The following is a 72,089-nucleotide window of genomic DNA, read 5'->3' as shown; positions in this document are numbered from 1 at the left end:
TTTCTATCTCAATTTTTTCATAGATAATTATATCCAAATGTAAACACCTCACCCAAATTTCTCATATGCTTACATTAGCAATTTATCTGTCACCTCCGCTAGAAAATCTCACGATATCAAACCTAAATCTCTCAGAATACTTTCTGTGGAAAAGTTTTTGTTTGATTTTCTCACTATGAAGTTCTAGGATTTCAGAGTATAACTAGCACAGAGGAGTCACTCAATAAATCATTTGTATAAAAAAGTGGTTTATACAATAAATATAGACAGTAAATTGAGATTATATATAGTAAATTCATCAGGCAGGTTTTAATGGTCATTGATATGAGAATAAATAAAATAATATAAAAATAAATATAGTTAAAATATAGTCAAATGTAATGGCCACTAAATATTTCTTAAATTTCATTATAGTTATCCTCATAACTGCATCTCTAATTGATTTCTATCTAAATGGCTGCAAGTAGAGACATTAAATGATAGCACAGTGTAAAATATATTAAAATAACCAGATTGTGTTATATATATTACTCTACATTTAACACCGGCTCTTCCATGTGTTAAGCATAACATAAAATAAATGTGATCAGAAATAATTACTTTATCTCTAGTCAAAAACATTGTTTATCTTAAATGCATGGTTATGATTGCTCCACTGTTATCAGTACTAATATCCTCAAAATAGACACTTCGTTCCATCTAAGTAAATTTTAGATTTTTGATTTGAAGCAGTTGGACCTAAAAAGTGTTGAAAGTTCAACAAATCAAGAAACAGAGTCAGCATTCCATTGGCCTTGTCAGCTTTCAATTTCTTTGTATAATTCAAGGCAGCTAATAGCTTTATTTTGTGTGTGAGAAAAGACCAAAAAAAAGAAAATCAGATTTCCATGGTATTGCCAAAATCTTTCAGAAGACCCATACATTAAGGACAGAAAGATGAATGTCTTTAGTTACAGAGGGACAAGACAAGCTAGATAAATAAAAAGAGCATAGGACTGTTTATTTTTAGATACATATAAATCACATCTTAAGTGCTGCAAACTGATCTTTAAGTTCAATGTAAAAACTTAGAGACCCTATGATAACCTATTTGACCTCTAAAAATTGACTATGAGAAACAGTATTTTAGGCCCCAAATTTCCCATAAAAGGAGCATGCACTGCTCTTTTACTGAGTCCTAAAGGAGTACTGACTAAAGAGGGTGGCAGGAGCGGGTGAGAAGAATGTTGATAGAAAAGGAACACAGTCTTCTCTAAGGCACAGATACCCTGGGAAACCAAGAAGGGTGGGCATGGTATCAACTGCCTCCTGAGTGAGGACCACATAAAATTACTATGACAATCCTTTCCTAGATCTGACATGAACTAAGTTTTCCACATGGTAATCTTAATATTCCCCTCCAAGAAGATTATTGACAGCATGGACGTTCCTTTAAAACTAAAAATAAAGTTACCATATGACCCTGCAATCCCATTCCTGGACATATATCTAGAGGAAAACATGGTCCAAAAAGATACATGCACCCCAGTGTTCATTGTAGTACTGTTTACAATAACCAAGACATGGAAGCAACCAAAATGTACATCGACAGAGGAATGGATAAAGAAGATGTGGTACATATATAACATGGAATATTACTCAGCTGTAAAAAGAATGAAATAATGTCATTTGCAGCAACAAGGATAGACATAGAGATTGTCATAGTGAGTGAAGTAAGTCAGACAGAGAAAGAGAAATATGATATTGGTTATATGTGGCATATAAAAATAAATGATACAAATGAACATATTTACAGAACAGAAACTGACTCACAGACTTAGAGAACAAACTTATAGTTACTGGGTTGGGGGGAAAGAATGGAGGGAAAGGATAGTTAGGGAGTTTGGGATTGACGTGAACACACTGCTATATTTTAAAAGGATAACAAACAAGGATACTGTATAGGACAGGGAGCTCTGCTCAATGTTATGTTGCAGTGTGGATGGGAGGGGAGTCTGGGGAAGATGGATATATGTATATATATGGCTGAGTCCTTTTGCTGTGTACCTGAAACTATCACAACATTGTTAATCAGGTATACTCCAATGTAAAATAAAAAGTTAAAAAAAAAGATTATGTATTTTCTGTTGACTCATTCTGGATGCTTCTTGTTGAGTGCCACTTTCAACTGGTCTAATTGGGAGCAGTATTTGTTGGAATTAATTGTTTGGTTTTCCTCAAGGAGTTCATAATAGAGGACTTCCTTCCAATCCCACCATATACACAACATCACCTTCTTTGTATGAAGACCTGCTTTTGGAGTAGTTGGTGGTAGTTCATTTTGCTAGCCCCACAATTCCTTCTGTTCCACATTGTTTTATAGTATCCACTTTTCACCATCTGTCACAATTTGTTTTAAAAATGGAACACTTTCATTATGTTTCAGTAGAGAATAGCATGTAGAAATATAGTCATGAGGTTTTTATCACTATTTATGTGGAACACAAACATCAAAGCGATTCATATAACCTAGCTGGTGCAAATGATTTTCAAAAATTCTTATGGATATTTTGAGTATATTGGCTATATTTCATGTGGTATAATGTTGATTGTTCTCAATTATTGTTTCAATTTTATTGCTATCAACTTTAACAGGTATACCTGACCATGGAGCATAGTCCAGTCAGAAATCTCCAGAATGAAACTTCACAAACCACTTTTGACACATTTAATCAGCCACAGCACCTTCTCCATAAACTACACAAATCTTTTTGTTTGTTTGTTTCAGTTGTGTTTTTACCTTTCTTTAAATATTTAAATAATAAATCATAATATGCTGAAAATGTTTCTTTTTTCTTCCATCTTCAATATTAAAATGGCTACACAAGAGTTCACCAATTTGATGTCTTTTTTTAAATGCAATCTAACAAAATTGTATCGAATGAAGCTAAAGACAACTAAGTACTACTAGAGCCATCTTATGGAAAAAAAAGAATGAAAATTTTGGTCCATGCAATATCATATTATATGACAAATTGCCTGACATAAAAGAACTTTTAAGTTAGAGCAAAGAATATTTCCAATTTCTCCGTTTTATTATGGAGATACAATTGACATATAACTTTGTGTTGATTTGGAACACTTGTTTGTTGCAATATGATTACAACATAATCTAGCTAATACCTTCATTACATTATATAATTATTATTTCATTTTTATGGCAAGAACATTTAAGATCTAACCTCAGCAACTTTCAAGTATATTTTACAGTATTCTTAACTATAATCACCATACTGTACATTAAATCCCCAGAAGTGACTCAACTTTTAAAACAACTGTGTATGTTTTGACCAAAATCTCCCCAATTTTCCCACAGTCTCATCCCCTGGTAACCACTATTCTACTCCCTGTTTCTATGAATTCAGCTGTTTTAGATTCCACATATAAAAGATATCAAACCACATTTGTCTTCTCTGTCTTATTTTGCTTAGCATAATGCCCTCAAGTTTCATCTACATTGTCCAAAATGGTAGGATTTCGTTCTTTCTCATAGCTGAATAATATAATATATATATATATATATATACATTTTAACAATATTAATTCTTCTGTTCAATGAACATGAAATATATTTCCATTTGTTTACATCTTCTGCCATTTCTTTCATCAAAATCTTCTGGTTAGAGTTATTACATTAACATCAGAAGTTTTTTAAACTATTGTTTCACTGATTGTTTCACATTTTTATTTTTTACTCATATAGTCAGCTGATTCTGGTGACATTATTGCATCAAATAACATATTTATGAAATTTTTTTCTTACATACTTATGTTCACAAATTTTGACATATCTTCATCTATGTGGATTTATACACTAATAATTTTATTTGCATTCTTTGGTTGAATGACTACTTTAAATATAAATCTGCATCACTATCATAAATAGTAAAGCAGTATAATTTTTACTCTAAAAATGTTCGTGTGTGTGTGTGTGTGTGTGTGTGTGTGTGTGTGTGTGCATTCATAAGAAATTGATGGTGGAATAGCTTATTTTAAACAAATCCTGAACTAACAGTGATACATTCTGGACAGAATTTTTTTTTAAACTTAACACTGAAGGCACTAAAAAGTGACAAAATTCATGTAGATGTTAAAGGGGATTTGACCCATGACATAGGCCCCACATTAGGTAAGATCAAGTTCCCTATGAGGTTACTTTTTTGCCTATCTAGAGCTGGGAGGTTAGAATTTTAAAGAGGGCTAAGGATTTGAATAGAGGTTTCTCTAAAGAAGGTATATAAATCAACAACAAATACATAAAAAGATGTTGAATGTCACTAATGATCAGAGAAATGCAAATCAAAACCACAATGAGACATTAGCTCACACTTGTCAGGATAGCTATTATCAAAACAACACAAAAAATCAAAAGACACCAAGTGTTGGTGAGTATGCGGAAAAATCGAAACCCTTGCCCACTGCTGGTGGAAATGCAAAATGATACAGCCACTGTGGCAAACAATATATATTTTTAAGAAATTAAAAATATAACTATTATATGACCCAGCCATCCTACTTCTGGATATTATCCAAAAGAACTGGAATCAGAATTTTGAAGAGATATTACCACTACTATGTTTATTTAAGCACTATTCACAATAGCCAAGCTATGGAAAAAACTTAAATATCCATCAACAGAAGAACAGATAAAGAAAATGTGGTATATAAAAATACAATAGAATATTATTCAGCCTTTTTTTAACATTTTTATTGGAGTATAATTGCTTTACAATGGTGTGTTAGTTTCTGCTGTATAACAAAGTGAATCAGCTATACATATACATATATCCCCATATCTCCTCCCTCTTATATCTTCCTCCCACCTTCCCTATCCTACCCCTCTGGTGGTCACAAAGCACCTGTGTTATACAGCTGCTTCCCACTAGCAGCCTTTTAAAGGAAGGAAGTTCTAAAATATGCAACAACATGGATGAATCTTGAGGATATTATGTAAGTGAAATAAGCCAGTCACAGAAAGATAAATACCTATATGAACATTCTAAAGTTGTCAAATCTATAAAATCAAAGAATGCAATAGTGGTTGTCAGGAGATGAGGGAAGGGAGAAATGGGTATTTACTGATCAACAGGCATAAAGTTATGTTTAAGCAAAATGAGTAAGTTCTAGAGATCTGTATAACATTGTATCTATAGTCAACAATAACATATTGTACACTTAACTTTTTCTTAAGAGGGTCGATCTCATGTTTAGTGTTCTTACAATAATGAAATCCAATTAAAAAATGGTTTTCAGAATGGATTAAAAGAAATGCCATCCCTCAATATGCAGGTTATTACTGAAGAGACATAGGTTAAAATCAACCGGGGGTAAAAGGTATACCATGCCAATACAAAGACTGAAATAGCTATATTAATATCAGACTATGTGAACTAAGGACAAGAGGTATTGTCACAGACAAAACAGGACATTTCATAATGATCAATTGGTTAATTTACTAGAATTACCAATTAAATATATAATCCCCTAATCAAATACAGGTTTGATGTTTGGATAGAACATAAATAGAAGAGAAGAAAGTGTCCAGATAGAGAAATACAGCTATACAGATAATACAGGAATCAGGAAAATTCTATGGGCAAAATATATTTCCAACATATGATGTAGGAACAACTGAATACATATATGGGAAACATGAATATGGTCTCCTATCTCAAACCATGTAAAAATTAATTGTAGATGGATCAGAGATGTAAATATAAAAGCTACAGCTATAAATCCTCTAGAAGAAAACATAAGGAGATATGTTTGAGTACTTGAAATAAACAAAGATATCTTAGAATATTAAAGCACTAAAAATTAAAAAATACATTGCTAAGGAGAACTTTCACAATTTTTAAAAAGTCTATTCATAAAAGGACATTATTAAGAAATGAAAAGGCAGGTAAGCATCTTCAAGAGAATGAAAGACAAGCCACAGACCTGGAGAAATTATTTACAAAATACACATCTGATAAAAGACTGTTATTCAAAATATACCAAAAAAAAAAACCAAAAAAACACTTAAAAATCAACAATAAGGAAACAAACATCCAGATTAAAAAATGGGCCAAAGGTCTTAACAAACACAGCACCACAGAAAATATATGGATGACACATAAGCATATGAAAAGACACTCCACATCATATATCATCAGAGAAACAAATTAAAACAACTAATTAAAACCATTACACATCTATTAGAATGGCCAAAATTCAGAACACTGACAAAACCAAATGTTGACAAGGCTGTAGAGCACCAGAAACTCTCATTCATTGCTGGTAGGAATAAAAAATAGCACAGCCGTTTTTGGAAGACAGTTAGCAATTCCTCACAAAAGTAAACATAATCTTACCATAGGATTCAGCAATTATACTTCTTTTCATTTGTGAAAAGGAGTTCAAAACATGTCCACCAAAAAGCCCACACCCAGTTGTTAGTAGCAGATTTATTCATAATTAACCAAAACTTGAAAGCAACCAAGATGTCTTTCAGTAGGTGAATGGATAAATAAATGATGATCCATCTAGAAAATGAAATATTATTCAATGTTAAAAATAAATGAGTTATCAAACCATGAAAAGACAGAACCTTAAATGCATATTACTAAGCAAAAGAAGGCAATCTGAAAAGGCTACATACTGTATGATCCCAAATATGTTGACATGTGGAAAAGGCAAAACTATGGAGGCAATAAAAAGATCAGGGATTAGGGGGAAGAATAAGGGCTGAATAAGGGGGAGGAAGGGATGAACAAGAGTATTTTGAGTGCAGTGAAACTATTCTGTATGATACTTCAATGGTGGATACATGTCATTATACGTTTGTCCAAACCTATAGAATTTACAAAAGTGAGCTCTAATGTAAACTATGGAATTACTTGATTACAACGTATTAATGTGTGTTCATCAATAGTAACAAATTTCCCACTCTTGGGGGGGATGTTGATAATGGGGAAGATTATGCATGTATGAAGGCAGGGAGTCTATGAGAAATCTCTGTACCTTCCTCTCAATTTTCCTGTGAATCTAAAATCGTTCTAAAAAGTAAAGTCTTTTTTTAAAAAGGTAAGCAACAGAATTAGAGAAAATATTTACAGTACAATATATAGAGAAAATGATTTATATCAAGAATTTATATGCAAAATACTGATTCTGAAATCTATAACAAAAAGAAAAACATGTACACCCCAATCGGCAAAGCTTTGAATAGACATGTGTTGAATAGACATCATCAATAAAAACATGAAAAGATATTCAACATAATTAGTTATCAGTGAAATGCAGAAAAAAACTACAATAAGATATAATTTCATTACTACCATAAACAAAGAAAACAGACAGATAATCATTGAATACTGGCAAATCTGTAGAACAAATGAAATTCTTCTAAATTGCTAGTAGGGAATTACCCGGTACAACCAGTCTGGACAGATTTTGCCAGATTTTTATAAAATTAAACAAACATCTACCTTATAAATCAAGAAATTTATTTCCCAAAAGAAATGAAATTCCACAAAAAGATTTACACAAGCATGTTTATCTAACTTACACCATAATAATAAAAACTGTAAATAACCCAATTGTTTATCAACTGGAAAACGTATTTTAAAAATTGCAATTTAAGTGTGTGTGTTAGAATTCATATTCCTCTATGATTTTTCACAAGCCAACTATATCAACAACATAACTGTTCTAAAGTTATGCAAGAAACATGACTATGTTAAGATATCATGTTAAATGAAGGAAGCTGGACACAAATGAATCTATATTGTTTAATTCTTTTTATATGTGAAGATCAGAAATACAAAAAACTAATTTCCAAGGATAGGAAGTAGAACAGTGGTTACCTGGAAGGGGGCTAATACTGGAGATTGAGTAGAAAGTGGCAGGAAGAAACTTTCTGGGATGATGAAACTATTCTATAAGTTGATAAAGTGTTGATATACATTTATACAAACTCCAAAAATAATTGTACTATTAAGATCTGTAAATTTTACTCCCTGTAAATTTTACCTCAGATAATTAATAATATAGGAGTGTGCATATATATAAATATTTATTTATTTTACATTTATATAATTATCCCTGTATACACATAGAAGTGTATATGTACATATATGTAATATATGTACACATATGATACATATAAATTACATATTATATACAGACTTTCTAGATGTAAATTTAGATATATGTATATATAAATACTGTCAAAGGGCCCTCCATTACCATTGTTGTTCATATATTTGTGTGTATGTGTATATATGTGGGTGTGTATGGTAATCAAGTAGACTATGAGTATGATGATGACAAAGCCATTTATCTATATTTGATAATGGTGATACTACCAGACCACAAATCTCATATATAGGCCTGGTGACAAGGTCTACACATTTCTGGACATTTTGGACTTGGAGATGCAGAGACTGAATGGGACTTTGGGTTCTATTCCTTGGAGGAAGGTATGTATGTCCTCTGTGCAAGAGGAAGATTTAAAAAGTTACTGATTGACAGAATATAAGGTTTCAACAGAGACAATAATCTCCGTCACCAAATATCTTTCCCTTTTTCCCTGTCCTCTTTGTATACCATTAAACAACAGTTCTCAACTTTTTTTTTTTTAAGTTAGTTGGGATCAGGTGGCTGAGATCAGTTCAATGGAATGTGGATGCAAGTAAGTGAGGCATCAGTTTTATGCCACAGTTTAACATCTCCCTGTGATTCTTTATACTTCTTTGCTTATCTTGTTGGATGTAGCTGATCTAGCATAGATTCCAATGCCCAAGAAATGGCAAAGCCATACAATGGAGGAACTGTGAGCCCCCGAATAACAGGGCAAAGCAGTTATTCCAGCGATTCCTGTGATCTACAAAGGGTTACCATGTGAGCAAGAAGAAACAATTTATTATGCATTTTGTAAGTTTATATGCCAATAACTATGAAAAAATGTGAGGAATTTTATATTTCAGTTTTATTTTCACCTTTTATTAGGATTCATAGTTATGTTACTTGTAGAAAATAAACTTCCTTATTAAAAATTTCCTAACCTTTCAGGCATGAGAGAAGGAACATTATGATAAAAGCTATATACATACATATATATAGTTGAGTATATGTATAGATTATATCTATAAACTCTGTATAATTATACAAAGATGCATATAGTCATCTATATAGCCTTGTGGTCTGCTCTTCTTTCAAACAAATATCAACTATTTTTTTCATTTATTTATTTCTCATAAATAATCAATATTATCATATTTTTATAGACAATAAAAGACCTTACATAAAAATCAATACTCCCTTTAAAAACCAAAGAAATGTTTGATTTAAATTGCACAACAAATGAAGAGTCTATCAAAGTGAAATTTCCATAGGCAACTGTGTCAGTGACTATCTATGTACTATTTAATCTTATGATTTTTCTCAGATTTAAATGTACAAATTCTCACCAATTGCCCATACTCCAATCTATTTCTATTATTTAAAAAACTTATAAAAACTAGTTTTACTAACATCATACATTGCTGAATTTATAGAAATAATAGTGCCATCTCTATAGGAGCTCCCAAGGAGAATATCAAATCCAAAGAAATTAGACTAGGCATGATAATTTGTGCCAGATAATTTTTTAATCAGAGAAGACGCCAGAATGCAGCAACCTGCTTTGCCAGTCAAGTGGAGAAGTGTTCCCAGGTAATACATGGTAGCTAAATACGAGAGAAGCATCCACAAATTTGTGTCAGTGCCATTCTATGACTATGGTCAGCTGTGGAGTTAAGGAATTTCACACCATAAGATAAATAGCTGTACATGTGTTACTTTGATCATGAAAAAAATATATTTTGCAGTATGGGAAAGGTCTTAGGAAAAATAGATCTTGTACCAGAGGTTTAATAAAGAGGGCAGGGTAGCAGCTTTAGCTTATCCAGTCAAGAAGCTCTAATTCTTCTGAGATGCATATCAATACATTTTCATGAAAACTGCAGGGAAAATTCATACACCTACTTTTGTCATCATGGTAAGTAATGAAATGTGCTAGTAACCAAAACATCCGTGAACCTGAAGATAAGAACACAAAATGCCAAAATTGACATTTTAATTATTTTGTATCATTATTATAAACCATGTTGTTTGAAATATAGTGACCACATTTGTTGATTTTGCTTCTAACATTTATTAAAGGCCAGCACTGGAAGTGTTTAAGAAGATTCGAGAAGAAAAACTTTTACGTGTAAATCTATATATAAGAGTTTGTATCTTCTGTTGCTATGACTACAGCCAGTGCGAGTCAATCTGTAGTTAATTCTGACAGCGTTTATGTCCATAAAGTCTACATTCCACTTCAAGTAGGAATAAGCCAGTTCATTTAGACGTTGATCTCCAACAAAAATGCATAAACGAAGCTCTAGACTAAAAGTAAATACAATATTGAAACAAGAAGGGAGTATTTTCCATTGATCCATTTCAAAAGTGCTGGATTAATTTTAGGAAAATAATGAAGAAAACATAAGCAGAGACTTTTATCAAAGTAGTTGCAGCTATGGGGTACACTCAGCATGGACAGCTAGAGACAATTATTTTGAGAAGTGAAAAGACATCAGATAGTTAAAGAAAACAAAAAGAAAAGACGTTTTAAACTGATGTTTTTATTTCTCCTAAATACATTATTTTGTGAGAGCCTATAGAAATTTTTCAAACAGAGGAGTTGAAAGCAAATCCAAATTAAATGGTATGCTGAAAAATAAGAGGAAAAAACATAAAATTCAAATTTAAAAAGAGGTATTTTTTTCCTGAGTAATCTATGCTTGAACATCACTATCTAAATAAACCATAGGATATGTTAAAAATTAGGGTACTTGGTTATAATACCCTATTCCTCCTAATCCATCTCTAAGTCAGAAAACTTCTAATTATTTTTTGCACATTTTGAACTATAGAAGATTACCTCCGGAACATGTATTCTTAAGAAAGTAGGCTATGTAAACAAATAAAAATATAAAACATGGTAAAATAATATTTTGACATTGTGGCTTATATAAATATTTTAATTGAGGAAGAATTTATATTGGGGCACATGCTTTAGCATAGTGTCATAGGCCAGGTTTAAATCAGTTTCCAAACATTTCGTTAAATTTGATATTAACACCAGAATATGCCAGAAACTACATCACCCTATATGTCACCCTGGCAAATTAAAGTGGAAAAATGGGTCACTTACTCAGATAAATGTGGCCCAGAAGGCTATTTTAATGAGAAAAATGTTAGATCTTTGGTCTGTGTTATCCAAGGAACTGTCAACATCAATCAATCTCATTCAAGAATGGCACAATTTCCTGTTAGTCTAAGGATAAGCTCTAAGTGGTATGATTTGACTGGGACTGGCTGCTCTTTGGCTCAGAACTGCTAAAGAGTTTGAAAATTTTCACACAATTCCAAAAAATTCAATATGAGGTATATGGCATAACTGCATAATATGGAAGATAGGGATTAAATGACTCACACACATACCTGAAAGCTCCAGATGATCTTCCTTCTATCACTTGATGGCCATCAGTGGCCTAACTTGAGTACAGAAATAATAGTGAAAATTACATGCAGTAAAGATCAAATGAAACAAGGCACACACAACATTTAGCACCATGTTTCTCTTTCCTTTTTTTCACTCCTGCTCCTCCTACTCTTTCTCTTTCTAATTTTAGTACAAGTGAAACTTATTCTTAGAAAGAATAGATGGTTTAGATTTAGGAAACATGTTAAAAAGATGAACAAATCTAAGTTAAAGGAAATCATCATGATTATTTCAATATATTTTAAAATATATTAGACAACACCAAAGAAGATGTGGTACATATGTACAATGGAATATTACTCAGCCATAAAAAGGAATGAAACTGGGTATTTGTAGAGATGTGGATGGACCTGGAGACTGTCATACAGAGTGAAGTAAATCAGAAAAAAATATTGTATATTAATGCATATATGTGGAATCTAGAAAAATGGTACAGATGAGCCAGTTTGCAAGGTAAAAATAAAGACATGTACAGAACAAACGTATGGACACCAAGGGGCAGGGAAAGTGTGGGTGGGTGGTTGTGGGATGAATTGGGAGATTGGGATTGACATATATACACTGATATGTATAAAATAGATAACTAATAAGAACCTGCTGTATAAAAATAAAATAAAATTCAAAATAATTGTAAATAAATAAATATATTAGACAAAATTCCTCATCCATTTTCTCATTTAAAAATAATATAAATCTGAAATAGGGAAAAAAAGGCTTGTTCAATGTAATACAACATAAGATTTTCATAGCAACATATAATTTTAGATGAAGTAGATAAATGCTGGTGACATTCATAGTGTGCACAGTATATTTTATACAATTACAAATTCATGATTTCAAAGTCAGATGTTTGGCATGTAAATGAGATTCCTTCCACTCAATATTTCCTACTCACTGGAAGCAGATGACACTGCTTATTTCTTTATAGAGGAAATACCAGCTCCTACATGACAAGTCTCTCCAGTTCTCTTTCAATCTGCCTGTAATCCCATAATCACATTTTCCCACCTATGTGTAATCTCACATCTGCATTCTTTCCAGGAATCTTGTTCCCTCTATGACCTTTTCTTCTTTCTGTTGTAAACCAATCACTCTTTACTCTCTCCTTCCCCTGTCCAAGTCTAAGTGTGCTATCACTCACTCCCCTTCTCTTTACACTAAGCCTCTCACTACCAATGTATCTCCCTCTTTTCATTTATAGTCAAGCTGCCCAAAAGATAATCTGATATTTAGTTATCATATTTTCCCACTATTTTAAGGCACTTAAATCTGATTTCTAGGTTTATAACTGAGAGAGCTTCTACCACTGTTAGCAATCACTTGGTAATGCCAAAATTAATTAGATATTTTAATTCAAGAAACTGACCAATCACTTTTCTTGGCCTCTTGGATATTACTTGTTTGTTCTGTTTCAATTGCTTCTGTCTGATGAAGTGTTCAACATCTAAGTGTTAGTGTTCTATTTCTGGGAGGGGGGTAAAAGTGTCAGGGTAAACAGTTTCTTAACTTTCTAGATATTAAGCTGGTCCAGGCTCTTCTGAGGAATAATGCTAAAACTATTTCAGGCTACCTGAGACCTTCTCAAGTACAGCAATATGCCAGGACCCCCCAATTAGGAACCTACAAGTATAAACTGTCCCTGCTGAAACCCATTCATTCTTATTGTTTGAATGACACTCTATAGCTGTAAGACCAATAATCATTCTCTCCTTCCTGACACCAGATATACATGTTGAATTCCCTAATCTCCATCTCTCTATGAATTCCAATGGGCACCTCAAAATTGGTATGAACTATAATATTTTTTTGTAGATTTTGAAAACCTATTTTCAACTTTTTTTTCCTGTTAATATCTCTGAAAAATATCATCTGACTCTGTTCTTTGTAAAAAGAGAAAAACATTGCGTTTATTTTTCTTGTCCTCTTTGCTGTGATCATGCAGGTTTGGAAGTGGTTTCCATATATATAAACAAATTAAATCATATAGATTCTTGTTTACAACTGTATTTTTGTTAACAAAATCACAGTATCTTTCATTTAGCATTGTAAAGGAGATTATTGAGTTCTGTTTAATTTTTTTTTTAAACTGTAGATGGTAACATATCCTTTTATTCTTGTTTCTATTCATTAACTCATATGTATTTTTGCATAATGGGTTGCTTGATGTTTGATTATTTGTAACATGTTTACCCAAATGCTTAAATTTTTAATCCCTCCAGTTGAAAATTTGACTCATTTGATGTGTATGTCTGTTTTTATTTACTTTGCTTGAACGTAGTTACACTTTGAATCTGTGTTGTGAAAACTTATATTTTTAACCAAATAAAGTATTTTTAAATTATGTCTTTGACATTTGTTTCTTTTGTAAATTTTGTCTCTTCTTTAAATAAGCTTATTTTCATTTACTCTTTCTCCCATATGTATTCTCTCTTGTTATTTTCATCATTTTAGTCCAGGTTCTCTGCATTGTAGCAGTCTATCTTGATTTATTCTTCACATCAGTATTCAATTTCCTCTTTTCCTTCTGCTTTCTACTCCCTCAATGTGATGTTAACTCTGCCACCAAATTTTTAGTTAACTTTCAGCCTTTTATTTAGTTCAACCAGTTACCTTTTCAACTAACACTCTGTCTTTGAAATGCATTCTGTTTTGCATTTGTTTTTCATTTGCTTTCTATCTCAGTAATCACTTATCTCCTTACAACAACTCTTTGATACAGGCACCATGAATGTCTTTTATTTTGCTTTTTACTAACTATATCAGAAAGTTTTATAAAATTGTACTTTGAAGCTTATAAAATATTATTTTTACAAATATGTTTTGCCTCTAAGTTGTTGGCACAGTAAAAACTTTGTTTTGTTTTTCTCTTCTGCAGTATTTTTCTTCAATGTCATCTTATTTTTTAATCTCTTTAATCATCCTGAGATGATGAAAATTTCATTTAGTTGGCTTTGGCTTAAACAGTCTTTATTTTTAAAACTAATGTCATTACTTTCCTTTTAAATAAATTAGATGTCCTTTATAGACTACACTGTAATTTAAGTAAATCTTTTTCTTTGTTTTCATAAGTATTTTAGTAAAATGCTGGGAAATATTGTATCAAGGATGCTAGTTAAACATGTTTTTATAAGTATTTGATGATAAAATGAATAAAAGTATCTCAATGTCATATATGAAACAGTTTATGAGGTTTTGGAAAATTCCATTAGCTTTATAATGAAAACAAAAGCAGATATTCATTCAATAAATGTCATTTCATGTTTTTAGTAAGATATTCATGTTTTCCCTTTAGTAGCTTATTTGTACATTTTGATAATGTCAGGGTGAAGAGGAAAGCGGCCTTTTAACATAACCAGAGATCATCACCTTTCTCAATAAAATTTAAAATGTCTGCTTAATTTTAAAATACCATGCAATTAAAGATGCCTAATGGACAGACAATTCATGTAAGAATATTTAAAATGTCTAAATTTGCTTAGGTATGGCTTCAATATAACTTGTGTAAAGAAGTTATTGGCTTTTAAATCTCTGTATGAAAGAACCAATAAATTTTAAACTGTAAAATTTGTAGAATATGATAGTTTGGTATAGCAGCTTGCCACCCCCTTTCCATAATTCTTTAAGCTAAAAGGATTCCCACTAAATTAATACTAAAACAATAGCAGTCATTAGCATGTCATAGTATTTTGTGGTTTTTTTCCATTGTTACAATGGGATAATAGTATTCAGTATGAATAAATCTGTCCTATGTGTTTTCAAATGTTTGCCATGCATTCAGTTTCGATTTTTTCAATACTGCTTTTAGTTGCACCATTATCCAAGCTTGACTAAATATAATTTCTTTTGACACTAAAACTACAGGTAAGGTGTTGGTAATATAATTGTAATGCTAATACTTACACTACAAGTATTGCTGCATTATAGTCAGTAATAAAATCATGTTGAAGTGTTGTGAAAACTCCTCTTGCCTGTATTATGTTATGATCTTTGATAACCTTTATTTTTAGATGAAAGTACTTTACAATACTGTATCAGCTATGATGAGCACCAATAAACAAGCTGCTTTGCCAAGGACAAATATAATTCCAAGCAATAAAATTGGATCTATAACACTGTATCTTATATTCTTCATTTCAGATTCATTAAGTATTATGGAGACCAATCTCTTTGACACAGTACATTTCTAACCACATTTATGCCAGAGTATGTACTCATTAGTGTGTTTGAACTCCATAGCTAAAATGACAGGGTTTCCCTCTTCTTTCTGATATTATACATAATTTGAAAAGCAAGCCTTGAGTATTCTGACAAACATGTTATTTAGGATACATTTTTTCTCTCTGTATATATGCATACATTTATGCGCATCCTGTACATTTTGTGAATATGTTATTCATATGACAAAAATAACTTTGCTTATAAAACATTTTAAAATTTAGGGAAAAACCATGCTTTTAATAAACTATCCTTAAGTAGTAGTGTTCAGCATCGTTAATATGTTTTTATTCCCAAATGCCTAATTATAAATTAAATTATACAAATGTGTATAGATAGATATAGATAGATTAGATAGATAGATAGATAGATAGATAGATTGATAGACAGATATAAAATGAATGACTGGATTTATTGCCTAAAGGTTTTCCTACTGACAGCTTCTTAGAAAGGTCATTTATTAAAATTTATAAGGTTTCTTATAAGTACCATCGCCCAGTTATGATCTTTACAGATCCAACATTATTTTCTTGACACAACGTGTCACAATACATTAATAATTTTAAAGTACCAAGGAAGAATAAGATATCACCAAGGATAAGATGATATCAATGAAAAAATATGTATCAGGCAATTAAAACTATTAAACCCTATAGATTCTATTAGAGTTTTAAATGCCTGCTTTTTATAAAAGTATTGAATACATAAAACAGAATTGTTCAAGTGTTTTCCCAGCCCTTCTTTTCACTGGGATGAGGCTAACATCTAACACTTCCTTGGAAGAAAGGGAATGGCAATTTTGAGGAAGAGTAGATCATCACATGTGGCTTGAATAGATGTGGCCAGTGAGAAGAAAGCAAGAGAAAAATGGCTAGTTGAGAAGAGACTTGTGTTGCAAATCAAAACATGTATTTGGCATTTTCATTCTGACAATAGAGATTTGATACAGGAAGTGAAATGATGGTTTTATTACCCACCCACCATCCCAAATCGCAATAGTGTGGAGGGCTAGAGGATATTGGTAAGGAGATAATTAAGGAGTTGTTGCATGATTTTGCAAACTGACTTTTAATTGAAGTGGAAGGTGGAAAATAATACCTAGACTTAAATATTTTAAAAAGGGAAAAAAAATCATCAAAGGATTTATATTTCAGAGTTATTTTTATTGGAAAAGAAGCAAGAAGTTTAGACCTAAATTTAGTACTAGATCCGTGACATATGCTGCATTAGTCTATCAAGTTAAAAACCCTCAGTCTTATTTTTTTTAGTATTCAATATGGATTGAGAATACCTGACTGACGTGCCTTGAGGAATTACTATGGGATTTAAATGACTGGGATGTAAAACTAATAGAGTTATTCTGGGTAGGCAATGAAGCTCCAATCTGGAAAAAGAGATTCAGTGCATTTATAGAAACAAATATATAACATCCTGCATGATCTGGATCCTAGTAGATCCTGGGGAGCTCTTTGAATAGTAGCAATAGCATCTGGTCAAGACAGTACAGTTCCATTAGTCCCTCAGGGGGCCCAAATTTGACGAGTGTAATGCTGGATCTAGAGTAACGAAACAGAGTACATGATTAGAAATTTCAGCAAGAAAAAGAAAGGGAAAGCACTTAAGTGTACAAATATTGGTATGGATTTGTCTTGCACTTACATAATATTCTTTTGGACTGAACATCTTAGTAGGTTTTTTCAATACCAAATCATGAAATGTAAGAAATGTAGCATGTCCAGCTGCAGAGTAAAGTTAAGACAACTTTTAAAATAAATTTTCCTCTGAATTCTACAGTGTTTTATCTATTTTTCTATTTGCCCTTTTAATTTTATATTGTTATTTTTCCCTTTGTAAATGCCGTACCAATTACACAGGATTATACACACTTTGAAGACAGGAGCCATCTCTAACTCCTCTTTGTATTTTTCAGATGAATAATGCTTTACCTGGCTTGCTTAGAGAAGATGTGGAAAGATCGACAGTTGACCAGGTTAGAAAAATGGTGGAATAGAAGTTTCCTACCACCTTCCTCACAAAGAACACTGATTTTGACAATCACCCACTGATTAGAGTGACTTTGTGGCAGTCCAAGAATTCAACAGAGAAGTTCAGGCACAACCTTGGAGAAGAAAACCAGTCTGAAATTTGACACATTGAAGAGAGTAAGAGAAACAGTTTCACTCTACTCCAGTCATGTATCCCCCAAGTTGGCACAGCTTATTGCCAAGAGAGATCTCAGCCCACTAGTTCTCCAAACAGAAGAAAGAGAGAGCACATAGGTGAGTACCAGTTTTCCCCAGCTGTGGGGGATGCTACCAAAGAGGTTTACTTCTTTCTCACCCCATCTAGAATACTGAGGTGCTCTATAGACTTGGGAGGCAAGAAAAAGCTGGGAGAACAGGAGCTAAGCCCCTCATGGGTCATCAAAGGGACTCAGATCCTTCTAAATACACTCTGGACTCCACCAGAAAGCCTGGGCACAAGCTACTCGAAATACCTTGCCTGTGGATTAGCAAGACCTGGCCATGGGAACCCCCAATATTCCATGTGCTTTGCACAGAATATTCCATTCCATGGAAAGATTCTGTGCTCTTAGATTAGAATAATTAATATTGTTAAAATGTCCTTGCTACCTAAAGCAATCTACAGATTTAATGCAGTCTCTACCAAAATTCCAATGGCATTTTTTATAGAAATAAAGAAACAATCATAAAATTTCTATAGAAACACACACACACAAAAATAACCCAAGCCGCCAAAGCAATCCTGAAAAAGAAGAACAATGAATCAGCTGGAGGCATCACACTTCCTGATTTAAAACTATATTATGAAGCTATAGGAATCAAGCAGTATGATATTGACATTAAAGCAGACATATGTGTGTCTATATGACCAATGAAACACAATATGTGACCAATGGAATACAGTAGAGAACTCAAATATAACCTCAGGAATATATGGTCAACTAATCTTTGACAAGGGTACCAATAACACAAAATGGGGAAGAGGTAGTATCTTCAATAAAAGGTGTTAAGAAAACTGAATATCCACCATGCAAAATAATTAAACTGGGCTCCTAACTTAAAATATTGTTAAAACTTACCAAGAAATTAAAGACTTAAATGTAAGATCTGTAGCCATAAAACTCCTAGAAGAAAACATAGGGAAAAGACCTTGGTCCTTAACCTTGGTCTTTGGCAAATTTTTTTGGATATGAAACCAAAATACAGGCAACAAAAGCAAAAATGAACAAGTGAGGCTACATCAAACTATGAAGCACTACAAAGCAAAGATCCTGAATGGACGTTTTACCAAAGAAGACATACTAATGTCCAATAGGTACCTGAAAAGATTTTCAAAATCTCTAATCATCAGGGAAATACCAATCAAAACCATGATATCATGTCACACCTGTTAGGACAGCTTTTATTAAAAAAGACAAAGAATAATAATTGTTGGTGAGACTATGGAGTAAAGGAAACCATTGTACACTATTGGTGGGAAGGTAAGTTCGTTCAGACATTATAGAAAACAGAATGGATGTCACTCAAAAAAACACATATAGAATTACCACATATTCCAGCAATCTCACTTCTGAGTATTTATCTGAAGGAAATGAAATCAGCATCTTGAAAAGATATCTGCATTCTCATTTTCTTTGCAGCATTATTCACAATAGCCACCTGAATAAATGGAAAAGAAGTGCTCATGGATGAACCTAGAGGACATTACGCTAAGTGAAATAATTGAGACAGAGAAACATAAATACTGTGTGATCTCACTTATATGTGGAATATTCAAAAAAAGAAAAAGATGTCAAACTCATAGAATCAGAAAATAGAATGATGGTTACCAGTGTTTAGCGGGTGGGAAAGACAGGGAGATGCTGGTCTAAGAATACAAGCCTTCAGATATTAGATGAATAAGTTCTGGGGATCAAATATACAGACTGGTGAATATAGTTAATAATACTGTGGTGTGTACTTGAAATTAGCTAAAAGAGTAAACATTAAGCATCTCACCATATACATAGATGAAAAGGAATTATGTGAGATGATGAATTTATTAGTTAACATGATTGTGGTAATCATTTCTCAAAGTATATATATGTCAAACCATGATGCTGTACTCTATATATAATCATATATAATCTATATAATCTATCACACCTCAATAAAACTGAAAAAAACTGGTAAAAATAATTGACTATATGAATGAAGAGTGAATATGCATTTTTATTCCAGTTTTATTGAAATAAAATTGACATTATAATATACAACTATGATTGTAAAAACTTAAGATATACCGCATAATGATTTGACTTATATACATCATGCAATGATTTGCACAATTGTTTAGTGAACAATTCATTATCTAATACAGATACAAAATAAGTGAACAAGAGAAAAATTTTTTTTTTTTCCCTTCTGATGAGAACTCTTAGGGTTTATTTACTCTCTTAACAACTTTCATACTGAAAGTTGATTAATTACATTAATCATGCTCTACATTACATCCCTAGTATTTATTTATCTTATAACTGGAAGTTTGTACATTTTGACTGGCTTCATCCAATTCCCCCTGCACCAATCCCCCACCTCTGTTAACCAAAATTCTGAACTCCTTTTTTATGAGTTTGTTTGTTTGTGAAGTATAAATGAACTACCACACTATGTTATTTCCTGGTGCACAAAATAGTGATTCATTATTTCTCTATATTACAAAATGACTGTCATAATAAGTCTAGATATGATCAGTCACCATACAAAGATATTACATTATTATTAACAATATTCCCCATGCAGTTTCATCACCATGACTTATTTATTTCGTAACCGGAAGTTTGTACCTCTTGCTTCCCCTCACCTATTTCACTCCCTTATCTCCTCCCCTCTATCAGATACCTGTTTGTTCTCTGTATCTATGACTCCCTTTCTGTTTGGTAGTATTTGTTCATTTGTTTTGTTTTTTAGATTCCACATATAAGTAAAAACTTGCACTTTGTCTCTCTCTATCTGTCTTGTTTCACATAGCATAATATCTTCTATGTCTATTTATGGTGTCATAAATTGTAAGATTTCATTCCTTTTTATGGTTGAGTAGTATTCCCTTGTGTGTGTATATAGCACTTCTTTATCTATTCATCTATTGAAAGGCACTTAGTCTGCTTTCATGTCTTGGCTATTGTGAATAATCTTACAGCGACCATAGGGTGCATATACCTTTTCAATTTAGTGTTTTTGTTTTCATCAGAAAAGTAACCAGAAGTGGAATTGCTAGATCATATGATAGTTCTGTTATTAATTTTTTGAGGAATTTCCATACTATTTTGCATTGTGGTTGCACCAATTTACATTCTCGCCAACCACACATGAGTGTTCCCTTTTCTTCACATCCTTGTTGACACCTCTTATTGGTTACTTTTTTTTTTTTTAATTGGTTACTTTTTAATAGTAGTTATTTTGACAGGTGTGAGGTGATATCTCATTGTGGTTTTGATTTGCATTTCCCTGATGATTAGTGATGTTGGCACCTTCTATGTGTATGTTGGCCATCTATGTGTCTTCTTTGGAAAAATGTTGATTCAAGTCCTCTGCCCATTTTTAAATTGGGTTGATTTCTTTTTTTTTTTTTTTTTTTTTTTTTTTTTTTTTTTTTTTTTTTTTTTTTTGTGGTACGCGGGCCTCTCACTGCTGTGGCTTCTCCCGTTGCGGAACACAGGCTCCGGACGCGCAGGCTCAGCGGCCATGGCTCCCGGGCCCAGCAGCTCCGTGGTATGTGGGATCTTCCCGAACCGGGGCACGAACCTGTGTCCCCTGCATCGGCAGGCGGACTCTCACCCACTGCGCCACCAGGGAAGCCCTAGGGTTGATTTCTTGATGTTGAGTCGTATGAGTTATTTGAATATTATGGATATAAACCCCTTATCAGATATATCATTTGCAAATATCTTCTCCCAGTCAGTAGGCTGACTTTTCATTTTCTTGATTGTTTTCTTCAGTGTACAAAAGCTTTTTACTTTGATATAGTCACATTTGTTTACTTGTGCTTTTGTTTCTACTGCCTGAGGAGGTTAATCCATACAAATATTGATAAGACTGATGTCAAAGAGTGTACTGCCTACATTTTCTTCAAGGAATTTACGGTTTCAGCTCTTACATTTAAAGGTTTAACCCATTCTGAGTTTATTTTTGTATATAATGTGAGAAAATAGTCCAGTTTGATTATTCTGCATGGAGCAGTACAGTGCTCCCATCACCATTTATTGAAGAGGCTTCATCCTCATTCCATGTTCTTGCCTAATTTACCATATATTAATCGACCATGTAAATATTGGTTCCTTTCTGGACTCTCTATTCTGTTCCATTTATATATGTGTCTGCTTTTGTGCCAGTACCATAATATTTTGATTTCTGTAGCTTTGTAGTATAACATGAAAACAGTGAGCATGATACCTCCAGCTTTGTTCTTCTTTCTCAATATTGTTTTGGCTATGTGGGATCTTTTGTGTTTCTTTACAAATTTTAGAATTATTTGTTCTAGTTCTGTGAAAACTGCCATTGATATTTTGATAGGGACTGCATTAAATCTGCAGTTTGCCTTGAATAGTATAGTCATTTTTATGATATTAATTCTTCCAATCCATGAACATGGTAATAATTTTTCATTTGTTTGTGTCTTCTTCAATTTATTTCATCAGTGTCTTATAGTTTTCTGAGTACTGTTGTTTTTATTTTAATCTCCGTAGTTAGATTTATTCCTAGGTATTTTATTCTTTTTCATGCAGTTGTAATTGGGATTGTTTAATTAATTTCCTTTTCTGATAGTTTGTTGTTAGTGTACATAAATGCAACAGATTTCTGTATATTAATTTCATATCCTGAAACTTTGCTGAACTCAATTTTTTGTTGTTGTTGTTTTGTTTTTTGCTGAACTCAATTATTAATTCTAATTGTTTGGTGGAATCTTTAGGATTTTCCATATATAGAATCAAGTCATCTGCAAACAGTGACAGTTTTACTTCTTTCTTTCAAATATGGATTTCTTTTATTTCTTTTTCTTGTCTGACTGCTGTAGCTAGGACTTCCAATACTTTGTTGAATAGAAGTGGCAAGAGCAGGAATCCTTGTCTTTTTCCTGATCTTAGTGGATTCACTTTCATTTTCACCATTGAGTATGATATTGGCTGCCAGTTTGTCATATATTTCCTTTATTATGTTGAGGTATATTTCCTCTATACACACTTTGTTGAGAGTTTTTTTTTTTTTTTTTTTTTTTTTTTTTTTTAACATCTCTATTGGAGTATAATTGTTTTACAATAGTGTGTTAGTTTTCCCTCTACAACAAACTAAATCAGTTATACATACACACATGCTCCCACATCTCCTCCCTCTTGCATCACCCTCTCTCCCACCCTCCCTATCCCACCCCCCCAGGCGGTCACAAAGCACAGAGGTGATCTCCCTGTGCAATGCAGAAGCTTCCCACCAGCTATCTAATTTACATTTGATAGTGTATATATGTCCCTGCCACTCCCCCACTTCGTCACAGCCCACCCCTCCCCCTCCCCATATCCTCAAGTCCATGCTCGAGTAAGTCTGTGTTTTATTCCCGTCCTACCACTAACCTCTTCATGACATTTTTTTCCCTTAGAGTCCATATATATGTGTTAGCATACGGTATTTGTTTTTCTCCTTCTGACTTACTTCACTCTGTATGACAGACTCCAGGTCCATCCACCTCATTATAAATAACTCAGTTTCATTTCTTTTTATGGCTGAGTAATATTCCATTGTATATATGTGTCACATCTTCTTTATCCATTCATCTGTTGATGGACACTTAGGTTGCTTCCATGTCCTGGCTATTGTAAATAGAGCTGCAATGAACATTTTGGTACATGAGTCTTTCTGAATTATAGTTTTCTCAGGGTATATTCCCAGTAGTGGGATTGCTGGGTCGTATGGTAGTTCTATTTGTAGTTTTTTAAGGAACCTCCATATTGTTCTCCATAGTGGCTGTATCAATTTACATTCCCACCAGCAGTGCAAGAGGGTTCCCTTTTCTCCACACCCTCTCCAGCATTTATTGTTCCTAGAGTTTTTGATGATGGCCAATCTGACCGGTGTGAGATGATATCTCATTGTAGTTTTGATTTGCATTTCTCTAATGATTAATGAGGTTGAGCATTCTTTCATGTGTTTGTTAGCAATCTGTATATCTTCTTTGGAGAAATGTCTATTTAGTTCTTCTGCCCATTTTTGGATTGGGTTGTTTGTTTTTTTGTTATTGAGCTGCATGAGTTGCTTATAAATTTTGGAGATTAATCCTTTGTCAGTTGCTTCATTTGCAAATATTTTCTCCCATTCTGAGGGTTGTCTTTTGGTCTTGTTTATGGTATCCTTTGCTGTGCAAAAGCTTTTAAGTTTCATTAGGTCCCATTTGTTTATTTGTGTTTTTATTTCCATTTCTCTAGGAGATGGGTCAAAAAGGATCTTGCTGTGATTTATGTCATATAGTGTTCTGCCTATGTTTTCCTCTAAGAGTTTGATAGTGTCTGGCCTTACATTTAGGTCTTTAACCCATTTTGAGTTTATTTTTGTGTGTGGTGTTAGGGATTGTTCTAATTTCATACTTTTACATGTAGCTGTCCAGTTTTCCCAGCACCACTTATTGAAGAGGCTGTCTTTTCTCCACTGTATATCCTTCCCTCCTTTATCAAAGATAAGGTGACCATATGTGTGTGGGTTTATCTCTGGGCTCTCTATCCTGTTCCATTGATCTATATTTCTGTTTTTGTGCCAGTACCATATTGTCTTGATTACTGTAGCCTTGTAGTAGAGTCTGAAGTCAGGGAGCCTAATTCCTCCAGCTCCATTTCTCGTTCTCAAGATTGCTTTGGCTATTCGGGGTCTTTTGTGTTTCCATACAAATTGTGAAATTTTTTGTTCTAGTTCTGTAAAAAATGCCAGTGGTAATTTGATAGGGATTGCATTGAATCGGTAGATTGCTTTGGGTAGTAGAGTCATTTTCACAATGTTGATTCTTCCAATCCAAGAACATGGTATATTTCTCCACCTATTTGTATCATCTTTAATTTCTTTCATCAGTGTCTTATAGTTTTCTGCATACAAGTCTTTTGTCTCCTTAGGTAGGTTTATTCCTAGATATTTTATTCTTTTTGTTGCAATGGTAAATGGGAGCGTTTTCTTAATTTCACTCTCAGATTTTTCATCATTAGTGTATAAGAATGCCAGAGATTTCTGTGCATTAATTTTGTATCCTGCAACTTTACCAAATTCATTGATTAGCTCTAGTAGTTTTCTGGTAGCATCCTTAGGATTCTCTATGTATAGTATCATGTCATCTGCAAACAGTGACAGCTTTACTTCTTCTTTTCCTATTTGGATTCCTTTTATTTCTTTTTCTTCTCTGATTGCTGTGGCTAGAACTTCCAAAACTATGTTGAATAAGAGTGGTGAGAGTGGGCAACCTTGTCTTGTTCCTGATCTTAGTGGAAATGGTTTCAGTTTTTCACCATTGAGAACGATGCTAGCTGTGGGTTTGTCATATATGGCCTTTATTATGTTGAGGAAAGTTCCCTCTATGCCCACTTTCTGCAAGGTTTTTAGCATAAATGAGTGTTGAATTTTGTCAAAAGCTTTCTCTGCATCTATTGAGATGATCATATGGTTTTTCTCCTTCAGTTTGTTGATATGGTGTATCACATTGATTGATTTGCGTATATTGACGAATCCTTGCATTCCTGGGATAAACCCCACTTGATCATGGTGTATGATCCTTTTAATGTGCTGTTGGATTCTGTTTGCTAATATTTTGTTGAGGATTTTTGCATCTATGTTCATCAGTGATATTGGCCTGTAGTTTTCTTTCTTTGTGACGTCTTTGTCTGGTTTTGGTATCAGGGTGATGTTGGCCTCATAGAATGAGTTTGGGAGTGTTCCTCCCTCTGCTATCTGTTGGAAGAGTTGAGAGTTTTAATTATAAATAGATGTTGCATTTTGTCAAAAGCTTTTACTGCATCTATTGAGATGATCACATGATTTTTATTCTTCAGTTTGTTAATGTGGTATATTATATTGATTGATTTGTGGATGCTGAACCATGCTTGCATCCCTGGGATAAACCACAGCTGATCATGGTATACGATCTTTTAATATATTGTTAAATTCGATTTGCTAATATTGTGTTGAGGACTTTTACATCTATGTTCATTGATGATATTGGCCTGTAATTTTCATTTTTTGTGGTGTCATTGTCTGATTTTGGTATCAGGATATGCTGGCCTCATAAAATGAGTTTGAACTATTCATTTTCTGGAATAGTTTGAGAGGGATAGCCTTTAACTCTTCTTTAAATGTGTGGTAGAATTCACATGTGAAGGCATCTGGTCCTAAACTTTTATTTTGGGGGGAGTTTTTTCCAATACTGATTCGAATTCATTAGTAGTACTTGGTCTGTTCAAATTTTATATTTCTTCCAGATTCCATCTTGAAATATTGTACATATCTAGAAATGTATCCATTTATTCTAGGTTGTCCATTTAATGTCATATAATTTTTTTGTGGCTATCTTTTTGTTTTATTCAGCTTGGTTGATTTCCACCACTTTGTATTCAAGTTTGCTGATCCATTCCTCTGTATTATCTAATTTACTGCTGATTCCTTCTAGGGTATTTTTAATTTCAGTCATTTTATTTTTCTGCTCTGCTTGGCTCTTCTTTATATTTTCTAATTCTCACTGTGTTTATCCACTCTTGTCCCAAGTTCACTGAGCATCATTTTGTTCATTTCCTAGAACTCTTCATAGAATAGATTGCTTGTCTCCACTTTGCTTAGTTCTCTTGGGGTTTTATATTATTCCTTTCCTTGGAACATATTTCTTTGTAATCTCAATTTACTTAATTCTCTGTGTTTATTTGTATGTATTAGGTAGGATACATATGTTTTCTGATCTTGCAGAGGTGGCCTTATGTAGGAAATGTCCTAGGGGGGCCAGCAGTACACTTCCCTCTGATAACCAGAGCTATATGATCTGGGGATGCCCTCTATGTGGGCTGAGTGTGCCCTTCTGTTGTGTTGGGGCCAACTACTGTGGACATGCTCTTAGGCAGGGCTGGTCTCTGGCCCACTGGCCTGACAGACCCTGACTTGTGTAGGACTGCCAGCTACAGGTGGGCAGGGATAGATCCTGAGGAAATGCTATGAGGCCCCTGAGTCCTGAGTCTTGGGATTTGTGCCTTCCCATTGGTGAGTGTGGTTATGTTCTAGGGTAGTGGGCTTTAGAACATGGGGATCCTGGGACTGTTGCTTGTCTACTGGTGATTGATGTTGGGTCTTAGGGTGATGGGCTGCAGGGACGGAGGGTCTCAGTGTTGGTGCCTACCTGTTATATGCCTGGCTAAGGACTTGGGTGTTCCACGTCTGATGGCAGCTTGCTGGTATGTAAAGCCAGGTCCCAGGGTAGCTTGCTGGGGTCCTGAGGGAGTCCAGGGCTGGTGCCAACCCTCCAGTGGTGGCTGGGTCCTGGAGCTAATAAGCTAGAGTGAGGATTCCAAAATGGCTCTTGTGAGCACCAGTGTCCTCATGGTAGAGTGAGCTCCCAAAAATGGCTGCTGCCAGCATCTATGTCCTCACGGAGAGTCCCAGTTGCCTCCTGCCTCTCTAGGAGGCTCTCCAGGCTCAGAAGTGAGTCTGACCCAGGCTCCTTTCAAATTACTGCTTCTGTGCTGCCTCTCACAGCATGTGAGGTTTTACGTGTTCCCTTAAAGATCAGAGTCTCTGTTTCCCACAGCCCTTCAGCTCACTTATATGCAGACTCTGCTAACCTTCAAAGCCAGACATTTTGGGGGCTTGTCTTTCTGGTACAGAGCCCCTGATCTGGGGATCCTGAGGTGGCGCTCAGACTCCTCATTCCTTGGGAAGAACCTCTGCATTTGTGAGTAACTTTCCATTTGTGAGTCTCATAGCCAAGGGTGTGGGTCTTGATGATACCACATCTCCACCTCTCTTACCTATCTCTCTGTGGTTCCTTCTTTATATGTTTAGTTGAGGAAAACCTTTTCTGCTAGTCTTCAGGCCAGTCTCATTGATTGTTGCTCTTGAAATAGTAGTAATTTTGGTATGCTCATGTGGGACATAACCTCATTGTCTTCCTACTCCTCTATCTTGGCCACTCATCTGAATATGCATTTTTAATCCATCATTGACACTGAATCAGAAACTTATGTTTCCTTTACTGCAACTATATTTTCTTAATTCTAAGAAGTACTGACTCTGATCTCAATTTAATAACAGCTTTGCACATAAAAAATACTACATTTAATTGCATATTGAGGTCATAGTACTACAGTGTAACAAGAAGTATCTTTGGGGAATTATACTTTACCTTATCATCCTTCTGTTTTTTTTATTTCAGAAGATCATAATATTTTTGTTACAGGAATAGATTAAAATGTTGACATCTCAACTGTGTATAAATTATGTTACATAGCAAGTATGGTTTGATACACAAAATGAACAACTGTGATGCATTCTTTGGGAATATAGGTATAGTATATCTCTGCACCTCTAGGTGCAGATAGGTACATATATATTCTTCTGGTATTAATTCCTTTAAAGTTCAGTTCATTCCAACAGTTTAATATGTTTTTTGAAAATTTTGAATTCTAAGAGTGTAATCTGTACATTCTTGGAATGTAATCTGTAGGTAAGTGTACTATAGCTCTCTCTTATAACTCAATTTGGGAATTGCAGAAAACTGATCTTTGGGAACAATAAGTTATTTATGAGGGAGAAAGAGTATCTATGAAGCAACCTACAACTCAAGAAAAGAAAACTGAACCTAATTAAAGATAAAACAAGAAAAAACACAAAATTATTGGTTCTCCCAAAACTTTATGATGAAGTGGAGAGTTTGCATTCCAGGCTATTAACAAACTGAAGACTGAAATTTAATTCTGAGAATACAGAGCAGAGATGTCACAGTCAAGTCAAGATAAAAGTCCTATTCAAGAATGCTGTAGAGAGTGAGAAATGCTGTAGACAAAGTTCAATTCTATTAAAAATCTGGATAAAAAAGAGAGAGTAAGATTGGTATTTGCTGATCAATGAAAATTTCTGGTAAAATAAAACTTTGCTTCTTTCAGACCCCAGACAAAAGAAACACAGAGAATATGTAAATTTCTTTCTAGCAATATAGACCAGAACCCAGGATTCAGTTTTGAAGGGTGATCAACTACAATAAGTGACAAATTCTGCTCCACCCCCTGGCACTAAATATTGGTAATAATTTAGGAAACTTGATCTTGACATCTACAGACAATTCAGGCATAGAATAAACTCCAGCAAACCATATCTCTATTTTATTTCTGTTTGGAAAATGTCTAGGAATAGATGGACATCTGACTATGTGATCATGAAGGGTAACTAAGGTGGTAACTCACTCCTCATTAGGGACAGGAGACCTCGAAGTCATCAAGAGTAAGCATTTCACCATTAAAAGGAGTGTCTGAGATAGAATAGAAATGATTCATTAGTTCCATGTCAAAAACAGTACCTTTATTTTATCATTCTGCTTATTCACACAGAGAAAGCCATGGGACTGTTTCTTGTGTGTGTGTGGTAGCAGGCCTCTCACTGTTGTGGCCTCTCCCGTTGTAGAGCACAGGCTCCAGACGCACAGGCTCAGCGGCCATGGCTCACGGGCCCAGCTGCTCCGCGGCATGTGGGATCTTCCCGGACCAGGGCACGAACCCGTATCCCCTGCATCGGCAGGCGGATTCTCAACCACTGCGCCACCAGGGAAGCCCGGAACTGTTTAACAAGTTCCTAAACCATGGCTCAAAAATGATGAGGAGGGCTTCCATGGTGGTGCAGTGGTTGAGAGTCTGCCTGCCGATGCAGGGGACATGGGTTCATATCCCGGTCTGGGAAGATCCCACATGTCATGGAGCGGCTAGGCCCGTGAGCCATGGCCACTGAGCCTGCGCATCCGAAGCCTGTGCTCCACAATGGGAGAGGCCACAACAGTGAGAGGCCCGTGTACTGAAAAAAAAAAAAAAAAATGAGGAAAGAGGAACAACCTTGGAGAACAAAAAATATAATGTCAGAAACAAAGGTGAGAAAATAATAACTTGTAAATATATAACACATAATAAGTACTATAAATACTTCTGATTGGACAAAGTAAAAATTATGGCTAAAATAAATATAATCTCAGACACCAAACCTTTGAAATAGCAAGTTATATCTTGAAATTAGAGCAGTTTTTACAATTAGGTAATGCTTTGCAGGTACAAAATGATTTTAGGTAATCTTATTTTATTTGATCCTTCCTCTGATTCTTTGAAGCAGATGATATATTGATGATATTATTCTGAAAATGATAAAACTGACTATAAGAGAGTGTTACTGAATTTGTCCTGAGTGTATGACCCTCAAACAAGATCCATTGATTTAAACCCCAGAGCTTAACTCCTGAAACAACCTGCCTATTAACAATATGTCCATATGGAGCTGGAAAAAAATCGAGCCCAGGGAAATTAAGCAATTTTCCAAATTTATATATCAAGTTATTGTCAGACCTCAGATTAGGACTTAACAGAATTCTACTTCCAGATTAGCTTTAGGGAAAATAAAATAAAACGTTGCTTTGTAAGTTAGTAGTAAAATTAGAATTTATTTAATTAAAAAGATCTATCTATCTATCTTGTTCATGAATGACCAAGCCAGTAAATGTACTAAAAGATATAGGAAGTATCTTATCTTAGTACCATCCTAATGGTTTAAAATTGATCTCTAAAAGGGCAAATGTTTCATGTTAGATATGCATTCTGTACCTGTTAGAAAGTACTTTGTTGGATAGGCTAGCATGTAGCATTTATTGTATTAAATAAATGGGATGAATTCAGATAAAATGTATTAGTTAGATATATAGTGTAATTTAAAAATTAAATTATGCATGTATGCCAAAATTTCAATTCCTTTTTCTTAGAGCATTTACTTTAGAAAACTTTCAATTATGAATTCTTCCTCTACCCTTTTGAGATGTCAATCTTCTCCAAGCCTCTTCTGCAACCCAGGAACGTCTTTCTCAAGGACCTGGGATACATCCTTTTGAAACCTAATCATAGTAATCATAGAGGAGATCAACTTACCACCTTCCAGTCTCTGTGGGAAGTTAGAGGTATAATGTCAATAGGGACAATTAGCAAATGCAAATGGCCTAATCACACAGAACATTCTCCTTCCTTAATGTTCTACAACACTTCCCCACTAGCTCACCAGAACACCTAAAAAAATCCCCTGCCCTTTATTTCAAGAGACTTGAGTTCAGACTCTCTCCCCTATTGCAACAGTCTTGAATCAAATCTTCCTTGTCTGTTTAACTCTGTTCAATACAACTTTTCTTTGACAACTCTGACAGAAAAAAGTCTCTCAACATTAATAGATACAAACAAAATAAAGAATTAATAATCAAATGATATAAAATATATAAACAAAATACTAAATACACAATGAAGGATTTTCAGAAATAACTTTAGAGAGAGATGTGTTAAGAAATTCCTCACAGAATTTTTCCTTTTTTAAAAGAGTCATAAATATAAGAAGATACAAAAAAGTTGTTCTTAAGCTATTTTAGGTCATGTATCCCTTTAAAATTTAAGCTAAGGTTATACATCTCCTCACGCAAATAACATATTGAAATATTTTTTCAGAGTATGTCAGAGCAATATATAACAGTCTATGAACCATGTTATATTGCTGTTATGTACTATAGTTTCATAATGAATAAAAAGTAATTTACTTTAAGGACTTCCCTGGTGGTCCAGTGATTAGAACTTGGTGTTTTCACTGCTGTGGCTCTGGGCCGCATGTTCAATCCCTTGTCAGGGAACTAAGATACTTCAAGCCACACAGTGTGGCCAAAATTTTAAAAATATATATTTTATAAATATGAAAAGAAATTTGAGAATATCTCATCAGTATATTGTTGATTTCTGACCAATGATATAAATGAAAAAATAAAGTTAAAATTCCATAGCTTAAAATTATATTATATTATTATATACCATTTATATACATATACTCTTTCCAAATGCCCTTAGACCAACTATAAAAGTCATCAAATATAAAGAAATTTTAAAAATTTGCACAATACTCTCCCAAATTAAAATATTAAGAAACTAAGTTTCCTGTTTCTTGAGAAAAAAAAAAGAAAAGAAAGCAAACAGAATAAAAAACTCTTTAATCTAAAAAATTTTAACACTTAAAATTAGGGAACACAATATTTATTAAACATATAGAAGTGAGCAAAACTCTAATGAAAAGTGAAATCATAGGCGAAATGTTTTCAATAATAAACTAGAAAGAAATAATGTAAGCATTAGCCTCAACACATCAGAAATAAAATTTAAAAAATATTTAAGTAAACTCAAAATATGCATGATAAAAGAAAGGAAAGAAAGAAGAGTATTAAATACATAAATAAATACATTTAAAGTTAAAAAATACCTTTCTAATTAACAAAATTCTAAAACTTTGGCAAGTGCCATCAAAAAGAAGGGGAAAACTTGGCAAGTACAATCAAAAAGAAGACAAATATCAACATTTTTAAAGGGGAAAAGCAACATAACAAAGAAAATGAAAATTATAAAAAAACTGATATATACATCTTCACATTTGTAATTTTTAAAATACTAATTACATGAAAAATTATCTATGATGAAAATATTTTACAAATATTCCAAAAAGAATACAAATTTTAACTAATCCGTTCTTGTTAACTTCTGAATCATAATAGGTTACCAGGAAATAAGAAAAGCAGGGGAGATAACTTAGTTTGGGTTCCCAGAGAGTTAGGCCTTTGAATCAGATTCACTGAAGTGATTTATTGAGAGTGTGCCCTCAGGATATTCCTGTAAGCAGGATAGGATGTGAGGAAAAGCTAAACAAAACATGGTTTTAGCTGGAGTCTAGCCTCTGCTGGATCCTGTGGTGAACTCTGGGAATGAATGGCACCTTTGAGAGAGTCTCACGTGGTACAAGAGGGCCACCCTTTTTCATGTCAGTCATTGGCTATGATACACCCTCTAGAGAAGTTGTAACCTCCCAGGAATTTCCAGGTGAGACTGTACCCCTTGGTCCTGAAAAATTCTCCAGTGATGACCACGACTGTGAACTCTCATCAGCCAATACTCAAAGCAGCAGAGGAATGTATCAACCTCCCCAGCACAGGGGATCATAGCGGACAACCAACAGCATCTATTACTGGCCTGTTGTAGAAGAAACATTGTTAACGTTTATTTAGCTTCTATTTTAAAGTATCAGGATGATTAGAAAAAAAATTTTCCTGAATTTCAAAATTTAACAAGAAAATGTCATTAAGAAGAATATATTTTCACTGTTTAATCTTAAGCATGCTTTACTTTAGAGTCATAAGGGGTTAAATGAAGAAGGATGTAGTCTGAGGTTTAAAGAGAGAGAGGTCATGGAAGTGGGGAAAATAAATAAATGGATTGAAAAACAAAAGCAATTAATGTCATTATGACATCATTGACTAAAAGTGAATGAAGAATTAAGTTTATGATTATGAAAAAATAAAAGAATATTGAAGAACTTTCAGAATAGCAAGTGGCAATAGTAACATCTCTTCATTGCTTGAAATTAAAGTAAATACTATCAGTTTATCTAAGAGAAAATAACCTAATTCTCAATAACTTAGAGGAATAAAAGTAACATTTTCTGAGTGGTAGGGTAAAAAAACAAATGCTATACTCATAAAAAAAAAAAAAGAAAAAAGAGTGTCCGTTTGAACGAAGCCTTACACAGGAGTACATGTTACAATGATTCCACCTATGAAGCTTTAAAACAAACAAAGCTAATATATGGCAGGAAAAAAATGAGCACAGAGGTTTCATAGAGTGTATTAGGGGCAAGAACTTACGAGATAGAGCTATGGGTAATCCTTCTGGGATGGAAGTAATGGTCTATGTTCTACATGGGAGTTTGGGTTATGTATGTTTTGTGCACAATCCAGTTATACATTTGTCAAAACAGCATATGTTTATAAAAGTTGTCCATTTTATTGTATATAAAATAGAAGAGTGAACTCTTGTTAATTATATTCATAATAAAACATTCAGGAAGAGGTGTACTAACATCTGCAATTTTCTTTAAAATTCATCCAAAAAGAGATGGATTGTGGAGGGATAGAGGAATGGATAAAGGGAAGTTCTGTGATAGAACAAGTATAATGAAACGTTGCAGGGAGAATTGTGGTGCTGGGTGTATGAGCATTAATTTTAAAATTCTCAACTTCATATGTTTGAAATATCCATAAAGAAACATTGCTTGAAAATTGTTTAAAAACTCATCTGAAATTTTTAAAGGGAGTTTTGGTCCTGAGTTAATTTCACATTCTAACATAATGTTGAGAAGAGAGAAGTGCTCATTTCTCCTTTCTAGATATTTTCTCTGTAACTAGTGATGCTCATTAGTACATTAATGGACTGAAAAAAGAAAAATCAGGACTCACCTATGACTGATCACTTTAGTGACTTAGAATATCACTAGAAGAGATACATAATTAATCCTTAAGGTTTCTAGCAAGTTGAATGATGGAACTTAAGCAATTTAAGAGAACAGTACATTATGCTGGATTTGGCAGTTGTGAAATGCACAAACCAGAAAGCTATTCCATATATTTGATTGTAATAGTTGAGCTTCAGAATTGGCTTCCTGCCATTACTATAGTCCTGGAAGTTAGATATATTACAAATATTAGAAGCAATCATGATATAATGGAAAAGTTGATTTAAATTTCCTTATCACTGGAGAGAAAGACATTACATTTTAACCTCTCACATAAGATTTCTGATCATAAATTTATACATCTGTAAAATGTGGTTCTCAGATAGAGTATGTAAAGTTCTTGACATATTATAACTTTTCAATATATGTTACTTAATTTTCTATTCTATTAATATAAAGCAATAAAACATACAAATAATTAATAATTTCACCCAATATTAATTAACTAATGTTTAACACAATGTTAATTATTTATAGCTTGAAAATTTTTCATGGACATTTTTATCTAGTGATTTGAGACCTAAGGTTTGACAGCATTGTTGTCTGTTTTCCCAACAGTGTGGTTGAATTGAGCAAATAGAATTTTCCTTTATGAAAATGTAAGCCCTTCTGAAAAATTACCAGAGCAGTACTTTGGGATGAGCATGAATATGTCCAAATGACAATTTCAGCCACTCCAAATTAACATCATAATCTTAAAAATTATATTATGAATATCATCAGGATCTATTCCATGTCTCTCTACTAATTTTCATAAAAGGAAAACTGAAAACACACACAGAGGCACACAGGGACCCATGGATGCACACCACCAAATTCAAAGAAACAATAAGCAAATGCAACCAAACAAACTGGAAAAAAATTTGCTTTCAAAAGACATTTCCAATTCAGCTAGTGTAAGTAAGTTCTTTTTTTTTTCTGTTTAACAAAGCCAAATTAAAGCATGTGTAACAGAGAAATAATTAGAAATTTATCAGCTTCCTTGTCCTTATTTTTAGCAAAAGACACAAAGGTGATAACTCACTCAGCCAAGCAGTAAGAAAGTGTTTATTTATGTAGTGGGGAAGTAATATGATTCAGTAATAAATAATGTGTACCTCCTGGTACTTGACTTTTCCTCATGTCAACACAAGTCAAATCTCTCAGCACACATTTTTCTCTTTGGTAAGTTATGAGCAATAGGACCAGTCTAAACTGAAAGAGGTTTTTTTTTTTTTTTTTTTTTTTTTTTTTTTTTTTTTTTTTAACATCTTTATTGGAGTATAATTGCTTTACAATGGTGTTAGTTTTTACTTTATACCTACGTGAATCAGCTATACATATACATATGTCCCCATATCTCCTCCCTCATGTGTCTCTCCTCCCACCCTCCCTATCCACCCTTCTAGGTGGTCACAAAGCACCAAGCTGATGTCCCTGTGTTATGTGGCTGTTTCTCACTAGCTCTCTATTTTACATATGGTAGTATATATATATATATGTCCATGCTACTCTCTCATTTCGTCCCAGCTTACCCTTCCCCCTTCCCGTGTCCTCAGGTACATTCTCTATGTCTGCTTTTTTATTCCTGTCCTGCCCCTAGGTTCTTCAGAACAATTTTTTTGTTGTTCTTTTAGATTCCATATGTATGTGTTAGCATATGGTACTTATTTTACTCTTTCTGACTTACTTCACTCTGTATGACACAATCTAGGTCCATCCACCTCACTACAAATAACTCAATTTTGTTTCTATTTATGGCTGAGTAATATTCCATTGTATATATGGGCCACATCTTCTTTATCCATTCATCTGTCGATGGACACTTAGGTTGCTTCCATGTCCTGGCTATTGTAAATACAGCTGCAATGAGCATTGTGGTACATGACTCTTTTTGAATTATGATTTTCTCAGGTTATATGCCCAGGAGTGAGATTACTGGGTCATATGATAGTTCTATGTTTAGTTTTTTTAAGGAACCTCCATACTGTTCTCCATAGTGGCTGTATCAATTTACATTCCCACCAACAGTGCAAGAGGGTTCCCTTTTCTCCAAATCCTCTCCAGCATTTATTGTTTGTAGATTTTTTGATGATGGCCATTCTGACTGGTGTCAAGTGATACCTCATTGTAGTTTTGATTTGCATTTCTCTAATGATTAGTGTTGTTGACCATCCTTTCATGTGTTTGTTGGCAATCTGCATATCTTCTTTGGAGAAATGTCAAGTCAGATCTTCTGCCCGTTTTTGGATTGTGTTTTTTTGTTTTTATGATATTGAGCTGCATGAGCTGCTTGTAAATTTTGAGATTAATCCTATGTCAGTTGCTTCATTTGCAAATATTTTCTCCCATTCTGAGGGCTGTCTTTTCATCTGGTTCATGGTTTCCTTTGTAGTGCAAAAGCTTTTAAGTTTCATTAGGTCCCATATGTTTATTTTTTGTTTTTATTTCCATTTCTCTAGGAGGTGGGTCAAAAAGGATCTTGCTGTGATTTATGTCATAGAGTGTTCTTCCTATGTTTTTCTCTAAGAGATTTATAATGTCTGGCCTTACATTTAAGTCTTTAATCCATTTTGAGTTTATTTTTGTGTATGGTGTTAGGGAGTGTTCTAATTTCATTATTTTACAGGTAGCTGTCCAGTTTTCCCAACACCACTTATTGAAGAGGCTGTCTTTTCTCTATTGTAAATTCTTGCCTCCTTTATCAAAAATAAGGTGACCATATGTGCATTAATTTATCTCTGGGCTTTCTATCCTGTTCCATTGATCTATATTTCTTTTTTTGTGCCAGTACCATTCTGTTTTGATTACTGTAGCTTTGTAGTATAGTCTGAAGTCAGGATTCTTCCAGCTCTGATTTTCTTTTTCAAGATTGCATTGGCAATTCAGGGTCTTTTGTGTATCCATACAAATTGTGAAATTTTTTCTTCTAGTTCTGTGAAAAATGTCATTGGTAGTTTCATAGGAATTGCATTGAATCTGTAGATTCCTTTGGGTAGTAGAGTCATTTTCGCAGTATTGATTATTCCAATCCAAAAACATGGTATAAACTAAACATAGTTCCCTCTATGCCTCTTTTGGGGAGGGTTTTTATCATAAATGGTTGTTGAATTTTGTCAAAAGCTTTTTCTGCATCTTTGAGATGATCATATGGTTTTTCTCCTTCAATTGGTTAATATGGTGTATCATATTGATTGATTTGTGCATATTGAAGAATCCTTGCATTCCTGGGATAAACTGCACTTGATCATGGTGTATGATCCTTTTAATATGCTCTTGGATTCTGTTTGTTAGTATTTTGTTGAGGATTCTGCATCTAAGTTCATCAGTGATACTGGCCTGTAGTTTTCTTTCTTTGTCACATTTTTGTCTGGTTTTATTATCGTCATGATGGTGGCCTCGTACAATGAGTTTGGGAGTGTTCCTCCCTCTACTATATTTTGGAAGAGTTTAAGAAGGATAGGTGTTAGCTCTTCTCTAAATGTTTGAAAGAATTCACCTGTGAAGCCATCTGGTCCTGGGCTTCAGTTTGTTGAAAGATTTTAAATCACAGCCTCAAATTCAGTGATTGTGATAAGTCTGTTTATATTTTCTATTTCTTCCAGGTTCAGTCTGAGAAGATTGTGTTTTACTTAGAATTTGTCCATTTCTTCCAGGTTGTCCATTTTATTGGCATATAGTTGCTTGTAGTAATCTCTCATGATCAATTGTATTTCTGCAGTGTCAGTTGTTACTTCTTTTCCATTTTTAATTCTATTGATTTGAGTCGTCTCCCTTTTTTCTTGATGAGTCTGGCTAATGGTTTATTAACTTTGTTTATCTTCTCAAAGAACCAGCTTTTAGTTTTATTGATCTTTGCTATCATTTCCTTCATTTCTTTTTCATTTATTTCTGGTCTGCTCTTTATGATTTATTTCCTTCAGCTAACTTTGGAGTTTTTTTTCTTCTTTCTCTAATTGCTTTATGTATAAGGTTAGTTTGTTTATTTGAGATGTTTCTTGTTTCTTGAGTTAGGATTGTATTTCTTTAAACTTCTTTCTTAGAACTGCTTCTGCTGCATCCCATAGGTTTTGGTTCATCTTGTTTTCATTTTCATTTGTTCTTAGGTATTTTTGGATTTCCTCTTTGATTTATTCAGGGATCTCTTGGCTATTAAGTAGTGTACTGTTTAGCCTCCATGTGTTTGTGTTTTTTAAAGATTTTTTTCCTGTAACGGATATCTAGTCTCATAGAATTTTGGCTGTAAAAGATATTTGATATGATTTCAATTTTCTTAAATTTACCAAGCCTTGATTTGTGACCAAAGATATGACCTATCCTGGAGAATGTTCCATGAGTCCTTGTGAAGAAAGTGTATTCTGTTGTTTTTGGATGGAATGTCATATAAATATCAATTAAGTCCATCTTGTTTAATGTATCATTTAAAGCTTGTGTTTCCTTAATTATTTTCAGTTTGGATGATCTGTGCATTGGTGAAAATGGAGTGTTAAGTTCCCTACTATGAATGTGTTACTGTCCATTTCCCCTTTTATGTTTGATAGCATTTGCCCTTGTATTGAGGTACTCCTATTTTGGGTGCATAAGTATATACAATTATTATAACTTCTTCTTGGATTGATCCCTTGATCATTATGTGGTGTCCTTCTTTGTCTCTTGCAATAGTCTTTATTTTAAAATCTATTTTGTCTGATATGAGAATGGCTATTCCAGCTTTCTTTTGGTTTCCATTTGCATGGAATATCATTTTCCATCCCCTCACTTTCAGTCTGTATGTGTCCCTAGATCTGAAGTAGGTCTCTTGTAGACAGCATATATTCAGGTATTGTTTTTGTATCCATTCCGCCATTCCATTTCTTTTGGAAATGGAGCATTTAATCAATTTACATTTAAGGTAATTATCAATATGCATGTTCCTATTACCATTTTCTTAATTTTTTCGGTTTTGTTATTTTAGGTCTTTTCCTTCTCTTGTGTTGCCTGCCTAGAGAAGTTCCTTTAGTATTTGTTGTAAAGCTATCTGAGTGGTGCTTAATTCTCTTAGTTTTTGCTTTCCTCTAAAGGTTTTAATTTCTCTGTCAAATCTGAATGAGATCCTTGCTGGGTAGAGTAATCTTGGTTGTAGGCTTTTCCCTTTCATCATTTTAAATATGTCTTGCCACTCCCGTCTGCCTTGTATAGTTTCTGCTGAAAGATCAGCTGTTAACCTTATGGGCATGCCCTTGTATGTTCTTTTTCCCTTTCTGCTTTTAATATTTTTTTTTGTATTTAATTTTTGATAGTTTGATTAAAATGTTTCTTGGCATGTTTCTTCTTGGATTTATCCTGCATGGGGCTGTCTGTGCTTCCTGCACTTGATTGACTATTTCCTTTCCCATATTAGGGAACTTTTCAACTATAATCTCTTGAAATATTTTTTTCAGACCCTTCCTTTTTCTCTTCTTCTTCTGGGACCCTTATAATTCGAATGTTTGTGCATTTAATGTTGTCCCAGAGGCCTCTAAGAATGTCCTCAATTGGTTTCAGTCTTTTTTCTTTATTCTGCTCTGCAGTAGTTATTTCTACTATTTTAACTTCCAATCACTTATCCTTTCTTCTGCCTCAGTTATTCTGATATTGATCTAGAGAATTTTAAATTTCATTTATTGTGTTGTTCCTCATTGTTTGTTTGCTCTTTCGTTCTTCTAGGTCCCTGTTAAACGTTTCTTGTATTTTCTCTATTCTATTTCCAAGATTTTGCTTCATTTACTATCACTATTCTGACTTATTTTTCAGGTAGACTGCCTATTTCCTCTTCATTTGTTTGGTCTCATGGGTTTTTACCTTGCTCCTTCATCTGCTGTCTGTTTGTCTGTCTTCTCATTTTGCTTAACTTACTCTGTTTGGGTTTTCCTTTTCACAGGCTTCAGGTTTGTAGTTCACATTGTTTTTGGTTCCTGCCCCCAGTGGCTAAGGTTGGTTCAATAAGTTGTGTAGCCTTCCTGGTGCAGGGGACTAGTGCCTGTGTTCTGGTGTATGAGGCTAGATCTTGTCCTTATGGTGGATAGGACCACGTCCAGTGGTGTGTTTTGGGGTGTCTGTGACCTTATTATGATTTTAGGCAGCCTCTTTTATAATGAGTGGGGCTGTGTTCCTGTCTTAATAGTTGTTTGGCATAGGGTGTCTAGCACTCTAGCTTACTGGTTTTTGAATGGATCTGCGTCTTAGCATGGAGATGGAAATCTCTGGGAGATCTTTCACCATTTGACATTACATGGAGCTGGGAGGTCTCTGGTGGACCAATGTCCTGAAATAATTTCTTCCATCCCAGAGAAACAGGCCTGACTCCCAGCCAGAACACCAAGACCCTGTTAACCACATGGCTCAGAAGAAAAAGGAGAAAGAAAGAAAGAAAGAAAGAAAGAAAGAAAGAAAGAAAGAAAGAAAGAAAGAAAGAAAGAAAGAAAGAAAGAAAGAAAGAAGAAAGAAAGAAAATAAAGTTATTAAAAGAAAAAAAATTAAGATTAAAAAAATTAAAAAGTAATAAAAAAAAGAAAAAAAGAGAGAAAGAAGAGAGCAAACAGACCAAAAAAACAAATCCAGCAATGATAACAAGTGCTAAAAACTATATTAAAAAAAAAAAAAGAAATGGACAAACAGAACCCCAGGACATTTAGTAAAAGCAAAGCTGTACAGACACAATCACACAAAGCAGCATACACATACACACAAAAAGAGAAAAAGGAAAAAATATATATTTTTTTCTTTTTTTAAAAAAGGAAGAGAGCATCCAAATAAAGAAACAAATCTTCCAATGATAATAAACTCTGAATACTAAACTAAGATAAACATAAAACCAGAAACCAGTCAATCACATACAACAAAACCCAAGTCTACAGTTGCTCCAAAATCCACCACCTCAATTTTGCGATGATTCGTTGTCTATTCTGCTATTTCACAGATGTAGGGTTCATCAGGTTGGTTGTGGAGATTTAATCCACTGCTCTTGAAGCTGCTGGGAGAAATGTCCCGTTCTCTTCTTTGTTCACACAGCTCCTGTGGTTTAGCTTTGGATTTGGCCCTGCCTCTATGTGTAGGTCACCTTAGGGCATCTGTTCTTCACCCAGACAGGATGTGGTTAAAGTAGCAGCTGATTAGGGTCCTCTGGCTCTCTCAGGCTGGGGGAAGGGAGGCATATGGAATGCTGGGTAAGCCTGCAGTGGCAGAAGCCAGCATGATGTTACAGCAGGCTTAGGTGCTCCACGTGTTCTCCTGGAACACGTTCTCCTGGAAGTTGTCCCTGGATCACGTGACTCTGGCAGTGGCAGGCTCCACGGGCTCCCAGGAGAGGAGGTGTGGATAGTGACCCGTGCTTGCACACAGACTTCTTGGCAGCTGCATCAGCAGCCTTAGCATTTCATACCCATCTCTGTTGTCCTTGTTGAGAGCTGCAGCTCGTGCCCATCTCTGGAGTTCATTTAGGCGGTGCTCTGAATCCCCTTTCCTCACACACCCTGAAACAATGGTCTCTTGCCTCTTAAGCAATTCCAGACTTTTTCCTGGACTCCCTCCTGGCTAACTGTGGTGCACTCGCCCCCTTCAGGCTGTTTACCACAGCCAACCACAGTCCTCTCCCTGGGTTCTGACCTCCGAAGCTGGAACCTCTGCTCCCAGCACCCACCCTCCCCAGCCGGTGAGCAGACAAGCCTCTCGAGCTGGTGAGTGCTGGTTGGCATGATCCTCTTTGTGGGAACATCTCCACTTTGCCATCTGAACCCCTGTTACTCTGCTCTCCTCCATGGCTCTGAAGCTTCACCCCCTGCTACCCCCCATTTCTGCCATTGAAGGGGCTTCCTTGTGTGTGGAAACATTTCCTTCTCACAGCTCCCTCCCAGAGGTGCAGGTTCCTTCCCTGTTCTTTTGTCTCTGTTTTTTCTTTTTTCTTTTGCCCTACCCAGGTACATGGAGATTTTCTTATCTTTTTGGAAGTCTGAGGTCTTCTGCCAGCTTTCAGTAGGGGTTCTGTAGGAATTGCCCCACATATAGATGTATTTCAGATGTGTTTGTGCAGAGGAAGGTGATCTCCATGTCTTACTCCTCCACCATCTTGAAAGTCCCCCCTGAAATAGTTATTTTGTAACTTTACTGATTAAAGAGAAGAAATAATTGAAAATAGAAGAATGAATATAAATTTTAGGCATTATAATCATTCTTTCCTAGATTAAAACAAATAAAAAGTTAAGTGGAAGTTATTTACCTTAATGGTGAAATACAGTCCTTCCAACCCATGGAATGAGACACTCATGACTCTCAGCTGCAAGTAGACATTTATTTTATAAGGATTTTTCATAACTACTAATTTTGTAGTGTTCCAACACTCTCTTAAGTCTGCTAAAAGATATATTAAATATAATGTAATTACAATGAAGATGAAAAATATGTTCAAAATTATTCAGAGACTAAGAAATGACTGTGACTTAAAAAATAAAAATGGTAGTAATAAATACAAGAGCTTTAAATGAAATGTATTTGATTTTTACTTCTCATCTGTCATTTGTTTCTTCACCACTGTTTTTTGGTCATGAAGAACTTTTATATCTGAATCAGTTTTCCTGTTATTTCATTACCCATCACTACCAATTTGGCTTGTGGCTGTCTCAGCAGAGCACAAGTTTACTAGAACAGGAAGCAAAAATTTTCATATTGGGTCACTAGGGTTATTGTTTCTACTCCTTGATTCCTGGAGCTATGAATCTTGGCTATGGGAGAAATAGCACCAAATGTTGGATGTTGATTAAGATCATATAAAACATTTGGATAATGTTGCCCCCACCCTGCAATGGGTTCTCACCTAGCTGGCAGATATAAATGACTCTTCAAAAGACCTTTTCACCATTCTATTAAACCAGCTGCTTCAGGATGGTGGAGAAAATCATAAGACCAGTAAATTCAATGAGCATGCACCCATTATGTGATGACAGGCATAGCTTGGGAGAGAGGCTGAATGGTATCCACAGAATGGGTCACTTGATTATTAAAATCCTCTGCTAATGTCACTCTTTGGTGAGCATTCATATGGGACACAAATATATTTACATTTTTTGCCTGTTCTGAAGGGTCCATCCACACGTCTTCCCCAAATTATTGGGTCACCAAGTTTCCAATCATTTTCCATCCAAATCCCTGACCACCAGGCAAACTATTGGCTACACACCCACTCATTGTTGTATAATCACACATCTGCTCACCTCTTCTTCCAATCAGGTGCACTGCTCAAAGTTCTGTCCATTTCAATAATATTCCTTCACCATTTTTCTTCAGGGTTGTCCCAGAAAGAGGTTATAGTGCTACAGCTGTATAATTTTTAGTGGCATCTGCATATTCTGCAGAACCATCTGTCTGCCTGGCTCAAATCTTCTCTTCCTCTGTCAGCTGAGTGTGGAGAATTCCCCATATGGTCATAGGTGTAGGCTGAGAGAAAGATGGCTGTAAGGCAGAAGTGGAGGTAATGAGCATTCAGGATGCATCTTTATATAACTTCATATGACTTCAAGACATGCTGAAGCTTATGGAGTACAGCTGTTCCTGCACAGTCGTATGGCTTGGTAGGTCAGATAACACCCAATTCATGATGGGCAGCTCAGAGCTCACAGAAACTTGGTAGCCCATGGTCAAGTGTTCAGTCTTTACTAAAGCCCAGTAAATGTCCAATAGTTATTTCTTAAAAGGAGAATTGGTATCCACAAAGAATGGCAGGACTTTGCTTCAAAATTCAAAAAAGCTTACACTGTGATTTGGAGCCAAAGGCTCCAAACAGCATCCCTATCTGCCACTGACACTTCAAGTGCCATGGGAGCTGCTTGATTATACAGCAAAAACAGCAGAGTAGGTTACACAGCAACCTGGGCCTATTGTAGAACCTTCTCTTATTCTGGTCTCACTCAAATATAACAGCTTTTCAGGTCATTCAGTAAATAGGTCAAAGTAACACAACCAAATGAAGAATACGTTGCCTCTAAAATCCAAAAAGGCCTGCTAAGTATTGTGTCTCTTTTTTTTTATTGTAAGAGGGTCAGATGCAACAACTTATCCTTCACCCTAGAAGAGATATCTTAGCATGACCCACACAACAACACACCCCCAAATTTCACTGAGGTAGAGGGACCCTGAATTTTTGTTGGGTTTATTTCCTACCTTCTGGCAAATAAATGTCTTACCAATAAATTACAGAAGTTGCTACTCCTTGCTCCCTACAGCCAATCAGCATAATATCATAAATGTAATGGATCAGTGAGATATCTCATGGAAGGAAAGGCTATCAAGATCCCTGAAAACTAAATTATGACATAGGCCTAGAAGGTTCATATCCCCTAAGATAGGACAGTGAAAGTGTGTTGCTGGCCATGTTGCCTGAAAGCAAAATGCTTCTGTTGATCCTTATGGAGAGAGATAGGAAAAAAGCACTTGTCATATCCATAGCTTCATGCCAGGTATCAGGGGATATATTAATTTGCTCACGCAATGAATCTGTACAACAGCTGCATTTGGAATCATCATTTTGATTAAGTTTTCAATAATTCACTGTATTTCTCCAAGATTCATCTGTCTTCTGCACAGGTCAAATAAGCAGATTGATTAGGGATACAGAGAGGATCACCACTGCTAGTCCTTCAGGTTCTTGATGGTGGCACTAATCTCTGCAATGCCAGGAAGAATGTGGTATTTCTTTTGGCTTACTATTTCCCTACATAAAGGAAATTCTAGTGGCTTCCAGTTAGCCTTTCCTACCATGATAATCTTCACTCTGCAGGTCAAGAAATCAATGTGGAGATTCTATCAGCTACTGAGTATATCTATTCCAATTATGTATTCTGGAATTTGGGGAATAACCAAAGGAAGGTTCAAGGACACACTTTATTCACTGTGAGGGAAACCTGAGAAACAACTTCACTGATCTCTTGACCTCCATAAATCCCTACTCTAACTGATGGGCCACAGGGACATTTTGGATCATCTGGAATTAGTGTCAGTGTCCAATAATTACAGAAAGGTATGATGTTTTTCCCCTAGATCCCAGTTATCCTAGATCCCTTTGGAGAAGCTGGGAAAACATTAACAGTATAGATTTTTGGTAGAGTACTGAGGTCATTCTTCAAAGGGGTCCATCCTCCCTTTCATTCAAGGAGTTCTAGGTATGTAAACTGGGTCAAGTCTGGGAATTGATTAAGAGGCTGTGGCTCTCTGTTTTTATGATTCAGGCTGACTTTTGTTCAATTGACCTAGAACTTTTCTGCTTATACAGTTAAAATAAGAATTTAGTACACCATACAGATCAAGTGAGAACATAGCAGGTTTCCTATCTATTTCACTTCTAGAGACACCATGATCAACTATCTAACTTCATAAGTCTGTGCAAGTCAGACTATTCTGCTTGCTACTTTTACTCTTCTGTCCAAACCCATATTGCTTTTGGTGGTTGAATGCCACCACATGGTCCCGGACATCCCAGGATTTGATTATTCCCATTACATTTAAGTTTCTCAATTCAGTGACCACAGTTCCCATTATAAGGTCTTTCCTACCTACAGAGAAGAGTGATCAAAGGATCTTCAAAATGCCAGTGGTCCCCTCACAAATTTATTTCTCTCAGTATTGGTGAAACATATGTCTTCTGGATCTTCTCAGTGTGAGTGTGTATGTCTTAAATGGCAAATCCATTCTTTCTAATCTACTTAAGTCATTGAATCCCTTATTCTACCATAAACCAGGGCAGGTCTGGCATTACGAGTAGGCTCACTGTGGGGCATTTTTTGTTCCATGTTTCAGTAACCATTCAAATATTAGAATCTTCTTAGTTCCTGAGTTACAATATTAAATGTAGAGTCTATTCTTAGTGAGTCAGTATCAATAAATTTAATCTGATCCAACTTTGATGTTTTTGGGGGGGAGGTATGTGGGCCTTTCACTGTTGTGGCCTCTCCCGTTGCGGAGCACAGGCTCCGGACGTGCAGGCTCAGATGCCATGGCTCACGGGCCCAACTGTTCCGCAGCATGTGAGACCCTCCCAGACTGGGGCACGAACCCATATCCCCTGCATCGGCAGGCAGACTCTCAACCACTGCGCCACCAGGGAAGCCCCAACTTTATATTTCTTCCACCATTATCTCACATCATTAGTATCCATCCCCACACATGTTCTCTGAATTTTCCTTGTATAAATTAGAAAACTCAAGTAGTTCTTTTGTAGTGAAGCACATCTCTTTGTGGGTCACATTTTCTTCCTTGCCTTTATGGGCCTGCTGGGGCTAAATCTAGTTATGGGTCTAGAAACAAAGAGGGGTAGTAGTGGTGGGTTCTGAGGGCAATCATCATTGTCTTACATGGCAACTGCCTCAGTGAAAAACATTTAAGTGTCCTCGGGTAATGCAGAGCTAATCCCCTCAGATGATGGTCCACTCCCACTTGGGGGTGGGGAGATTTCTTCCACTGGAAAGAAGACTAATCTGAATTGAGGAGCTTAATGTACCTATCTTCATCAGAGTGTGGGAGCACCCATCCTAATTTACAGGACCCCATTCATTCTTAATCAATGCTCTCACTTTATGAGTAGACACCCTATGGGACTGGAAATTCAACTTGTGTTTTAATTCAATCAGTTGCAGGATGAGATTCTGTATTTGAATTTTGGCAATCTCAGTCCTCGGTCTACAGGAGATAAGGGTTTCCTTCATGTCCCACATAGGAGCTTCCAGGTCATTTATGCATGGTTGAGTTGGTTATTCAAATCACTGAGCTCATCCTATTTTTCTCCACTTTGTCCAGGAGCATAAGGAACAACCAGTCAACTTTATCATATTGATTGTTTTCCAAAAATGTTTAAAAGTATTGTATATATTCAGCATCTTGATTCTTATAAGTGGTTGCTTAGGAGTATTCAATGAAGATATTCTGGGAATCTTTATAAATATTTAATGCTATGAACTCTCAGTGCTCTCTTTACTACTAGAAAAAGAGTTATTTGTGTCTATAAATATAATAACATTGGCGAGACAAGGTTAAAAACTTCAGAACAAACTCAGAAAACTCATCCTTAAAATTCTGTTCTTCTAGAACAGTCTTGGTACCAAAATCATCTCTATTAGTCAGGGTTCTCTGAAGAAACAGATATACACTCATATATATGAAATGTGCCATAAAACACAGTAGAGTCAATGGTATAGTTCCAGTCCAATTCCAAGAACCTAAGAATGAGGAGAGCTGATGATGTAAGGTCCAATCCAAGTGCAGGAGAAGACTTCTGTCCCAGCTCTAAAACATGCCAAGAGAGCAAATTCTCTCTTACTTCATTTTGTTCTATTCAATCCTCTATGCGTTTGGATGGAACCCATCAGTACTGGGGAGGACAAACTGCTTTACTCAATCTACCACTTCAGATGTTAGTCTCATCCAGAAATATCTTCACAGCAACACACAGAATAATGTTTAAGCAAAATTCTGAGTACTCTGTGATGTACTCAATTTGACACATAAGATTAACCCTCGCAGTGTTCCTCCTCCAACCAAGCAGAATCTCTAAAACTAGTCCATCTCTCTGTCTTTCCTTCTGTGGGACCCAGAGTGGACACTTCTTTCCTCTCTATCTTAATTATCTCTATCTCAGTCTGTCCTGTCTTCTATGGCATTGCTCCCTCTGGATTTCAGCCTTTTTTTCTAGTCAGTCTTCTATTTCATAGTCATTTTCCTACCTTTTTAAGTTTTCTAAAATTAGAAATTAAATACATCTTACTAAAGTATCAGATGACTTTATATAAAAACACTACTTGTAACACATAAGCCACATGCAACATGCTTTTTAGAGCTACAAAATGTGACAAGACATATGGTATGATTGACAATACTCTGGGAGATATATGCAGGAAAAAATACATTAGAATTTAATTAGGCTCTTGTATTGCAAAAGGGTGAGATCAGTAGAAAAAAATTAAAAAGAAGAAATTTAAAGTATTTAAATTATAATTTAAAAGGTGTTAAAAGACGTAACATGAGCGTAACTTTGAAAACAAAGAATATGAGAGATGCCACATTATATAATTAAAAGTTGTCATCAGATAGTCTCCTTTCTGCTGTTTGAAATTATCACATCTACTACAATAATTGGGGGTAGGGTAAAATTTATATTATTAATTCTGGAAGCTATGTGCATAAGTCACAGATCTAAAGTTAAAGATCCCACGTCAGCATTCTATAGTGTTATGTTCAGTATGAAGTTGTAAAGAATGATTTCACAATGGTCTGAGATAGGGTTGTGAATAAGGTTATAAATGTGTAATGAGAAAAAGTACAACTATTCAATAACACAAAAAGTATTCAATATCAACTATTCATCTAGAACCCGAATTAAAAGAGTCTATTGTGCTCTTGACTTCTTACCTCATTAAATTAATTCTAGAAACTGAACACTAAATATAAGGATCGGTGACTCTTTGCCAACAGAGCATTCTGGCAAAAACTGCAAAGATTATTACTGTTTTTGAGCATTTTTGATATTGAAATGAGTGTGTTGAGCAATACAGAGATAGTTTGACTAAAGAGTAAAGGCTGACTTGAAATTAAGCCATTGCCTGTAATTTACATTTTGTTTGGTGGCAACTTGCAGAAATTGTTCAGTGACTCACTTCATAAATATGTAGTTTTCCACCGCTCATACTTTTCTTCTATGGTACATTGACATGGTAAATATGTTAGAACCAATGAAAAGCCTTACTTCTTTTGACCCCTACTAAGAGGATCTAATTGGATTTTTCCCTTTATTTCATTTTCATAATGTGTTAGGCATTCAGTTCTCACTTGCTCAGCATGATCATCTCTGTGTTTCTAAACTTGCTTCAAGAGACAATGGATCATTAGCTAATGACTATAGTTGACTGTGATAGTCTCTCTAAAGCAATGAGAGGTAATGAGGGCAGTGACTAAAAACAGAAAATCAAAAAGAATATACCTTTAATAAATATGGAGTGCAAACCACTACAAGATGAAGATATGTAGGTCCAAGTGGCAAAAATCATGAAATAGTCTTGTTGACATTAATAGTCTAAGGAAAGTTGAGATAGTAAAACAAAAGTATTTAATCACTTTCAGAATTGAGGATTCCAAGGAGACATTAAAAAGACAAATTCACTTTTTAAAAAATATGACCTTAAAGTTATACTCATGTTTAAAAGACAAATGAGGAAACAAAAAAATGTGTATATTTTGTGATTTTTTTAAAGGTTAGAATTCTTGAAATTTCTATTTGGATGATTACAATTTGAAATAAATAGGTGGAAAAACAGTTCATTTAAAAAACTCCTCCAGAACATACAAGCATACAATTCAATAAGGGGAGCGGATGAAAAAATCGTGTCTCTGCTTTCTGTCCAAGTGACTAGTGCTATTCAGGGATATGAACCATCTTTGTTTCCTAAGCACCAAGAGAGCTTGTTTATCTTATTATTATTCAGTCTTGTGAGACTGCTTTCTCACTTTCCTTCTGTTTTCTTAATTTACTTCCTTTACTCAGACAGTATTAGGAAGTGAATTTTGTACATGTGTAATTCCTTGTTGCAGTGTATAATTTTGAGATCTGGAGTGTATAACTGTCCTGCAGTCTTATTTATTTATTTTGTTGATTCTCATTTTGTATCCTAAGCCACTTCTCTTCATCTTAATTCCCAACTGCTCACATTTGCACCTATATTGTTTTTCATGTAGTAAGGTGTATGCAACTTGGCACCTGCAGTGAGCTGGTATATACAATATGAAAATTGAGGAAAACCCAGTGTAGCTTATCCACACTCATTACTGAGACTTATTTGTATGCCTTGCCATATTGTGAAAGATAGAATTTTATTCCTAGAACACAATTTATATACCTACCAATTTTCTCCAAAAAGAATCCATGGTAGAAGCAACAGGCAAAGGACTTAAAATGTCAGATTTGGAAGAGAATCTAATGATGACAAATCAAAATTTAGTCATTTTATACATGAAGAAATAGGTTCTTTTCTGAAATCTTAAGCATGGACATTGCAAATGTCTTTTAATATGAGTGATTTTTTTCTAAATCACCAACATACACAATAATAAAAAAGATAGGTGGATGGATAAATAGATGATAGGTAGGTAGGTAGATGATACATAGACACCCAGCATATAAATAGTAAACTTGTTCAGTCCCAGTTTTGGATGAGGCATAAATGCAATCAATATTGAATATAAAAATATAACTTTGACTATTCTTGTTTCCTTGAAGAAGAAGATTAACCAAAATTGATGATTGACTCTCAGCCCCCTTATTCACATGATGGATTTAAAAAGAAAAGGTAGTTAAAAAGAGAGAGGCTATTCTTTGAGTATATTTTTTGGAGAGGACAGAATTGTGAGGTCTTATCCTCTGGTGGTACAAAGTGGGATTAGTAAAATGTCAATCAGTGAAGAGAAAGGAGGAGCTTGATACATCTCTGCTCCATTGTATAAATTTGTGTGTGCCTCCCATCTGAGAAATCTAGAGACAGGAAACAAGAGAAGTGGAGTGGCTAGTTGATTTGGCAGGCAAGTGGAGAAGAAATACTGCTACTGGAAATAGCATGCACTCCTGGAGTATGTAAAAATAAAATGAATAACTGTCATGAATCAGAGTATGTTTTAGACACCTAGCAGGGCCGGTAAGTACAAAGCTTGCTTATGGCAGCATAAGGTGACTGCCATAACTGTTGCCTCAACTCTCCTCCCTCAACCGGCCACAAATTTTAGCTAAGTGGATGAGGAGGTGGAAAAGCATGAGGGGAAGAACAACACCATCCAAGCCTCCCGCAAGAGGCCAGCAAGTGACATGTCCCCAAAAGATCAGGTAGATGGCATTTTCAATCAGATGTGAGTTTCATTACCATTAAGAACCAGGTGTATGCAACATCTGAGCTGAAAATATGTTGTTTTTTAGGGCAACTGTGTGACATTTTATTATAGGAGTAAGTAAGCCAAAAAGCAGGACACTGCCTGAGTTTTCAACCAAGGGCAAACGAAGAACTTTATCACTGAACACATTTTTAATAGACAACCAGAGAGAAAAATAAAGATGCTTTCTGATTATATCCACAAGTTCTGTTTTCTCAATGCACCATTACAGTATACAAACCATTTGTGCTTTCAACAACAAAAATGTAGATATATATATGTTCAGAGGATATAAAACTTACAGTAGTCCATTAGACTCATGTGTAATGAAAGAACTATTGTTTTATTGCTCAAGTCTTATCTCTAATTTAGCCTTAACTCTCCAAATGATGGACAACATATTCTAGTCAATTTAGTGTGTTTTATTCCTTCAAAGGAGTATTGTTTCAGGTAATTCACAATATACAATTCAGTCTTTTAAAGGTAAATAGTCATTTCACAATTCTCTCTTCTTTTTCTGCCTTAGCCCTTGGGCTGATTTCAGTTTCCAGGAATTGAGAGGAGGGTGGGTTTTTTCTGGCTGACTTTTGATGAAATCCAGCTTACCTTCTTTCATCTTTGTGCTTGTCATGCCTCCGTATCTACTGCTGAAGTATCCATGTGAATTAATTTCCCTCCAGCAACCAGCTTTGAACATTTGGTGTTCTTCTCTCTAGCACTGCAAGTCCCTTTCAGGATTGTGATTTCACTGTTTCACTCCCTTCACTTTGGGAGACATAGGAATCCTTTAAGTTCTTTCCTCTCCATGCCAGGACCACAAGGAGTGGGGATTTGCAAGGGCAGTTCTCTCCAGGCCCCTGCCCAGCTGCCAGTGCTATCTTACAATGGAAACCAAATGCTGGTACCGGGATATAGATCAACTGACACCAATATGTGTAATTGATATGAGAGTCTTCAGGATGGGAGAGGAAGGTGAGATTCTGGGGAAAACATGATCAGCAACAGCTCTGCAGTCCATTCTCTCAATGAGAGGAGTTGTGTGCCCAGGGGAAAGAAAGAAGGAAGGTAAGCTGGACAAACCTCCTTGTAAACATGCTAAAAACAGGCTTCTTGGCTAACACATTAATGATACTTACTATCAAAGACCCTTTATCTATGTAATGCTGTTAACTGGATGTGCCAGGTTTGTTTAGCATTGCCTATGGTAAACAAATCTAGAACATGAAGATTTATAGACATAGCTCCCTGGAAGAAGTCATGTAAGCTATGTAACTATCTGAGTATAAAATGAAGATGTTTTAGGAGTGAAATCTTGTCTCCACTTTATGTACATAATCCAGCCATGTATATTACTTAGAAATGTAACATATCAATCTGGACAGAGCACATCCTAATGTGGCAAGAAAAGACCTACTGAAAAGTACTGATGGTCTCAAACCTTCACATGTATCTAGTAGTTACTTATACCCTTTAAATGATTAGTAAATGTTGGTACCGCGTAAGATGTCTGATTAATGCAAATCTGACTTGACAATGTAATTCCTTCTGTTATACATAATTCACTTTCACTTCCCAAATATAGAAGCTATTACACAGATCTCTGTGCAGATAGCAAGGTTAAAAACAAGTTATAGTGTAAATTTGGTTAAGATTTGATTACTTCTAATGAATAAAGCAGTTTATAAAATTTTGCAAAAATTGAAAAGGAACATGTTTTTCTGAGCATCTATTATAAAGCAATTGCACCACTCAGGAATTATTGCTTTGTGGGTTTTCCCCTCAGACTTTATTTCAAGAAATGTCAAACTTACTGAAAGTCAATAAAGCTGTCGATGAACATTGTTGACCTTAAAAAATGAAATAACAAGGTCTGTAGCTAACCAAAATGAGTTAATTTGGGAATAACAGAGGAGCTGTAATTTCAGACAAGCAAACTATGGCAAAACATAAGCAAGTTTAAAGAGACCAAGGGAAGGCCAGATTTTACTGGGTTTTAGGAAGAAACTGGGGAGGGCTGTGACTTTTTTGTTTGTTTGTTTGTTTAAGCTGCAAGCAGTGGGTCGCTTGTTGCTGCTAGGTCAGAAGAAGGAAATCTTTCTTCCTGCTGGGGTCAGTAAACTGCAGTTAGTGATACGTTCATGAGAGCCCTCCCTGCACGGCTTCCCAAATCCATTTTGACTTAAGTTTCCCTTGTTTATTTTCTCAACACACATACATCATTCACCTGGATTCATTAATTGTTAACATTTTTCCATGTCTGTTTTATCTCTCTATATAAACATATATTTTACTGATACATTTAAAAATAAAAGTTGCAGGTTTTATGCTTTATCCCTAAATATTTCACCATGTATTTCCTAAAGCCATTGATTTATAGAGCCTCACTATGATTACTATACCCAAGGAAATTAACATTTATACAATTATATTACCTAATATAGAGGTTATATCCAAATGTTCCCAATTTCCCAATAATATCTTTATAGCTGCTCTTAGTTTCCACTGGTGAATTTTTGAAGATTTTCTCACTTGTAGGCTACAGATACATAGTTCAAATTAACTAAAGTATAAAAAAGAAATGTATTGGTTCATAAGATTGAGAAGATATGGACTGATTTTAGGCAGAGCTCTAAGTGCTTAATATCATCATCAAACCTCTTCTTTCTCTCTCTCTTCTCTCTCTTTCCTCTCCCTTCACCTTTCCATTTTACTCTCTTCTCTATTATATTATTATCAGGGAGGATTTCTCTATGTTGTGCAAATATAGCTTACATCACTTACAGTTTGGAATTCAAAAGAAAACAATGCTTTTCATCTAAGAACTCCAGCAACTATCTCAAGGATTTATTTTCACTGACCACATCTAATTTTTTGTCAGGGGCTACTCCTGAAATGATAATGTTGTTCAAGCCTGTGGCACATGTCAGCTCTTAGAATGTGAAGTTAAGTCAGCTTAAACCATGGTGCAGAGAAGGGAAAGGAGTAGTGGTCCAAAAGGGAAAAGCATTCAGATTAGTTTAAAAACAGTGGGATGTATCAACACAACCTTGAGCCAAGAATGTAAAGATGAATAAATGTTCTGAGGCTAGAAGCTCCCACTGTGTGCATGGGGAGATGAACAAATGCACACAACATTGATACCAAGTGCAATAGTAAAGGCATAATTCAAAGTGAAGTTACAACATGAAAATATTCACTTAGATGCTTTTTAATCCAGAGTATCTACCTTCATGTGTAAAATAAAATACTTGTTCCTGAACTTTGTTCAAACAAAATGTAACTATATAATTATCAATTATTTTGGTTTGGGAAATTTTTTTTATATTAAATGGCTGAAAAACTCCAGAGTAGGCTGTCTCAGGGTTAAAGGGTAAAAAGTACATTACTTCAGTTCTACTTTTGAACACCCATTATTTCCAGCCATTCTACTAACCATTGGGATAAAAGATGGTCCTTGCTTTCAAGAAGCTTAAAGTTCAGCAAGGCTGCAATAGAAAATTGCCTTAGTTGTGATGCCTGCCCTTTTTCATGGGTCCCAGAGCTTATTCTTCTCCTTGACTTCACCTATTTTTCATTTCCTGTCAATGCCCTGCATGCTCTTGGTACCTATTTTGTTCTGATTTCTGTGTGATTTGTATCTTCTTGGTTCCTGGCTGTCTACCTAAGTTCTGGCCCCATCACTTTCCTGACCCCAATTTTTCATGTATGTGCACAGCTTTGCTTCCCCAAACCCAGTAAGTTTTTAACTCAGTAACATGAACATCTTTGTGTGATAATGCTTGTAAAAGGTCAAAGCAGAACTAGTAAAATAAACATCGTATTTTACACCTTCACGAGCAATAACACATCAAAAGTAACATTATGACGTGCCTAAGTATTAATTATGACATCTTGTCTGTGTTAGCTAACTAGCTCTAAATATGTGTTTTCCTGCCCAAATCTTGTCTCATAAATTTATTATTTAAGAACTTTTCACTTTTAGAGTTTTTATTACTAGAAATAACATTATTTTGCACACTTTTACATATACGTCTTAATGTCCAACTCTATAAATTTCCTTGGAATAAATTATGAATAAAATACATACATTAGGATAAAAGTGGGATAAAATTCATAAAAATGTTAAGGGTTCTTTCATTAATATTGACAAATTGGTTTCCCAAAGATGGACTAAGTTTCACTCCCACCAGTAGCATGTGACAATGCCTTTTTCTTAATCGTTAATTATTTATATTATCATTTGTTTCAAATCTTTGCAAAATTGAGAGGCAAAAGATACTTTAACTAGTTTCAATTTATTTATTTGATTACAAATGACAGCAAACATTTATAGATATATTGATTATACATTTAGATTTCCTCCTCCATTAAATATGTATTGTTATTTCACCTAAAGTATATATTAGGATATTAATACTGATCTTAACAATTTATATCCACACTGAGTAACATATATATACTAATCTACTTTTTAACGTATTTATGGTAAATATGTCTCCATTTTACTTTGTTGTCTTTTAAATATATCATTTTGTTTAATTTTTTGGTTTAAACATAAAACATATATCTTCTGATGGTTGGATTCACATCTGATTCATCTTTGTGTCTTGGTATGCCACTATAAGAAGCATACTGATATTTTTGCATCAAACAAACATATGTGCATGTGTATGTGTTAAAATTTCAGCAAGTGATGTGAATTTTGTTACACACTAAAAAAAAAGATGGTTTGATTTATCATAAATATAGCTAATGATATCATAGATAAGAAGAATCTATTGTTTCAGGATGATAGAGGTAAATTACCTCCCTTTTTCATCTATTTTTAAATAGTCTCATTTGTATTTTGGCCAAAGTGAAGGACAAGATGTCAATTTAATACAGATATATCATTTCTGAAAACTTCATCCTTATTAGAGTGTGGGGTTGTGACTGGGCTGACATTTCTTTCATAAGCCTTTTCAAATATCTTCATTGTGTCTTTAGCCATTAAAACCTCTCTCACAACTGTCCACTAATAATTTTAAATTTGACAGTGTTATCTATGTTAGGGGCATTTTAACACTGACTAGGTAGATAATCAACCTATGGTTGTTTTATTCCTGCCAATTCAGACATGAAATCCTATAAACAGTTATCCAATAGTAAGAGGCATGAGGACTTGACAACTACCTTGTGACATCTAAACACCCAATTTAGTGTTTTCCCTTGCATCTTTTAGACCTGTGGAATATCTACTGTATAATTAAGGAGGTTGGCAAACAAAAAGTATTTTGTTTTTCTTCAAAATTGAAGAAAAGCCTCATTTTATTCTTGAATTATTGCTGCTCTTCGACTTTTTGGCTTCTATTCAATTTAGCTTCATGGCAGGTAGACACCTGCAGATTTAATTTTCACGTCTAGTACTGTCCACCATTGCTTGCTCTGAGTATTAAAGGGAAGAGGAGACCAGGTTTGAAGAAGGAATCCCAGTACGTCTCAAACTTTATTGGATAAGAAGAAACATGAGGTAACCAGTTCTCTATTGGAGAAAACTAATGATGGCAAGAGACTCAGTAAGCTATGCAACTACCCACGTTTCTGACGTGAAGCTGTAGACTGAGTGGGGGAAGCTGTAGAGAGAGAAAGGCCACATTTCTGCTGAATAGCTGAGCATTGGGAAAGTAAATGCAATGAAGTGAGTAGCTTATCCGAAGTGTGGAGAATATTCTCTTAAGCATATTATCTCAATGACTGAAAGCATCTGTCATGGCATAAGGGATCATACTCTGGGCCAAATTGACATGTTATCCTCCCTGCACATTATAGAAATGGAAGATACCTATAGCTATAATCATCTATTGAAAAGTGTAAAAACGAACCATTTTTTCATACATAAACACAGGCCTTGGAGTAATGCCACAGAGCAATTTTTCAAGCAGGCTTTGTAAAGCAGCCTTTGAAATTCCATCCAGTAATAACAAATGTCTATAGAAAACTAAATTGGCATCAAAGGACACATTTGTTTACTATAAACTCTCCTCATGATACACTCTTAGCTGTCACCATCTTTGTTGTCATAGATTCTTTGAAGTGCCAATTGTTAACAGCCAGAAACTTTCAGAATTGGGAAATTTGCTATAGTTTCTTATCAGCTGTGTTCTTTCTGATACATCAAAGGACCTATTCACATAGATAGCTTATATATTGTAGATGTTTAAAAATTTATTTAACATGTTACTGGTTTATTTCACAACTAATATCTAACAAAGAGAAAGGCTGCAAATTTACTTACATAAATACAGAGTGCACATGAAAAATTGGAAACTATATCAAGGAGAGACATTTCAAGTATTCTTGTCTTTTGAAGAAAAATGAAACAAAGGGAATGCATAGACAAGACTATCAGAGACAAGAAATTGAGCTTGATTTTGATTTAGAGTGGAATCTAAAAATTGTAAAAATAGTATTTGAAAAAACACAAAGTAGAACTCAAAATTACTTTCACTCATTAAAATGCAATCAAGATTTTGGTAGCTTTTATTGGAATGTCACTCAGGATATGTCACCTCTAAAACTATATAAGATCACTAAATGGGTTTCTGCACAGATCTTATGTCTTAAGACTTAAGATCTTAAGACTCAAGTTAATTTCCAAACACAGATTTTGGCTTCACAATACTGACAGGAAATGTGGCTCTCATGGTTTCCTGTAGGTTGTTCAAACTGTAAACTGTTCCAGGAGTTACCATATGTGTTGGCATCTCTCTCTAATCCAGTTTTGAAGGACAAACTAAATCTAACATAGAACCTCTGAATATGTGAGTATAGTGTCTTGTAAAAATATAATTAAAACAAACAAACAAATAAATTCAATGGAGTTTATTATAGCCTCCAAAGCCAGAAGGAGAGAGAGGGAGAGAAACAGAGAGAGTTTTCAATTCTTGTTTCCCTGGATTAATAACAGTGAAATTGTTGAAATAAAAGGGTAAGAAAAAGTAGTAAATATAATTCAATAATAGAGCAGCAGCAACCAGTTCCAACTATGCTTTGTTAAATAAACACTGGACCGTTTTACCTGGGTATTTGAAGGTGATTAATATGAACCGCACTTATTCTATACCAATGAATATATATCTCTGTGTGGAAGCCCTGGCTCAAGGAATATGAAATATATTCAATTTTTATGCTTTATTTGTGGAACTTAAAAAGTGATTTTTTAAAACAATTTCAAATTTCTAAAGAAAGTCTAGAGTAATAAAGTTTAGCATCCATAATGTGTACCAACCATGATCCATGTTAAATACAGAATGAGGTCTCCATGTGAATCAGCAAGACATTATTAGGCATTCAAACATGGGTGAGATATGGACCAATACTCTCTCTCATCCACCTCTCTGTAATTCTTCTTAAATAAAAATGCTACTGTGTTAATAATCAAAGAAGCCAGATTAAAATGCAGAGTGAGTCATTAATTAAGCAGAGAGGGATGTAAAACACAAGGGAACCACCAAAACACTCTCATAGCTGATCAACTGCTAAATTCTCAACTTCTGAATGAGGAAAAGAGCTATGCTTACCCCTCCCTTTCTCTTTGCTCTGCTTCTTTGACTTTGCCTCAGTGCTCCTCCACATCCCTGGCTAAGAAAATAAAACAGCAAAATCAGAAGTTTAAAACTGAATCACTATAAAAGTTTTCCTTTACAGAACACCAATATTTTAAATGTTTAGAAGCCATATAGAGCACTGTTGTTAATGAAACAACAGCTTTCCCAACTGAAGGAGAAAAAAATTCATTGCCAATATTGTGTTTTCAATATCATCATCATCATCATCATTATTCAGATCATTCTTACTCATTTTTAGGAGAATTTTGTAGATGAATATGATCAATTAATAAAAAATTTGACCAAATGACTACAAGTTAAGATCATGGGCTTTCAAAACCATCGATATGCATTTTTCTTTAAAGCCAGGCTTTTAAAATGTGATAGCTTTGCATCTATGAGCTTCGTTTTCCCATATTTAAAAGAGAAAAATTCCTACTATCAGTCTTCAATTAAAGTTTATGTAGAGGATATATTCAAACACACATTGGTAGACTGTATTATTTTCACAGATATTGAATGCTTCTATGGAAAGGAAGATTAACTTCCCCTTCTTGGTGATACCAGGCCAATGACATAGACTTGTTTTTGCTTGCAGTCATTTTGCAGACCTGATGTGTATCACTTATGGGAAGACATTTTGAGAAGCATCATGTGATTTCCCAATATATCCCTTTTTTTCTCTTCCACAGATTGGTAATATTTCAGATAGAGGTGTTCCATTAGCTGGGTACCAGAGTGAAGATGATGCAGAGTAGAGTTGTAGCCAACCTGCGGTGAACATGTGGCTTGGACAAGGAATAAGCTTTTGGTTTTGTAAGACAGTAAGATTTTAGGATTGTTATTTTGCCATAAGATAAGATGTTATCCTGAAAGATACAAGCACACTTGATATACTGCCTGTGCATGGTGATTATAATAAATTTATTCACAATGAGAAACTTCAAAAATCATAATATTTCCTCTTCTGATATTTCAAGAGAAGGAGGTGCCCTAAAATAAAAAGGTATCATCCACATTACAGAAACCTGTTAAAACAGACAAACAAAAAAATAGTGAATTCTGGGGTGTGACAAATGATTCTTTGCTTGAACAAACTTTAGTCAGATCCCCTAAACCCTCTCTCCAGCAAGACTCACCCATCTACTTCCTTGCAGAATCAGTTTTAGCAAGAATCCTGCTAAGTTAGTTTAGAGATAAATCCCCACTATTGATACCTGATCACACTCCTAATACCCACTATCCTCCAGATGATATCTGATCACCCTAGCCTGCCTTCAGCAAGAATTCTGTTTGGTCAGTTCAGCCAGAATCCTCCTAGACTTGATGTCTCCTCTTAGTAATTGTCCATTCACTAATTGCCCCCACCCACATGCTTGCCATTTGACTATAAATCCCCACAAGTTCTATTCAGAATAAGCCCATTATTCAGAATTTAGCCCAGTTTTATTCTGGAGTCTCTCTTCCTCTATGGCAGTATTTTTTTGGAATAAAATCTATGTTCACTGCTTTAATTTTTGTCTGGCTCTGGTTTTCATTAAAGAGTATATGGTGAAATCAGCACAGATTAATTCTAACACCAGATAGTAAATTTTGTAGCTGAACAAGATTTACCATTTAATTTTGAATACTTCGCTTACCTCATTTTAGCAATAGGGAAACTGACACCTTATGAGCTGAGGCATTTTCCTAATTTCACCGAGCTATTAAAAAGCACTTCTAGAATCCAGGTCAAATTATTCTTAGATGAACGGTGTTAGCACTGACCCACAACTAAAATATAACACTATCCATATATTTGATGGTAAAGGAGAGAAGGGGCATCAGATGCTACATACTTGGGAATTATTGGGAAAAGGATAATTTGTTTAAGTATCTATTTTCTAAGTTAGGGGAGTAGGAAACACATTTTAGAAAGACATAGTTCATATGTATGCATTTTTGTACCTATGGTACCTTTTCTCAATGTGGTTCATAAAATATGACATAACATGTAGCTAGATTAAACACACATGTGAATAACTTTGGAATAAAGAATAAGCAGACAAGGTGTTTCACTTTTTCTGTGCAGACAAAACCTCAGTGAAGTCTTATGGCCAGTTGTAGATGCTGGGTCTCATTGAAAAGCCATGACCAGTGGTGAAGGTTTGAGGCACAGATGGAAAAAAGTACTGCAGAATTATTTTCTCACTAAATATTAAAAGAGAAACCATAACATATAATTGAATACACATACATCATCTATTTAATGAGAACAGAAAGTGTAGGAAACAGTAAAGACTTGAGAGTTTAAAATTCCATTTCAGAAGAATATTGGAGAGGTGAGAAGATGATCTACAATCAACTTTATGGGCTGTGTGGATTGCTTGCCTAACCTAAAGGCTAAGAATTCAGATGGTATGAGAATGAATAACTGCTTGAGGATAAAGAAACCAGCAAATCTGGAGTGACAAACTTGAAGACTTGAGGAGCCTCAAGTAGAGTATTGGCTGATTCTGCTCTGAGAATACAGTTTTGTCTGCCTCTAGTCAACCTTTTATCCAAGGTATTTGTCAAAATGCCTAAGAATACCTTATAAGAACAGGTGGTGTGTCTGTTTGTGTACTTTCTTACTAATGAATTTTGCACATTTCACAGAATTCAGTCTGTGATTAACTTTCATTGTAACATATTCCCTCTAATGAGCATATGGATTAAGGAACATCGAAGGTAATGATAGCTGCTATCAAAAGTAAACTTCCAAATTTCAGTGGGTAAACGCAACAGAGCTTTATTTGTAACCAAGAGCAATGGATTTTCTACCCTCTTCAATATAGGCTTCTGAGATCTCCATGTATACTAACATCAAAGAAGAGGAGGTAGGGCTTCCCTGGTGGCGCAGTGGTTGAGAATCCGCCTGCCGATGCAGGGGACACGGGTTCGTGCCCCGGTCCGGGAAGATCCCACATGCCGCGGAGCGGCTGGGCCCGTGGGCCATGGCCGCTGAGCCTGCGCGTCCGGAGCCTGTGCTCCGCAACGGGAGAGGCCACAACAGTGAGAGGCCCACGTACCACAAAAAAAAAAGAAAAAAAAAGAAGAGGAGGTAGACTTAGAATTAGAATAGACCAATTTGGTCCATATTCCATTGATCAAACTTAGTCAAGGAGAATCAAGGAGAATAGAAATTATTGTCCTATGCTGGACAACAATATAAACCCTAAAGGACAGCAAAATCCTTGTCAAAAAGATATATATCTCTCTGCATTGGTCCACTTCTCTGATCACCAGATATCCTTGTAGTACCTTTTTACAGCATCTATTTCACACTCCCTCTTCCTCAAGAGGAAAAAAATATCCCAAAGTCCTTCTAGTCTGTTTCCATTTGTGCAAGTACAGGTGGACAAAATTTGTCTTAACAATTGTTTATCGAAGTATTTTACGTGTAGTTTCATGGTTTCTTTCATAATACAAATTCCTAAAAAATTTAGTAGGATTTTTTTCAATTTTCTTCATATTAAATTCACATATGATACTGAAAGTTCTCTCTGAGACATAACTGTTAAATTTTATATATCCCATTGTTTTCTCAACCTTAATATCTCTCTAAAGAGAAAACAGTGGTTATTTTGTGACTGTCTAAAATAATGGGTGGACAAAACACTTTTTTCTTTGTCTGAGAAAGACTATATTTCTCTTTCATTTTTAAGGATGATTCACAGGGTGCAGAAATTCTAGGTTTTTTTTTTTTTTTTTTTCTCTCAATACTTTAAGTATTTCACTCTGCTCTCTTTTTGCTTGCATGATTTATGAGCAGAAGTCGGATTTAATTCTTATCTTTGTTCCTCTATAGGTAAGGTGTTGTTTTCCTCTAGCTTTTTTTGAAAAAGTTTTCTTTTTTTTTTGATTTTCTATAGTTTGAAAATGATATGCTTAGTTATAGTTTGGGTTTTTTTGTTTGTTTGTTTCAGGTATTTTGCTCATTTCTGTTTTGTTTTGTTTTGCCATTTATCCTGCTTGGTGCTCTCTGAGCCTCCAGGATCTATAGTTTAGTTTCTGACATTAATTTTGGGAAACTCTCAGTCATTATTTTTTCAAATATCTCTGTTGTTCTTTTATTTTTTTTCTTCTTCTTCTGATAGTCCCATTACATGTATGTTACACCTATGTTATCCCACAGTCCTTGGATATTCTGCTCTTTTTTTTTTTTTTTTCAGTCTGTTCTGTTCACTCTTAAGTTTTCAAAGTTTCTATTGATATGTCCTCACTTTCAGAGATTCTTAGCCATATCCAGTCTACCAGTAGTACCATCAAAGGAATTCTTCATTTCTGTAACAGTGTTTCTGATCTCTAGCATTTCTTTTTGGTTCTTTTTTTAGGATTTTATCTCTCTATTCATATTACCCATCTGTTCCTGCACACTGTCTACTTACCCATAAGATCCCTTAGCATGTTAGTCATAACAAATTGTTGTTTTTTGCCTTTTACTATGCTTTGTAACTTTTTCTTGATAGCCAGACATGATGTACCAGGCAAAAGAACTACTGTAAATAGTTGAGCAGTGATGTAGTGACAAAGTGTGTGGGGAAGATCAGTGTGCTATAGTCTTATGATAAGGTCTGTCTTTTTGTGACCTTATGCCTCTAGACTGTGAACTACACAAGTGTTTCTCAATTTCTTCTCCTCCCTCCTTTGGTGGAAAAGTATTTCTAGAATGAGCTGAGTTGGATGTTTTCCTTCCTCCAAGTCAGTTAGGCTCTAAAAATACCCCAGCAGGTTAGGTTCTGGTTAACTAGTTTCTCCAAAGTGTAGGCCTTGTTAAGAACAGAGTAATCTGGCATATTTCAAAAAAGGTTCCTTTTCACTTTCCCCTGCCAGAAGCAGAAGGGGATTTTTCTCCAATGTCTACTATGGGAATCTAGTCCTGTTCCTGGAGTGAATTTCACAAGACTGTGGGAGTCCCACTATGACTAGGTCCTCATGGAGATTTTCACTCTTAGAATTGTCCACTCTGAGCCTCCAGCAGTTAGTCAATTATAGTGCAGGTTTTCACCTTTGTGAGTCTCTGCTGCAGTAAGATGTGACTCCCATATTCACCTGTCTGTCTCTCCAGTATTAGGGGCAGTGTCTTTCTCTGTGTCTTCCTCTCTCTAACTGATCCAAGAAAGGTTTTGAGTTTTCAGCCTGTTCAGCTTTTTACTTGTTGTTAAAATGGGGTGATGACTTCCAAGCTTCTATATGTGAATCCCAAAACTGTAAGTTAAGAATCACCTTGAAAAATTTCTGGGAAATTTCTATTTTGATTTATTTTGGCTTGCAAACCATCTAATCTTTTTTTAAGTGCATCTCCTTTTTTTAGACATTTTGCTATATACTACCAGTAACAATCAACAAACATTAAATTTCTGTTTTTCTAATGATCCTGATAGAGCTGTAGGCTCCATAGACCGTCTGCTTCCCATGTAATTTTGGTCAGCTTTACCAAATATTTTGCCATTAGATAACTTGGGACACTTTTTAGAAATAGCATTATTCAATTCCATACAGTTAAGGTTACTATAGCTGATGAAACAAACATGTCTTAAAATTTCAGTGGTTTGCCACAATAGTTTATATATGTTCATGTAAATATTAACTGGTGGTAGTGAAGGTAAGGAAGAAGTGCTATGCTCAATACAGTCATTCATAAAATATGCCATCTTCAATGTGTAGCTCTCAAAGTCATCCTGAGTTTCAATATATCACTGGCACTAAGAAGAGAGAGGATGAGGAATCACATTTGGGTACAGGCTTGGAAGTAGTATACTTCATTTCTGTCCACAGTTTATTGTCCCAAATTCACTCATATGGCCCCAGAAGATAGAAGGAGACAGGAAATTTAGAACAATACAACACTCCACCATGGAAGGGGAGCACAAATCTATGTTCTATGGTCAGATATTTTTCTCCAAGCCCCTGCTTATCTCTTACTGCCAGTGTTTACTGATATCAGCCAAAAATACCTTGATAATTCCTAATTAGATAAATAAGATGAAACTAAGGTAAGCTAAGTACTTGAAATGAATGCTGTGTGGTCTTGTTCTGTGGGTGGGCCTGACAAATGGCAAGACACAGTTGCCTCAAAGCTTTCTATGTCATAAAGCAAGGGGAATATAAAGGACGTAATGAGTCACATAGCATATAAGATTTTTTTAAAAAGGCATTCTTTAGAAGTACAGTTCTTTCTAAATCTGAGTTCAGGATGAAATTTTATCATAAGACTTTAGATAGAATGCTTCTACAGTGACTAGGACCTTCACTGTAATTTTTATAGTGTCCCTACTGTAAAAAGAAATAAAAATAATTGAAAAATGCAGTGATAAAAATGTTGCCTGCTGGACTTCCTTGGTGGTGCAGTGGTTAAGAATACACCTGCCAATGCTGGGGACATAGGTTTGATCCCTGTTCTCGGAAAATCTCACATGGCGCAGAATAACTAAACCCGTGTGCCACAACTACTGAGCCTGTGCTCTAGAGTCCATGAGCTGCAACTACTGAAGCCCACGTGCCTAGAGCTCATGCTCTGCAACAAGAGAAACGTCAATGAGAAACGTCAATGAGAAACTCACAGAGCGTAACGAAGAGTACCACTCAACTTGCCACAACTAGAGAAAGCCCGCTTGCAGCAACAAAGACCCAACGCAGCAAAAAATAATTTTTTAAAAAAATTAAAAACAAAAGAATCCGCCTGCCAATGCAGGGGCATGGGTTTGATTCCTGTTCCAGGAAAATCCCACATGCCACAGAGCAACTTAGCCTGTGTGCCACTACTACTGAGCCTGCACACTAGAGCCTGCAAGCCACAACTAATGAAGCCTGCATGCCTAGAGCCTGTGCTCTGCAACAAGAGAAGCCACTGCAGTAAGAAGCATGTGCACCACAACAAAGAGCAGCCCCCACTCACTGCAACTAGAGGAAGCCCTCGCACAGCAACGAAGACCCAAAAAAGCCAAAAATAAATAAATTTTAAAAATTTTTTTAAAAGAAAAAGATATGTTGCCTGGCTTTGTTCAGTGGAAAATTTTCAACCACCTAGTGTTGAAATGTAGATCTTTCAGGAGTCCTCCATCCATTTTAGTTTTTGAATTGAATGTTATTAGTAGCAGTACATTTCAGGGCATCACCCTGAGAAAGAACCAAATTACAGATAGCCTCCCTACTCTTAAGTTCTGATACATGTGGTTTAAAAGCCACCTGGGTAGAGAAAGAATCACCCTTTTCTTTTGAAGGTTGAGATTCTAAAACAGACACTATTCGAATAGAAACTCTTTCCACTTTTGCATGAAGTTGAGTCAAAGATATGCCATTGTTAAACAGAAGATTTTCCAAAATTTGCTACTGTCCTCTACCCACAGAATAGATAAATGAGGGCCCAATGTGCCTTCCAAGTTTCCTGGCTGTAACATTATTAGGGTGAAAAAAATTCTCAAAATGTGTTATCAAGGACCTATAGAACACTATTATGGATACTGACTTCCTACAGTTTTATCCATTGATTTTTCTAATGCATTGAGTCATGGAAATGAAAATATTTGAAAATGCTAGAGTTTTGAAATATCCATGCACTGAGCCATAAGCTCCCTCACAGTCCAAATAAACCACCTTTTAAACTTGGAGAAACAATTAAAGGAATTGTTTGAAAAAAATATAGTTCTAGATAACTTAAGGAGCTTGATTTTCTCCAAAGTGCTTTTGTTTTATCAAATACTAGAGAACATATTTCAAAGTGATATCATTGTCTATTCAGTCTATGATTGTCTATAATTACATCTCAGAGTGCATTGCTTTTTAGGTTATTGGTAGATGGTGACAAAACAACCCCACATCATTGATATACAAGATGATGTATATATGTTTTACCACATTAAACAGAAAAGTGAGGCAATAAGCAAAACTGTGACAAGGCACTGGGTAGAAGAAAATTATAAAGCCTTGGGGGCAAGTGGGAACAGAATCTCTGATTCGCGTTTGGGGATTCATTACTTGATTCATCCTGAGACGCTTTATCCTTATTCTGACTATCCTGGGAGTTTACATGCAGTTCAATAAGATTGTCAACACCTGTATTAAGTCCTTAGAGGTTAGCATATTAATGATTCTTGTGCTTTGAGTCACAGGGCATGAAAAGGTCAATAAGAACTGTCAATGGCCTTGTGCTATTCCTAATAGATTTCTCCAGTAGGTGACTTGGATCATAAAAATACTCAATAACTGATGGTTTTGAAATTCTATATAATCTGACATTAGAATGCTGGCCTAAAAAGTCTTTGCAAATTATCAATAAAGAGCCGGGCATACATTATACACATACATATTAACTCATTCTGTTCATGTATTTGTACATGTTCAACAAAAATATTATTGAGTGGAGTCCCAACAGTGTCTATGCACTGAGATAGGACCTGGGGTGTAGCAGTGTAGAATCAACTCTTACTTAGACAATGAAAGTATACATGTAACCACCCTCTGCTTCTACTCTCTAAATGTATGTTGTTTTTATTTTTCCTACTTTAAACTTATTATTTATTTATTTTTATACAATTTTTTAAAGTTACACTCCATTTACAGTTATTACAAAATATTGGCTATATTCCCCATGTTGTACAATACATCTCTGTAGCCTATCTTACAGGCAATAGCTTGTACCTCCCACTTGCCTACCTCGATGTTGCCCCTTACCTCTCTCCACGGGTAACCACTACTTTGTTCTCTATATCTGTAAATCTGTGTATTTTTTGTTACATTCACTAGCTTGTTGTATTTTTTAGATTCCACATACAAGTGATCTCATACAGTACTGTCTTTCTCTGTCTGACTTGTTTTGCTTAGCATAGTGCCCTCTAAGTCCGTCCATGTTGTTGCAAATGGCCAAATTTCATTGTTTTTTATGGCTGAGTAGTATTCCATTGTTTATATATACCACATCTTCTTTATCCATTCATGTGTTGATAGACACTTAGGTCTCTTCCATGACTGACGATTATAAATAACACTGTAATGAACATTTGGGTGCATGTATCTTCTCGAATTAGTGTTTCTGTTTTTTTTTTTTTCAGATATATGCCCAGGAGTGGAGTTGCTGGGTCATATGCTAGTTTTATTTTTAATTTTCTGAGAAATCTCCATGTTGTTTTTCACAGTGGCTGCACCAATTTACATTCCTACCAACAGTGTATGGGGGTTCCTTTTTCTCCACATCCTCGCCAACATTTGTTATTTGTGTTCTTTTTGATGATAGCTATTCTGATAGGTGTGAGGTGATATCTCATTGTAGTTTTGATTTGCATTTTCTAATAATTAGGGATTTGGGGCAATGTTTGTTTTCCACATGAAAGCTGGAATGATTTTTTTTTTTTTTTTAAGTAAACCAGATTATGTCATTTCCATTCACAAAACCTTCTAAAGATTTTCCATCATAATCAGACTAAAATACAAACTCCTATTTATGGCCAGCCTAGACCTACATGGTCTGCCCCCATTCTATTTTTCCACCTTCATCTCAGACCACTCTTACTGACTCAGTCTGCTCTAGTGACACTTACTTTCTTGCAATTCTTAACACTTTCCAGATATATCCTCTTGTCAATGCCTTAGCAAACACAGCTCCCTTTGCCTGGAAGTCTCTTCCTACATACACTTGCATGGTCCTTTCCCTCATTTCATTCTGATTTTCTCTGGTGGCATGGGTCTGGTGATCACTCCCTGGCCATTCTCTAAAATAAAGGAACACTGTTCTCCTAGTTAGTCTTCATCCCCATACCCTGTTCCATTTTTCCACCCAGCACTTATCACTAATGGAAGTTATATACATATATATTTCTTTTCTTTTTATTGGCTCTTCTAAAGAATTTATACTCCATGAGGACAGAAACTTTATCAGCTATGTTTACTGAAAGATCTGTAATTCCTACAACCCTGCCTAGAACTTAGTGGAAGCTCCTTTATGTTAATGTTGAATGACTGAGTGAATGAATAAATGAAAATACTAAATGCAATGTCTAATAGTGGTGAGTAGAAATTAAATAAATAATCATATTAATAGACTTAGAATAATTTTTATTTTTAAAGTTTTTTATATTATTTTTTAAATTAAAGTATAATTGATTTAAAATATTATTTTAGTTTCAGTTGTACAGCATAGAGATTCAATATTTTCATAGATTATACTCCACTTAAAGTCATTAAAAAATAATGGATATATTTCCCTTTGCTGTACAATATATTATTGAAGCCTTTTTATTTTGTACATAGAAGTTTATAACCCCTACACTTTTCTTACCCCTCCTCTCTTTCTTCTCCCAATTGTAGTCACTAGTTTGTTCTCTATTTCTGTGAGTCTGTTTCTGTTTTGTTATATTCATTCCTTGTTTTACTTTTTAGATTTCACATATAATTGATGACATAGAATTATTTGTCTTTCTCTCTCTGGCTTATTTCACTAAGTATAATACTCTCTTGTCCAACCATATTGTTTCAAATTTCATTCTTTTTATGGCTGAGTAATAATCTATTGTATATATACCTACCACATCTTCTTTATCCATTCATCTGTTGATGAACACTTAGGTAGCTTCAGTATCTTGGTTATTGTAAATAATGCTGCCGTGAACATTTGGTGCATGTATCTTTTCAAGTTAGTGTTTCTGTTTTCTTAAAATATACCCAGGAATGGAATTGCTGAATCACATGGTAGTTTCACTTTTAGTGTTTTTGGAACTCTTTTACTGTTTTCCATAGTGAAAGCACCAATATATATTCCCACCAACAGCATACCTTTAGCTTTATATTTTGTCTTAAGATCACTTTGGCTATTTGGTCTTTTGTGGTTCCATATACATTTTAGGATTATTTGTTCTGGTTCTGTGAAAAATGTCATGGATAGTTTGATAGGGATTGCATTAAATTTGTAGATTGCTTTGAGTAGTATGGATATTAACAATATTAATTCTTCCAATCCATGAACATGGGATATCTTTCCATTTTTTTGTGTCATCTTCAATTTCCTTTATCAATATCTTATAGTTTTCAAAGTATAGGGCTTTCACCTCCTTGGTTAAATATATTCCTAGGTATTTTATTATTTTTGATACAATTGTAAATGGGATAGTTTTCTTGGATTTATTTTCTGATAGTTCTTTACTAGTGTATAGAAAAGCAACAGATTTTTGTATGTTAATCTTATATTCTGGTATTTTACTGAATTCATATATTAATTCTAATAGTTGTGTTTATGATTGTGTGTATGTGTGTGTGTGGAGACTTTAGGATTTTTTAAATTTATAGTATCATGTCTTCTGCAAATACTGAATGTTTTTAGTTACTCCCTTCATTTGGATGTTTTATTTCTTTTTCTTGCCTGATTTCTGTGACTAGGACTTCCAATACCATGTTAGGTAGAACTGGTGAAAATGAGCATCATTGTCTTTTTCCTAATTTTAGCAGAAAAGCTTTCAGCTTTCCACCATTGCGTATGATGTTAGCTGTGTGTTTGTCATAAATGGCCTTTGTTATGTTAAAATATACCAACTTTGATGAGAGTTTTTATCATAAATTGATGCTGAATTTTGGCAAATGTTATTTTGGGGTCAGTTGAGGTGATCATGTGACCTTTATCCACTCTTTTGTTAATGTGATATATCACACTGTTTGACTTGTGTGTATTGAAACATCTTTGCACCCCTGGAATAAATTCCACTTGATTCATGGAATAAAGTCATCTTTATTATTTCCTTCTTTTTGTTGACTTTGGGCTTTATTTGTTCTTCTTTTTCTATTTCCTTTGCATGGTAGGTTAGGTTATTTGTTTGAGATTTTTGGTTTCTTTTTTTCTTAGAATTTATTTTGCCATGTCCCATATATTTTGGAAAGTAGTGTTTTTATTTTCAATTGCCTTGAGGTATTATTTGATTTCCATTTTGGTTTTGTTATTGACCTATTGTTTTTTTAGTAGCATGATTTAGTCTCCACATGTTTGTGTTTTTCCCATTTTTCTTCCTATAATTAATTTCTAGTTTTGTATCATTGAAGTAAGAAAAAATATTTGATATTATTTTATCCTCCTAAACTTGTTGAGACTTTTTCTGTAGCCTACCATGTGATCTATCCTGGAGAACATTCTATGTGCACTTGAAAAGGATGTGTAACCTGCTATTTTTGGATGGAGTTTCCTGTAGATACCTATTAAGTCCAATTGGTCTAATGTGTCATTTAAGACTACTGTTTTCTTACTGATTTTCTGACTGAATGATCTGTCCATTGAAGTAAGTGGGGTTTCAAAGGCCCCTTATCATTATTGTATTTTTATCAGTTTCTCCCTTTATGTCTCTTAATATTTGCTTTATTGTATTTAGGCACTTGAATAGATTTATAATTATTTAATATTACAAATGTTTTATAAGAGAGTTAAAGAAACTCTCTAAGGGAGGATTTATCAAAAAGGGTGATGAGGAGGAGATATTTAAACAGTAACCCAAAGAATGAGTGTAAATTATTCAACAAGATTAGAAAGAAGGGTGATGAAAAATTCATAGACGCCTATGCAGAATATTTGCATCTAGAAAAATGCCTATTGAAGAAAGATATTTAATAAGTAGGTAATGTTTTGTGGGAAGATTATGTTGTTAATGAAAAATAAAATGAAGCTGAAACATATTAAAACCTCAAAATAACAAATAACAAGAAAAGGAGCCTTAGTGTTACATTCTATCAAAATATAATAGATTCCACTTAAATATTTGCTGATGAGTTAAAGGACATAAACTAAAATTATATGTGGCTTAATCCTGAATGGAGTTTAATTTTTTTTTGAAGGAGTGCATTACCAAATACTATATATATATATATATATATATATATATATATATATACACATGTGATTTATTTATATATGATTTTTTTAATTGCTAAAGTAATATATACCTACTGTAAAACATTCAGAAAATGTTAGAAAAACAAAAGGAATAAATATTTTCTATAATTCATAGTCCCTATTGTAATCACTGAAGTGTTGACATTTTGATATATATTATTTCACTTTTTTGTGTACTTGGCTCTAATATCTATTGATATAATTATACAAACCAATATATATGCAAACAAATATGTATCACAAAGTTATATAATTTATTTCTATGTTTTGAAACATAATTTTTACTTTTTAAT

Source organism: Kogia breviceps, chromosome 16 (assembly GCF_026419965.1).
Source record: "Kogia breviceps isolate mKogBre1 chromosome 16, mKogBre1 haplotype 1, whole genome shotgun sequence".
NCBI classification, from domain to species: domain Eukaryota; kingdom Metazoa; phylum Chordata; class Mammalia; order Artiodactyla; family Physeteridae; genus Kogia; species Kogia breviceps.
Note: the sequence above shows the minus strand (reverse complement) of the source record.